The sequence below is a fragment of the Elephas maximus genome, chromosome 7 (genome assembly GCF_024166365.1).
Source record: "Elephas maximus indicus isolate mEleMax1 chromosome 7, mEleMax1 primary haplotype, whole genome shotgun sequence".
NCBI classification, from domain to species: Eukaryota; Metazoa; Chordata; class Mammalia; order Proboscidea; family Elephantidae; genus Elephas; species Elephas maximus.
Window position 1 is genome coordinate 59,698,563 of NC_064825.1, and position 72,089 is coordinate 59,770,651.

Here is a 72,089-nt window from a genome sequence, read left to right on the forward strand (position 1 = left end):
TTGACTTATTCTGGAATACTTTTTCTGGCAGAGCTTTCTTGTATTAGCATTTCAGCTTTTAGAACTTCTTTAGGTCTGACTTAGATATGTTATTCCTCCTCTCCTCACTCAAATTCCTAACAAATCAATATTTATACACAGATTTTCTCCTCGAGGGCTTCTAGGTTTCCACACTCAAGTCCTTCAACTGGGTTCCATTTTTCAGCTATCCCCACATAATAGTTAAATTGCCATGGACAAGCTCCTGTTTATCTACTTTCCTCATACATCGAGCTCCCAGAGGAAGCCAAGCAGTTAAGACAAGTCCTCTTGTCACATAGGATACAGTCTCTACTGTCTCTGTTCAGACTACTCAAGCACTCCTGACCATAAAAGGACAGGGATACACATCTGGGCAGATGAGACGGAGCCCATCTGCATTCTGGCTAATCTTGATGCCCGTGCTTCTCAGGTTCCTCTCCAGGTTTCCCTTCCCAGACTCACTTTGGAAAGATATAGAAGCATGGGGTCTGGCTCCACTGATGTTGGAGCTCTGACCAGATACCACTACAGCTGAGACTGTTCCAACCTCAGTGGCCTCCGGAACCCTCCCGTGGGGGAACCTATCCATTCCTGTTCCCTTGGGAAGGAGGTGGAAATTAGGAACAGCAAGCCCACAAGGGCCTCCTGGGATAGAAAAGCATGCAGTTAGGGAAGAGAATGGTTATGTCTTAGCCTTAGAAAAGAGCCTCTAGTGCCCAGCCCTAGGAGATGCTACATGGTCTGTGCGAACTGCAGGCAGTGAGTATTTTCCCTGAATATCAAGCACTTACATATACCCCCCTGTATTCTCATCCATATGCGCAGGTATACTCTCAGCTCCCTCCAAGAATACAGTAAGTTTATCCACAAGTTCTTGTGGGCTTCAAGTACACGCTCAGTGGAGGATAGGTATAGTCCATCCATACTGTTGAATGGATAGATGATAACTCATCATGATTTTAACCATGACATTACTGTGATAAAAATGAAATGAAACAAAATAAAACAAAGTACTTATTGAGATATAAAATGTTTTTCCACAGAGGATATTCATATAAAGGTACTTCTGATCCAGTGAAACAATAAAAAATGTGATTTGATTTGAACTTGATAGTTGTTATGGGAAATGGTTTGTTCCTTTATTTATTCATTTTCCTTTTGCTGAGAGTTGAGGTACTCACACTCCTAGCATCATGGTACACTAATATCATGACCTCTCTTAAGCTTTTTGCTAAGTTTTATTTATTAATGTTAATAATGAAATATTATTATTCATTTATTTCTAACCCTCAATCTCATCCCTATCTCCTCCTCCTCCATAAGCACACACTTTATTTAATATTGATCTTTCCTAATTTGCCTTTAATTATCCATCTATAGCTATATCTATAATAAAGGGTTTTCCTCAATGCAGGTGTTTCATTTTAGAGATGATATCTATTATAAATGTTACTTTAGTTTTAATATTTGACTCAATACACTCTTTAAAAAAAAAATCTACCCAAGGTACTACATATATACAAATCTAGTTCATTTCTTGAACTCTGAGTGTGTTGCATTGTATGTACTTTTTTTACTTATATAGGCAACACTTGAGACCATGTTGTTAATAAAAGATATTGTGAGGAACATTCTCATTTACCATTTTTTATAAATGTGTCTTTTGATTTCTTGACTGCTGCTTCCATGGGTGTTGATTGTGGATCCAAGTGAAACGAAATCCTTGACAACTTGAATCTTTTCTCCATATATCATGATGTTGCTTATTGGTCCAGTTGTAAGAGTTTTTATTTTCTTTATGTTGAGGTGTAATCCATCTTCATCAGTAAGTGCTTCAAGTCCTCTTCACTTTCAGCAAGCATGGTTGTGTCATCTGCATAGTGCAGGTTGTTAATGCACCTTCCTCCAATTCTGATGCCCCATTCTTCATCATATAACCCAGTTTCTCAGATTATTTGCTTAGCACACAGATTGAATAAGTGTAGTGGAAGATACAGAGCTCTGACACACACCTTTTCTGATTTTAAGCCATGCAGTATTCCCTTGTTCTGTTTGAACGACTACCTCTTGGTCTATGTTCAGGCTCCTCATGAGCACAGTTAAGTGTTCTGGAATTCCCATTCTTCACAATGTTATCCATAATTTATTATGATCCACACAGTTGAATCCCTTTGCATAGTCAATAAAGCACAGGTAAACGTCTTTCTGGTAGTCTCTGCTTCCAGCCAGGATCCATCTGACATCAGCAATGATATCCTTCACTCAACATCCACTTCTGAATCTGGCTTGAATTTCTGGCAGTACCCTGTCAAAGTACTGCTGCAATTGCTTTTGTATGAATTTTTTACTTGTGTGATATTAATGATGTTGTTTGATACTTTCCACATTCTTTTGGATCACCTTTATTAAGAATGCAACAAATATGGGTCTGTTCCAGTCAGTTGCCAGGTAACTGTCTTCCAAATTTCTTGGAATAGATGAGGGAGTGCTTCAAGCATTGCACCATTTGTTGGAATATCACAATTGGTATTCCGTCAATTCCTAGAGCTGTGTTTTTCACCAATGCCTTCGGTGCAGGTTGGACTTCTTCCTTCTGTACCATCGGTTCTTGATCATATGCTGCCTCCTGAAATGGCTGAACATCAGTCAATTCTTTTGGTACAGTGATTCTGTGTATTCCTTCCATATTCCTGATTCTTTCAACATTTTGCCCACGAAATCCTTCAAAATTGCAACTCGAGGCTTGAATTTTTTCTTCAGTTCTTTCAGCTTGAGAAGTGTCGAGCATTTCTTCCCTTTTGTTATTCTAACTGCAGGTCTTTGCACATTTCATTGTAACACTTTACTTTGTGTTCTCCAGCTGCCCTTTGCAATCTTCTGTTCAGCTCTTTTACTTTATCGTTTCTTCCATTCGCTTTAGCTATTCTACATTCAAGAGCAAGTTTCAGAGTCTCTTCTGATATCCATTTTGGTCTTTTCTTTCTTTCCAAAAGATCTTTTTAATGACTTTTTACTTTCTTCTTGTATAGTGTCCTCAATGTCATTCCACAACTTGTCCGGTCTTCAGCCATTGGTGTTTAATGTGTTGAATCCATTCTTTGGATGGTCTCTGAATTCAGGTGGGATATACTCAAGGTCATACTTTGCTTCTTGAGGACTTGTTTTAATTTTCTTCAGCTTCACCTTGAACCTGCCTAGGAGTAACTGGGGGTCTGTTCCACATTCGGGCCCTGCCCTTGTTCTGACTAATGAAATGGAGTTTCTGCATCATCTCCTTCCACAGATGTAGTCGTTTGGATTCCTGTGTATTCCACCCAGGGAAGTCCATGTGTATAATCACTATTTATGTTGTTGAAAAAAGATATTTGCAATGAATAAGTCATTGGCCTTTCGAAGTTCTATCATGCAATAAATAGGTACTGAATTTTATCAATTTTTCTCCATCTTTAGAGGTAATCATATAATTTGATGCATTAGCCCATTAATGTGGTGAATTATATTGATAAATTATCTACTGTTAAAATTATTATTGCCTTCCTAGGACAAAAGATCAAAGTTAATAGATCAAAATATATTATTTTTTTCACTCTACTGTTGAATTCCATCTATGAATATTTTGTTAGGATTTTCATATTCATAAATAAAAGTATTTTTTTCAGCTGTCATCTGATTTTAGAGACAAGATTATACTAGCCTCATAAAATGAGTTGGTGCAAGTTTCCTTCTTTTTCTATTGTCTTAAAGAATACGTACAAGGTAAACAATCTATTACTTGAAATTTTAGTAGAACTCACTTATAGACCTATAGTCTCCTGGAGCTTTGCTTTGGAAGAGGTCTGATTAATATTTTACCTTTTTAATTGTTATTACTAAGGTATTCTATTACTTCCAGTTACTGATATTTTTATATTTTTACAGAAACCAAATTTCCCTTTCTTCCAAATTTTCAAATTTATTACCATAAAAATTATTTAGGTCATTATATAAATTTTATTATCTTCTTTTTGGCAGAAGCTGATAGCTGCCTATTCAACATTTATTCCCACCTCTCTATTATCCCCCTCAATTTCTTTCTCGATGGAAAAAAAAAAATCTGATTAATTTCAAGTATGCATCCCCTCATGAGCTTATAGAAAATGTTTCCTCTCAAAACATGACAAATCCAATTCTGTAGTGGAAACTGTGTGACATTTGGAATCCCCTTTCAGATCTAGTCACTCTTTCCCCCAGGTACCACACAGCTGGCTGCTGACAGTTTCTCAGCCCTGTTCCTATCAAGACGTAGGTCTTGGCAAAAGGAAGCTGCCTCCTCCATGATTATGCTTCTTTCCTGAGGAGACTCCCATCCAATGACTAGTTGATGAGAGCAGAAAAAGGCTTAGCACCCATGTTTCAATTTACAAAACTTTTTAAGGCCATCTAGGTTGTGTGAGTTCTTGTTTTTGTTTCATTTCCTCAAATCTTTTGGGGCGAGTTTCTCCCTAGTCTTGGGTAGTTTCCTCATATGGATGCGTGGACCAGTACTCTGCTGACTACTGAGAGGACCCTCTGCAGGTCTTTCACGTTCTCTCCCTGTACAGCTCTCTCTTCTCCAAAACACTGCTTTGCCAGTTCTAGCTGTTTTGGCCTTTCTTGACTTCCAACTTCTTTTTTTCAACACTGGAAGATCATCAGGATCCATGAGGGCTCATGCTCTCCCTGATATGGCCTGGAGTCTCTCTCCTGTAGGCAGTGGGATCTCTCTCCAGTAAGTAGGACTGCCTCATTTCTTTTCCATCTCTCAGGATCACTGTTGTTTATTGCCTGATGTTCAATGCCTTGAGGGCCATTGTCTCTATATTATCTCCAGGGTTTTTTTTGTTGTTTTTGTTATTTAAAATGAGAGGGTAAATCCAGTCCCTGTTACTCCATCTTTGTCCATTTTTTATTATACTTTAGATAAAGGTATAGAGAGCAAACTAGTTTCTCATTAAAAATTAATACACATATTGTTTTGTGACATTGATTGCCAGCCCCACAACATGTCAACACTCTCCCCTCCTCCACCTTGGGTTCACCATTAGCAGCTTTCCTGTCCCGTCCTGCCTTCTCGTCTTGCCCCTGGGCTGTTATGCCCATTTAGTCTTGTTTTGTTTTATGGGCTGGTCTAATCTTTGGGTGAAGGGTGAACCTCAGGAGGGACTTCACTACTGAGCTAAAAGAGTGTCATAGGGGCCATACTCTCAGGGTTTCTCCAGTCTCTTTCAGACCAGTAAGTCTGGTCTTGTGTGTGTGTGTGTGAGTTAGGATTTTGTTCTACATTTTTCTCTAGCTTTGTCCTGGACCCTGTATTGTGATCCCTGTCAGTGTTACTTCATCTTAGAAAGCTAAAGTCTCTCTTGACTAAATAAAACCATGCTGAACAAGCAGCTGAAATCACTATCCAACTCCTGACTCTTCTCTGTGCAAAGGGCTTGTCTTATGGCTGCATAAAGCCTCATCTTCTCCCCACAGTCAGGAGATCTCTGTTTCAAAACTAAAGCCTTAAATTTATAGGCATATTATTCATCATAGTGAAGGGGAATGCATCTCTGAGGAAACCTAAGGTCACAGTTACTTGGGGAATCCAAAAGATGCCTAAAATATTTGGAAAAAAAAAATAGATTTTAGAATTAGGAAAAGGAGAGTAGTGGACAGAAATGGGAAATCAAGTGGAATGTGACTAATTCAGAACCTTCCAAATTAAGAATAGCATTTAGATTTGTTTTTAAAACCACCAAAACTTTCTACCTTCTGTATGAAGACAATGGGATATGTACTCAGAGTTAATATGAGTGTTTCAGGGAAGAACTTATGACTGTGAGCCTTTTCTCACACAGTTAAGCAAGGAGAGCAGCATGACCAGCCCTCCAGGCTAATTGTGTTTGGCTCTCGGAGGCCAAATCTCTGCTTTCATCTGCAAGAGTAGAAGCTGAATATTCCTTAAGAACCAAAATCCTTGACAACCAAAGTCCTATGACACAGACTTTTCATAATACAAGCTTGAAAATGTAGTCGTCTTTGATTCCTCTCAATCCCCTACTGTGCACATTCTACTGGCAATCAAGTTCTGCTCATTTTTTCAAAGAATTTCCTTTAAAAAAATTCTTTTCTAACCACTTTTTATACCCTTTGGAGGTAAAGGAATCAAGCAAATCACAATCTCCCCACCTTTCACCAAGTTCTTGTTATACTTCAACCATGTATAATATATAACTATTTTCTAATATTTGCAATTTGCCAATCATGAAACATTTCATAGAATTAGATTGTATTTGAGGAAAACAAGGAACTACCCAAACTTATTGCTGTCAAGTCAATTGCAACTCATAATGACCCAATAGAACAGGGTCGAACTGGTCCGTAGGATTTCCAAGGAGCAGCTGGTGGATTCCAACTGCCAAGCTTTCGGCTAGCAGCTAAACTCTTAACCACTACACCACCACAGACTAAAACCCATTCCTATTGAGTTGATGCAGACCTATAGCACCCTAAAGGACTGAGTAAAACTGTCCCATAGGGTTTCCAAGGAGTGGCTGGCAGATTCTAACTGCATACCTTTTGGTTAACAGTCAAACACTGAACCCCTTGGCCACAAGGGACTAAAAAAAAAAAAGACCATTGCCGTCTAGTTGATTTCGACTTAGACCCTATAAAACAGAGCAGAACTTCCGCATAAGGTTTCCAAGGAGTGGCTGGTGGATTCGAACTACAGACCTTTGGTTAGATGCTGAACACTTAACCACAGCATCGCCTGTGCTCCACCACCCAGGGACATCTCGTGTTGTTACTAGGTGTCTTCGAATCAGTTCCTCCTCATAGTGACCCTATGTGCAACAGAACAAAAAACTTCCCGGTCCTGAGCCACCCTCACAATCATTATTCTTAAGCCCATTGTTGCAGCTACTGTGTCAATCCATCTCATTGAGTGACTTCCTCTTTTTCACTGATCCTCTACTTTACCAAGCACAATATCCTTCTCCGGGGACTGATCCTTCCTGATAACATGTCTAAAGTGTGGGAGATGTAGTCTCGTCACCCTTGCTTCTAAGGAGCATTCTGGTTGTATTTCTTCCAAGACAGATTTGTTCGTTCTTTTGGCAGTCCACTGTATATTCAATATTCTTCACCAACACTACAATTCAAAGTCATCAATTCTTCGATTTTCCTTATTCATCATCAACATTTCCCAAGATTATGAGGTTATTGAAAAAAACATGGATTGGGTCAGGTGAACCTTAGTCTTCAAGGTGACATCTTTGCTTTTCAACACTTTAAAGAGGTCTTTTGCAGCAGATTTGCCCAATGCAATGCATCGTTTAATTTCTTGACTGCTGCTTCCCTGAGTATTGATTCTGGATTGAAGTAAAATGAAATATTTGACAACTTCAATCTTTTCTTCAATTATTGTGATGTTGCTTATTGGTCCGTTTGTGAGGATTTTTGTTTTCTTTATGTTGAGATGTAATCCATACTGAAGGCTGTGGTCTTTGATCTTTATCAGTAAGTGCTTAAAGTCCTCTTCATTTTCGGCAAGCAAGATTGTGTCATCTGATAACGCAGGTTGTTAATGAGCCTTCCTCCAATCCTGATGTCCCTTTTTTCTCCGTATAGTCCAGCTTCTCGGATTATTTGCTCAGCACACATATTGATATGGTATGACGAAAGGATACAGCCCTGATCCATACCTTTCCTGACTTTAAACCATGCAGTATCCCCTTATTCCATCTGAACATCTGCCTCGACCTCTGCATAGGTTCTGACAAGCACAATTAAGTGTTCTGGAATTCCCATTCTTCACAATGTTATCCATCATTTGTTATGATACACACAGTCGAAGGCCTTTGCATAGTCAATGAAACAGGTAAAGGTCTTTCCGATTTCTCTGCTTTCAGCCAGAATCCATCTGACTTAAGCAGGAATTCCAACCCAGTGCCATCGAGTCGATTCCGACTCATAGCGACCCTATAGGACAGAGCAGAACTGCCCCATAGAGTTTCCAAGGAGCACCTGGTGGATTCGAACTGCCGACCCTTTGGTTAGCAACCGTAGCATTTAACCACTACGCCACCAGGGTTTCCTAAGCAGGAATTAGTACCCTCTAAATTTCAAATGCCTTTAATTTGAAGAAGTTTGAAATTTACTCAGCAGAAGTGCTGCATCACGGAACGGATCCAGAATCAGACAGACCTGAACTGTCTGATTATAACTGCCTGGACTATAAGCCAAGTTTAATCAAAATATTTGATATCATTTAGGCAGTGTTCTTTATCCTTAATGCTATTAAGTTAAAAATCCATAAGGAAATTATACATAGACAAATCTCATATATTTTCTAAATAATACTCGAGTTAAAGAAGAATTAAAATAAAATTATAAAATAAAACTTATGTGATAATAAAACACTAAATATCAACACCTATTTAATGTACCAATGTTATTTGTATTTATGATAAAAACTATGCACTTGAAAGCTTAGAGTATAAGAAAATATCCAACTGTAAAGTTAGAAAAAGAGAAATATAAAGACAGAAAGAGTGAAATAACAGCAGGTAGAAATTAATGCATCAAAATCCAGAAGCATATTAAAGATCAATAAACCCAAAATATAGTTCTTTGAAAAAAACCTAACAAAATGATAAACTGTGGCAAGATTTACCAAATAAAAAGAGATAGGAGAGAACAAATAAAAATTTTAGAAATGATAAAGAGAGGATAACAATAAATGCTGTAGATACTAAAATGTAATAAGGATATTAAAAACATTTTGAAAATTTAGGTAAAATGGAACAATTACTAAAAATAAAAATACGTATCTCCTATCAAAACTGAGTACCTCTAGGGTCTAGAAAGTTGTTTTCAAATATCTCTCAGGAAAACTTACAGGTGCATAAGGTCATGGGAATTTGTAACATTCATCAATGGAAACAGCTTATATCCATCCTCTGTAACCCACTCCATGTGCCAGGCAAATTAAAGATATAACACCCAGGTTCTGTAACAGAAAACTATTTATTACGGGTAAAATTTCCAAAAAAAAAAAAAAAAAGGTAAGAGTGGAAACATCAGCCAGGTACTCAACCCTTCTATCAATATGGAATCTCAAGATGTTACTCTCATCACCTCAGCATTCTACCTCAAGGTAGCAAACACTTGACATCTGAGACTGAAAAAAGGTGTTATTTTTCAGGAACACAAAAGAGTTACACCAGATCTTAAGGGAACATTCAACAAACCAGATATAATCCACCAATAGATACAGTCCCCTTGCAAAGTTGAATCCAGTTCCTGTTACCAGAATTGGGAATCCTACTGGCATATCTTCATATTCAACATTCAGAAACAGAAACTAATTTTCCAATTAGCATGACTTAATAAAGCAATGTTTAGTAACACCAGAACCTAGCACATTATAAAAAACAAAAAATTATAGAGTTTATTAAATGTGATAAATGCATGGTTAATTTGTTGTATTAAATTCATACTCATAAAACATACACATGTTCAATACTTGGTCTTATTCCCTCTTTACCCTAAGCAAAAATATAAATTTTTTAATTCCACACATACATTCTTTTAATGAAATCCCCTGCAAGTATGTATTATTTCCTTGAAAAGAGAGATATCTTATTATTCCTATAACCTAAGATCTTATACGACTTAACTTTTTTTTTTAATAAATGAGAAACACCCATATTGCAATGAAAATTGATCTCTCAGTTTGTAGTTCACTTTGTAACTCTCTCAGGTACTTTGAGAGAGACCTGGCTTCTACCCAGGAGCCCACTGATGTAGAGCTCACAGAAATAGAGAGTTTAAGACTGAAACCAGGCAAAATCTGGAGTTTCCGTTTCCATTCCAGGCGGTTCTGCATTGTCAGTTCTGGGTAAGGGCAGGAAAGATAACACATCCAAAGCTGTCATCTATTTTTCCCATATCCAAGACCCTCTGACACTGTGAGTGAGGAAATATTGGGGTCAGGAGCAAAAAAAAAGTATGGGGAAACTATTCACATTTTATTCAGCTAACCAGGTACATCCCAGTAGCCTATGGAGCCAGGAGCCCATGGATGTTCTTTAATGTGGGACTACTAGAACTGGAAGGACTACTCACTGTGAAATGGCCTCTATCTGTATAGCCCAGACCAGCTGTGGGCTTCTGGTAGTGTTCTTGAAAGGAGGCTTAGAAGAAGATAATTAGGATGTGTTCAGATCTATGCTTTTATGTAGAATATCCTGAGTACCCGCTGACTAATCTGTCTAGTCTTCACCCCATAGACAAGAGGATTGAGGGCAGGTGGCACAAGGAGGTAAAGAGTGGCCAAAAGAACATGGATGTGATGAGGCACATGGTGGCCAAAATGGTGAGTGAGGAAGGAGAATACTCCAGGGACATAGAAGACCAGAATAACGCAAACATGGGACCCACATGTGCTAAAGGCCTTAAGTCGGGCCTCACCTCCTGGTACCTTCAGAACTGCCTGGAGAATGAGAGCATAGGAAATAGCAATGACCAGAACGTCTAGCCCAACCACAAGCAGTGCCACTGCCAGCCCATAGGCTCGGTTCACTGTAGTGTCTGAGCAGGCAAGTTTTACCACAGCCATATGTTCACAATAGGCATGGCCTATGATGGTGGCCTCACAGAAGATGAGGCGCCGCAGCAGGATGGGGAAAAGGGTGAGAAGGAGTAATCCCTGCACCAGTACTGCCACTCCAATGCACCCTATGACCTCTGGATGCAGGATGGTGCAATGGTGCAGAGGGTGACAGATGGCTACATAGCAATCTAGAGCCATGGCCACAAGCACACCTGACTCCATGGAGGAGAACGCATGAATGAAGAACATCTGGATCAAGCATACAGTATACCCAATATCATGGGCCTGAACCAGGAGTACTGCAAGGGTTTTCGGTGCAGTGGAGGAGGCCAGGATCAGGTCAATGCTAGCAAGCATAGCCAAGAAGAGGTACATGGGCTGGTGCAGGGATGGGTCAGTCCAGATGATGAAAAGAATGGTGATATTTCCCACCAGAGCAAGGATATAAAGGACACCTAGGGGCAAGGCTATCCAGTGCTGGCTTTCCTCCAAACCTGGTATACCTACCAGGAAAAAAGAAAGTTGAGGTAGACTCCAGCTGGAATTGCTAAGGGCCATCATCAATGACTTAGAGAAGAGAGAAAAGAAACAAAAGTCATGATTTCTCCACTCCTGATGAGTTCTCACATTGTCCAGAGCTGGATACCATCTTGAGAAGAATGAAAACGCTTAAACTGCAGCACAGAGAATAAAGATAGAAAAAAGAAAGGGAACCTTTTATTAAGATAATATTTTTAAAGGGGAGACATCATTTGTCTAAATTAAGATATGTCTAGTTTTATAGTTTTATCTAGAGTTAAGAGTAAACAGATGTTCCTTTTAAATTCTACCATTCAATTACTTATATCTTGGAAATGTCAACACTAAAAAATTCTCTTTAATGACATCTTAGTATTATTGACCACAGTAAATAAATATGTTACTTTTTAAACTAGTCTCTTCACTTTCTATGACACAGCACTCTACAATTGTTCCTTCTACATTCCCAGTGCCCAATCTCAGTCCCTTAGTGCTTCTCCATCTGCTTGTTCTCTATTCCAGAGCTCCATCCTCTCCTCTCTTGCCCATTCTGTACGTGATCTATGATTTAATTCATTCTTTTTCATGATTTTAACTATTTTTATACTTTTATTTCTTCCAGATCATGTTTATAAATAAAAGATCTTACGGAAACACAAGTCTGTCTTTTCATTTGTTATCTATACTACGTCTGTATTACATACTCAACAAATTCAAAATTGAATTAACTCACCTATTATGATGAAGTAAAAGAGCTGAAGAGAAGATTTCAAAGGGTGGCTGGAGAAGACAAAGTAAAGTATTATCATGAAATTTGTAAAGACCTGGAATTAGAAAGCCAAGCTGAGAGAACAGGAGAAAAAATTAAAGTCGTGAGTTACAATATTGCCAGATTCTATGGGCAAAATGTTGAACAAATCAAAAGAATTTAGAAGGAATACACAGAGTCACTGTACCAGAAAGAACAGGTAGACATTCTACCATTTCAGGAGGCAGCATATGACCAAGAACCCAGGGTACTGAGGATGAAGACCAAGCTACTCTGAAGACATTGGTGTATAAACAAGGCTCCAGGAATGCATGGAATACCATTTGAGATATTTCAACAAACAGACGAAATGCTGGAATCGCTCACTTGTCTATGCCAAGAAATTTGGAAGACAGCTATCTGGCCAACTGACAGGAAGAGATCAATATCCATGCCCATTCCAAAAAAAGGTGATGTAACAGAATGAAGAAATTACCAACAATATAATTAATAAATAAAATTTTGATGAAGATAATTCAATTAATGAGTTGGAAAAACAATTAACCAACTTCATATGGAAGGGAAAGAGGCCCCGGATAACAAAAGCATTACTGAAAAAGAAGAACAAAGTGGGAGGCCTCATTCTACCTGATTTTAGAACTTCTTATACTGCCACTGTAGTCAAAAAAAAACCTGGTACTGGTACAACAACACATACATAGACCAATGGAACAGAATTGAGAATCCAGACATTAATCCATCCACATACGAGCAGCTGATATTTGACAAAGGCCCAAATCAGTTAAAAGGGGAAAAGACAGTCTTTTTCAAAAAATGGTGCTGGCATAACTGGATATCCATCTGCAAAAAAAGAAACAAGACCCATACCTCACACCATCCATAAAAACTAACTCAAAATGGATCAAAGACCTAAATATAAAATCTAAAATGATAAAGATCATGAAAGATAAAACAGGGACAATGCTAGGAGCCCTAATAGATGGCATAAACAGTATACAAAACACTACTAACAATGCAGAAGAGAAACCAGATAACTGGGAGCTCCTAAGAGTCAAACACCTATGCTCAATCAAAGACTTCACCAAAAGAGTAAAAAGATTACCTACAGACTAGGAAAAAGTTTTTAGCTATGACATTTCTGATCAGCATCTGGTCTCTAAAATCTATATGATACTGCAAAAACTCAACTACAAAAAGACAAATAACCCAATTAAAAAATGGGCAAAGGATAGGAACAGACACTTCACTAAAGAAGACATTCAGGCAGCTAACAGATACGTGAGGAAATGCTCACAATCATTAGCCATTAGAGAAATGCAAATCAAAACTACAATGAGATTTCATCTCACTCCAACAAGGCTGGCATTCATCCAAAAACCACAAAATAATAAATGTTGAAGAGGTTGTAGAGAGACTGGAACACTTATACACTGCTGGTGGAATGTAAAATGGTACAACCACTTTGGAAATCGATTTGGGGCTTCCTTAAAAAGCTAGAAATAAAACTACCATACCATCCAGCAATCCCGCTCCTCAGAATATATCCTAGAGAAATAAGAGCCTTTACATGAACAGATATATGCTCACCCATGTTTACTGCAGCACTGTTTACAATAGGAAAAAGATGGAAGCAACCAAGGTGTCCATCAACAGATGAGTGGATAAATAAATTATGGTGTATTCACAGAATGGAATACTATGCATGAATAAAGAACAGTGAGGAATCTGTGAAACATTTCATAACATGGAGGAACCTGGAAGGCATTATGCTGAGTGAAATTAGTCAGTTGCAAAAGAGCAAATATTGTATAAGCCCACTATTATAAGAACTTGAGAAATAGTTTAAACTGAGAAGAAAACACTCTTTTGTGGTTACGAGAGCGAGGAGGGAGGGAGGGTGGGAGAGAGGCATTCTACTAATTAGATAGTAGATAAGAAGGGAAAGACAACACACAATACAGGAAAGGTCAGCACAACTGACCAAAAGCAAAGAAGTTTGCTTAATAAACTGAAAACTTTGAAGGCCAGCATAGCAGGGGCAGGGGTCTGGGGACCATGGCTTCAGGGGACATCTAAGTCAATTGGCATAATAAAATCTATTAAGAAAACATTCTGCATCCCGCTTTGGAGTGGTGTCTGGGGTCTTAAATGCTAGCAAGTGGCCCTCTAAGATGCTTCAATTGGTCTCAACCCACCTGGATCAAAGGAAAATGAAGAACAGCAAAGATACTAGGTAATTAGGAGCCCAAGAGGCAGAAAGGACCACATAAACCAGAGACTACATCATCCTGAGACCAGAAGAAATAGATGGTGTCTGGCTACAACTGATGACTGTCCTAACAGGGAACACAACAGAGAACCCCTGAGGGAGCAAGAGAGGAGTGGGATGTAGACCCCAAATTCTTGTAAAAAGACCAGACTTAATGGTCTGGCTGAGACAAGAATGACCCCCAAGGTCATGGTCCCCAGACCTTCTGTTAGCCCAAGACAGGAACCATTCCCAAAGCCAACTCTTTAGACAGGAATTGGACTGGATTATGGGATAAACGATGATACTGGTGAATAATGAGCTTCTTGAAACAAGTAGACACATGTGACTTTGTTGGCATCTCCTGTCTGAAGGGGAAATGAGAGGGTAGAGGGGGTCAGAAGCTGGTCGAATGGATACAAAAAGAGAGAGTGGAGGGAAGGAATGTGCTGTCTCATTGGGGGAGAGCAATTAGGAGTACATAGCAAGGTGTTTACAAATTTTTGTATGAGAGTCTGACTTGATTCGTAAACTTTCATTTAAAGCCCAATAAAAATTAAAAAAAAAAAAAGATAATTCAAAAGCAGCTGCAGCAGTACAGGGAACTGCCAGAAATTCAAGCTGGATTCAGAAGAGGATGTGGAATGAGGGATCTCATTGCTGATGGCAGATGGATCTCGGCTAAAAACAGAAAATACCAGAAAGATGTTTACCTGTGTTTCACTGACCATGCAAAGGCATTCGACTATGTGGATCACAGTAAATTATGGATAACAGTTCGAAGGATGAGAATTCAAGAACACTTAACTGTGCTCATGCGGAACATGTACATAGACCAAAAGGCAGTCGTTCCAAAAGAACAACCGTATACTAAGTGGATAAAATCAGGAAACGTGTATGTCAAGGCTGTATCTTCTCACCACAATTATTCAATGTGTATGCTGATCAAATAATGTGAGGAGCTGGACTATATGAAGAAGAACACGGCATCAGGATTGGAGGAAGACTCATTAACAACCTACTTTATGCAGATGACACAATCTTGCTTGCTGAAAGTGAGGAGGACTTGAAGCACTTACTGATAAAGATCAAAGACTACAGGCTTCAGTACGGGTTACACTTCAACATAAAGAAAACAAAAATTCTCACAACTGGACCAATAAGCAACATCATGATAAGCAGAGAAAAGATAAAAGTTGTCAAGGATTTCATTTTACTTGGATCCACAATCAATGCCCGTAGAAGCAGCAGTCAAGAAATCTAACAATGTATTGCATTGACAAATCTGCTGCCAAAAAAAAAAAAAAAAAAAAAAACCTCTTTAAAATGCTAAAAAGCAAAGATGTCACCTTGAGGACTAAGGAGTGTGACTCAGGCCATGGTATTTTCAATTGCCTCATAAGTATGCAAAAGCAGGGCAATGAATAAGGAAGACTGAAGAAGAGTTGGTGCCTTTTAATTATGGTGTTGGCATTTCCTCTGATGCATTGTGGCTATCAACATCTATTCATCTTGAAATTGGGGGAAGGGTAACTTAAAGATTGCCCCTGGGCACTTGAATTTGGGGAAAAGCTAACTTAGAGATTTCCCCTGGGACTCTTTATCCTCACTACACCCCTGCTGCAACGATGGGCTCAAACATAGCAACATTTGTGAGCATGGTGCAGGACCAGGCAATGTTTTGTTCTGTTGTATGTGGGGTTGCTATGACTTGGAATAGGCTTGTCTGCACCTAACAACAACAACAAAAGTTTTTCCCCAAATCCTTTCCACTTCTTTTTTTCCATATTTCTATGAATTGTATCAATATCTCTCTACCCAACACAATCAAAACCTTGGAAACTATTCTTACTCACCCTTATCGCTAATCTCTCTTACTCATTCATCAATTCCTGTTGACTTTATACTGTTTAACGTGATTTCAATGGGTTATATCCATTCCTTACTCTTAACATCAGTGACATTGCCTTAGTTCACATTCCCAACTTGTCTCCTCTGGATGGCTTCTTTGGATATCTCTGCTTTGCTATAACCTCTTTCCAATTCACTCTCCATCCATAAGTCAGAGGGGTTTTCCTAAAATGCAGATGTTATCTTGTCACTCCTATAATTAAAACCTGTCAGTAAATGTAATTGATAGACTAAAATCATACTTTTAGAAGAATAGCATAAAAGTATGTTTTCAAAGTCTATCTTTTGTCTGCTCCTGCTGTTTTACACTTAACATACTCCCATGTGTATATTTTGCTTTATTCGTTCTAATATTCTTGAGGTTACATGAGTACACCATCCCATTTTATGTATGACTTTTAGATATTCTTTCTTCCTCTTCTTTTACTTCAGTTGATTCTTCGCAGCCTTCAAAACTCAGAGTCCACTGTCTCCTGCCTCTCTGAAGGACTCACTGACTGAGTTGGGACCACACTAATTGCATAAGGTGTACTTTGTTCATCTATGACCTTACCTAAATTATAGAAATCCTATCTGTCTTTATGGTTTGTTTCAAGAGAAAGGACTGGATCTCATTAAACTTTATAGTTGAAAGTATTGTGGAGGCTGCAAAATGTTTTGGGGAAAAACATTGAGTCAGGCAGATGTGGGTTTAAACCCTGGTCCTTTCATATTCTAGGAATGAAATTTTGTCAAGCTATTTAAATTCTCTGAGTCTTGATTTCCTCATATGATGGTAGAATAAATAATATTAACCTTACTGGTTTATTATAAATATTAATTAGAATGATGCATGTAAATTGCTGGTATATAGGTTAGTCTATACATTATAGTTATCATTATTATTAACGTTAACAATGAAAGGTCTCAGAATATGAGATCTTAGGCCTCTTTCATTTTTTGTTTCTGTGACTCTGTTTCTCTGTTTCAAATTTTTGATATGTCTGCATCGCATCATGATATTGTGAAAATTCAGTGCCAAATTAATAGGTGCTCTGTTTCACTCTCTTCCCATGATTCAATCCTCAAGCATGAAAATGAAAGGCTTCAAACATTAGGTTTGTGTCTATACATTTGTGTAAAAAGACACCTGTGGTTCAAAATAATTGCATTTTTTCTGCATAAGTGTGGAGGGGATGCATGTGTACATATAAAGACAAAAAAAGTCAGGAATGCCTCAGTTCTTGTGGATTATACATCTATTTATCAAAGTGTCTGTTTCACAAACCTATGATGATGACAATATTGACAAAACACTCTGAACCTGGCAGTAACAATATCTGAAATATCACCTAGCCTTCATCTTCCAGATTCAAATCCACTGATAACGTAAAATGACTGTGACATATTTTTACTGAGACCTCAAAGGAAATCTCATAATCTTAGCAAAGGTCACATTCTAGTGCTTAACACTCCAAATGCTGAGAAAATTAATTATCTTTCTTAATTGTCCAGCTTCTGTGGCAAACTTCAGCACATTTCTCATGTTTTGGCTGAGGAGTTAGAGAAAAGCTGTATGTTAAGGAACACCACCTGTAGCTGGGGTAAGAGCAGTGTCCCTGGAGCAGCGGGAGCCCACGCCAAAGTACAGTGAGTGAAAGGGAGAGGTAGAGATTCACTCACTTGCCTGAGAATAAACGTGTAGCTGGGGTAAGAGAAGTGCCCCTGGAGCAGTGGGAGCCCATGCCAAAGTACAGTGAATAAAGGAGAGAAGTAGAGGATTACTCACTTGCCTGAGAATAACCTGCCTCTTCTTTGTGCTGAGTGGTTTGTGAGTCCACAGGAAAAGCCTGGAGTGGCTTATTAAGAGTCAGTTATAAGTTAACAAAAGGTCCGTCTATGATTCTTCCCAGAAAAGCACAGGGGCTTTATTCCCAGAAACTTAAAAGTGAAGACATATTTAGTTATCTAGCTAGGAAGGAGAAAACAACTACCAAATAACTAATGTTCAATTCCTACATATTCAAGTAAATTCAATCTAGGTGACCCGTCTTCTGCGAAAAAAACAAACCTAACCCGATGCCATCCAATCAATTCAAACTCATAGCAACCCTATGGGACAGAGTAGAACTGCCCCACGGTGTTTCCAAGGAGTAGCAGGTGAATTCGTATTGCTGATTTTTTGATTAGCAGCCAAGCTGCTAACCACTAAGCTATTAGGGCTCTGTCTTTTGTGAAGCTGTCCTTAAATTCTATAAGGAGGCATGCCACGGCTCCTTTTATTTTTTACTATGTCCCCTTTACCTGCCCTGTCATTGCATTGAATACCTTGCACTGTAAAAAAACTTTTATTGTGTCAGTCCCTGAAGAGTAGGGACCATGCCTTGCTTATTGCTGCAGTCTCCCGTCAGGTTCCAGAAATTCCTGGAGTCTAGTTGGTACTCAGTAATGCTCACTGAATTAAAAAAGTCTCTATGATTAAATTAAAAAATAAATAAATAGCTAGATACCCAGAGAACAAAAAAACACCCAGTGCCATTGAGTCGATTCCAACTTATAGCGACCCTACAGGACAGAGTAGAACTGCCCCATAGAGTTTCCAAGGAGCTAGATAAGCTAGATAATAATAAAAATATGTAATTTTTTATGTAGATAATTTTTTTTTAGATATTATCTAGATAAGCTAGATAATAAAAAAATAGCTAGATAAGTGCCTTAAATGAACCAGGAATTACAAGAACTTGACAAGGCAGAGACTGAACTTAGGAGATAGGAACGATGCAGCAGGAAGTGGGGTGTCTATGACAGATGTATTCCTCACCTTAAGTGATGCTCCAGCAGGAAGAGCCCTGAGGAGTCTTTCTGCTGTAAGAGGCTACTACAGAATCTTAAGTGTCTTTCACTACTAGTCACTTCTGACACCACCTCTAATAAATAGGGAGGCTTCTCTATGGGCTGTGGCCTATCTCTCTCCGCTTAATCTCCTTTACAATGTCCCATACTCTAGATAGTGGTAAAAAGTGAGAAACAGGGACACAGGGAGAGAGACATTAGGAGAGGACATGATAATGACCTAGTAGGAGCAAGGGAAACAGAAACCAAGAACTCAGAGGCAGGGCCCCAGGTGACAAATGTGAGACTCATAGAAAACCAATAAAATATGCCTCACAGAGGGGAAGTGTTCTCCTGGTATCTGGGCTGCCTCTGAGGGGGGCATATTTTAAAGTCCTGCATCAGCCTTAAATGAGACTCATGAACACAGAGAGAACTTGGAAAAGAATATTTCCACACTCAGGAGAGTTCCACAATAGCCCTCCCTGCTCTGTCCCAAGAACACCCTCAATCCCCAGTTCGATCTCCATGATGACCTTCTGCCCTAACTTATGAGTAACACTGATGAAGAGGACTTCTGATTCAGAAGGGCTGAACAGCAATCTCTGAATGTCAAAGAGGAAATCAAACACGTCACCCAAAGTCTGTGCTCAAGTTTTCCAAAGATATGAAGCATGAGAACTGGCTCAGGTAAGACTCGGGGAAAAGAGACTAGTCTGCTGTATCTACATGTGCTATATGTGATGGTGAAGATGTAACCTAGGGCCATGTTAAATGCTCCTGTGAATGCCTCAAACAGCTGTGAAAGCTAAATGGGACTGGTAGGTGTCTGCAATCTCACAGGTAAGTTTGCAGCAATGTGTGATCTGAATGGTAAACACTAAGAGGTATGGAAGAGGAAGGGTTAGTTTTGAGGAACCATACCTAGAGACACCAGCTACTCAGAGCCAGGGGAAACCAGCTTACAACTACTAAAAGGTGTCAGACTAGAGCTACTGGGGGACTCAGTGCCACACTAGCCAAGACAAAAAAATAATTACACAATAGCTGTGGCAAAGGCAAAAATCAGTTGTCAATAATCTTCCCTCAAGTCACAAGTCTCAAAACTGACCACATTTTCCACACCTGAAATCCCACGGACCACCTCACAGCTGGTTTTATCATCTTCACACAGGAAGTTCAGTCCATTCTTGGTACTTCCTCAAGACAGTGCTGGTGACTGTGAACAAGGCCCTGGGCAAGCCAGCTATTAATAATAGTCGGCAGGTCCCACTGGATTCACAGACAAGCCTGGACAGAACCTAAGTTAGCATCCTGATTGACTGGAGGCACATAGCGCTGAAGCTAAAGCCCCCAGGGATGAGTGATTGGACAGGAAAGGCAGAGCAGAAATGGTACCTTCACTTGAATGGGTGGCCCACCTCTGTCCAGCATAGTTCATCACTCCTAAATGAGTGTATCCTGATGGTTGTGCTGGGAAACCTCATGTGTCACACTGCTCTGTGAGCTCAGACTTCTTATTCTTACAGAACAAGCTTGGGACTCAATGAGTTCTTGGGTGGATACTGTGGTTTAATGTGCTCATTGTTCCAGCTGCAGGAGTGCTGGATGTTGAAAGCTCATAATGAGTCAGTCTCCCTTGGCCTAAGAGACCTGTCTCCCCCAAGATTACTTTTCCTTCTCTAGTGCAGCCTGCACCCAGTTACTACTCAGTGTAGGAATACAAAGACCCAACCCCCTTTCTTCAACCTGGGGCAACACTGAAGAGCCATCTCAGCTCAAGTACTACACATCAGTCAGCAGAGATCTCTGGGGCAAATGCATCACAATTGAGCTTCTTTGCTTCATCCTGCTCCCCTCACTTTCTGACAGATATTGTTGCCAGGTACAGCCCCCAATAAACATTCTATATGCAATATTTTTTAGTTTCTTTTTGGAGAACTCTACATAACATGAAAAGCCCACCTGCCTCAGAGGAAATGCTCTGTTTCTTCTCCAAAGGATTTTGACAGGCCCAAAGACACCCACCTACGGTCCAAAGCAAGTACAGGCAAAACAGAGTCTCCTTAACATTCCATTCCAGCAAGTTCTCAATGTAATTGGCTCAGGCCTCCTCTATCACATCTCCCCATCACCAGGCAGACCCTTCCTTTGGCACCAACTCTGACTAAAGCAGCTACCACTCCACCCAGGTGACCATATTCTCTTGGGGAACAATGCTTCAAGCAGTACAGTCCTTTCATTCATCCAGTCAACAAGTATTTCATTCACAGCTGGTGGAAAGCCTCATTTATTCATTCAGTCAATAGATATTTATTAAATATCTACCGACTTAAAATCTTCTACTAGATGTCCCAAAAAATATATATATATATATAGTTAATGTGATAAAAAGTCCTTGCCTTCATTGATCATGGATGATATATATTAAGTACATAATCACACAAATAATAATGATTGTAAGTATTATAACTTAAAACTACAGTATGTTAAAAGCCTGTAAGAGGAGAACCTGCTCCGTACCAATTGCTGTCGAGTCAATTCCAACTCTTGGCAACCCCATATGGGTCAGAGTAGAACTGTGCTCCATAAGTTTTTCAATATCTGTTTTTTCAGAAGTAGATCTCTAGGCCCTTCTCCCAAGGCTTCTCTGGGTAGACTTGAACAGCCAACCTTTCAGTTTGCAACCAAGCATGTTAACTATTTTGTACTACCATTGTCATTCACAGTATACAATTAACCCAACTCAAACGATATCCCTCTCCTGCCCCTCACCTTCTCAATGAAAATTAGTTCTCTTTTTTCTACAGGACTTTCTGACTTGGAATCAATCTCTACCACAGCACTATAACATTTTATCATAATTTCTCTTTTTTCAAGTTGGTCTTCCCAAAACACTGATAGCCACTGTAATTCCAGAACCTGGTAATTACTCAAAATGGAGAATAAAATAATGAAGGAAAAAAGAAAAGGGGAGCATATGAAGAAAAGAAGAAGGACAATTTTTCTTCTTGTTTGGTTTATACCTATACAGAGGAGTGAGTCTACCTTATGCCTGTAGTTATGTCGTCAGGTGTCTCTACACAGTGCCCAAACTATCACCATTTAAAATTATTGACTTCAAAAAGACTAAGTTAAAGTGATATTAGTAATGATGACAGGATAAGGAGAGTAAGGTTCATAGTGATTGTGATGGTGATGGTAGTTTTGTGACAATGTATTTCATTTCTTCAAAAATTTATTGAGTGCTTATGGTGATTTACACAAATGTATTCAGTTATTCAAAACATGTACTATTGTAATGAATGAGGAAGGAATATGCTAATGATGACGCAGCCCATTAAAATGGTGAGATTTATTCAACAAACATTTATTGAGAACAAAACATGTGACAAGCACTAACCTAAGAATACAGTGGAACTCACAATCTAGTGGGGTGACGACAAAGATTATTCAACCAATCAAAAAATGTATATGATTATGAATTAATTATGAATAATGAATGAAATATACACAGTGCTCTGAAATCTACAAACAAGTGAGTTGAAAAATCTTTGCCAAGGAAATGGAATTTGAACTGAGGTTGAAGATGAGTGGAAATGGTGGTGATAAGAGCAGGGAGGTGCATTCCCACTAGAAAGAGTCCAGACAAAGGTCCCATGGCTGGAGGGAGCATGGCACATTTGAGGAAATTCAAGAATGGCCTTTACGTATATTGAGAATACATAACACCTGAACAACAAATACATATTACAAAGGAACACAAATTTTTAAGAACATACAACAAACACACTAAAGTGATGCCAGTGGAGGGAACTGGAAAGGTAAAGAGAAAGGGTAAGAGGTAGAAATAAAGTCAGCAGATAAATAAAACAAGACGTAGAACAATTATTGTTAGAAATAAAACTAAGAATATGGTTAACTCATGTCTCTACATCTGAGAATACAAATGATGAAATTAAAAAAAAGCAATTACCGTTACTCACAGAAACTAACATATACATCACTTAGGAGTTACAAAGAGTCTTCTATCTCAAAAATAGGCTGAAAAAAATACATAGAAGAATCTAAGCTTTTTCTTCATTTCTGGAGTCATAATTATAAAAAGAATTTCTCCTATAAACTAAAATATCTAAATTATGTCCGTGGTTTGCCACCCTTGAGCCTCTAAAGCCAAAAAGTCTCAGATAGATACCGCCTATTCACTTCAATAGAATGGACGTGTCTGCCTGGTGGTGGAAGTTTCCCTGTGTCAGCTCATGTGCCCAAAATACACACCTAGTTCATCTCCCTCTTCTCTGAACTCCTAAAACACTAGAATTCAAGTCAGTGAAAGTCCTAATTGTTTCCCAGTTACCTGGTACACTTTTCAATGCAAGTAAACCATAAACTTTCAGAGGGAAAGGGTACCAAAAAAATTACTTGCTGATTGATCAAATGAAAAAACCAGCCCCTCACAGTTTTGCATTGCAATATCTAGACACCTAAAGGCTCAGAAAAGATTTACTAACTTCCACACACTCAAGATAACTTCATTTCCTCTCCCTTAACTGTTCAAACCAGGAAAATGACCTGGGCAGTAGGACTCTCAGCCCACAGAGAAGGGCCTTGCTGGCCCCTGAAGTATAGCTCGTGGGAGCTATACTCAAATGGGGTCAATCTGATTGGGGGTCAGAACTCTGAACAGCTGGTCATGTATCTGCTTTGTCTTGACTCCATACACAATGGGGTCCAGTGCAGGGGGAAAGAGCAAGTAGAGATTGGCAAGGATGACCTTGAAAGCAGAGGCAATGGGTGGCCCAAACAGCTGCATGGCCACAGAAAGAAAACCTGGTCCATAGAAGAAAAGGATGACACAGACATGGGCCGTGCATGTGCTGCCTGCTTTGCCACATGACTCAGGGGAAGAAGAATGCATCACAGTTCTCACAATCTTCCCATAGGAGTACGCAATAAAGGCCACATCATCCACACCAAGAGAAATTGCCACAGCAAAGGCATAGAGGTTGTCCACAGTGGTGGCACCGCAGGCCAGCTTGACCACAGCCATATGCTCACAGTAGGTATAGGCAATTGTGTGTGAGCCACAGTAGGGAAGCTGATGGGCCAGGCTTGGAAATGAGATGGTCAAACCCACACCCCTCAGCACCACTAGGCCTCCAATCTTGGCAACAACAACTGGGTTAAGGATGGTTGCATAGCACAGAGGGTTACAAATGGCCACAAAGCGATCCAGGGCCATGGCCTCCAGCACTCCTGACTCCATGGCAGAGAATGCGTGGATGAAGAACTTCTGAGAAAGACAAGAATGGAAATTGATGGCTGTAGCACCAAACCAGAAAATGGCCAGCATCTTGGGCAGAGCAGAGAGGGAGAGGACTAGGTCAACAAAGGAGAGCATGGCAAGAAAGAAAAACATGGGTTGGTGAAGGCTGCGCTCTCTCTGAATGAGAAAAAGCAGGACACTATTCCCTATTACTGCAAGCAAGAACATGAAGCAAAAGGGAAGTGAGATCCAAATGTGGACAGCAGTCACCCCTGGGATGCCAGTCAAGAAGAAAGTATGTGGGAAGAGATGAGAATTATTCGAAAAAATCATGGTCATCCTTGCACTTAAAAAAAAAAAAAAAGCCAAACCTGTTGCTATTGAGTCAATTCCAACTCACAGCAACCCTTTAGGACAAAGTAGAACTGCCCCAAAGGGTTTGCAAGGAGAGGCTGGTGAATATGAACAGCCAACTCTTTAGTTAGCAGCCAAACTCCACTGCAAAGAAAGGTAGGTTAGAGTCAAAAATATAGTGATTGGAAGCTCACCATCATTACCACCAGTACAACCAATATCCCCAACAGTTCTCGGAAAATGGCTGAAAATAATTTTCAGTTTAGTCAGTATTTCTACAAGATCTTCAAAAGCAGAAGAGGCAATTCAACATGGTCTAGTGAAAAAATGCATTGGACAAGAAGTTGGGAAATCAACTCCCAGGATTAAATATCCTATTATACATGTGACTGTGGGCACCCACAAAACCAGATTCAAGTAGATACCCAGCAACTATCGTTAAATAAAATTCCTGCTCATCAGACTCGTATTCCCAGGGGCTGATGCTTGATTTAATCAACACTGACTTCAAGTGTTCTCCTAATCTTATCCCATGAATTTTCATTTGAAAATTCTAACCTCTGAGAAATTCCTTAATTTGGAAATATCCAACTCGTCCAGGCTTCACCTGATTGTCAGAGTTACAGAATAAATGATGCCTGGTGACTCCAACATTAACCAGGCTCTTCCTTGGATTATTCCCCATTCATTTCACAAATGCACGTCATGTTTCTCTGTCCAGTTTCTCAATGGTTGCCTCACTTCACCACCTGCGTTATCTCCCTCTCCTTTGGGGTGCTCTGGTAGATGGCTAGGCACAAAATTCAGAGTTGTGGTGACCTGGAGAAGAAACAGAAGCTCGTGGTAAAAAACAATAATGTGAGGAATTCTAAATCACTGCCACCTTATTAAAAGCAGGAGAGAAAATGAGAAGATGTGTACTCAAGCTCCTCTTTTCAGGTTAACATACTAAGAAGTGTACAAAATTACTCACATCTCCAACATCTATTGTGCCAAGTAATATCATGAATTAGAAAAATGAGATCTAGAAAGAAGTAAATTGACCATGATTGCAGCTCTATTCAGTGACAGGAGAAGACCAGGGATCATATCCAATAACCCCCAAGCTAGGATATTATCATCCTCTCTGTTTTAGCAGTGGCTGTTGCAGATCTAAGGAAGAACATCAAGACCCTATGGCTAGAGTTGGGCAGCACAGGATATCAAATAGCAGGGCTGATACAAAGTGATTCAGGGATTACATGTCTTCCCAAAATACTCCAACTCCTCCAGGACCACAATCCTCTAATGTGAGAAACAAACACAAGGACAGATAGATACCTGGGCCTAGAGTCTGAGAGGGCTTGGAGTGAAAGGGAAGTGATTCACTGTCCAGGCAGAAAAGGTGCAGCAAGGTTGACCTTAGAGCCTCCATTACATCAAGAAGAGGTCTCTAAGCATGAAGGAAAGGGGCAGAAGTCAGCCAGGATGCATGGTCCAAGAAAGAAAAAACAGCACAGTTTTGAAATGGTTAAGGAAGTTTGCTTTTCTATCCAAGAGGCAACCATGTAATTATTTTGCATACCTTCAGTCACAGCTGCTAAGGAGCCTATGTGATGACAGCAGAAAGTGTGAGGCCTGGGAGGATGGGAGGTATGAGTGGACCTTGTAGTTCTAGTGACATGGAATAAACTCTGGACCAGGAGTTAAAGTCTTAGTTTCAAGGACTATTTCTGCCATATGTCACCTGTGCAACCTTCTGCAAAGCACTTAACTACTTCCAAGGCTTAGTTTCCTCACATGTAACATGAGTGTATTAAAACTTAACCTCACAAGATCATCGTGAGAATCAGATGAGATAAAATATGTGAAAATTCTTTATCAAATTTTAAAAGAAGGAGGAGTAGAAATATTGTAGCCACTGAATTATCAGAAATAAATGCTGCATTAGGAGCCATGGTTCAGAAAACAGAAATTTCAGTCACTAAGATACAACACATTTCATTTGGAAAAAGATGGCCAGATGCAGTCTTCTCATTAGTGAATGATGTATAATAGTAACCTGTAACAACCAAGCCCAAAATACCATATCCTTTCCCCACCTTGGTCCCATCTTCCCTTGCAATAACACATTGCATCCCTCAGCAGTACTAGGATGTGACTTGGGGAGGGGAGAAAGGTAAAGAAATGTGGTTCTACTGGTACAGGTACAACGGCAGCCACATTGACCAATGGAACAGAATTGAGAACCCAGATATAAATCCATCCATCTACAGTCACCTGATCTTGGACAAGGGACCAAAGTCCATCAAATGGAGAAAAGACAATCTTTTTAACAAATGGTGCTGACAAACCTGGATGTCCATCTGCAAAAAAATGAAACAGGACCCATACCTCACATCATACAAAAAAACTAATTCAAAATGGATCAAAGACCTAAATATAAAACCAAAAACTATAAAAACCATAGAAGGAAAAATAGGATCAACGCTAGAGGCCCTACCTAACACACAGTACTAACAGGATACAAACCATAACAAACAACACACAACCTCCAGAGGATAAGCTAGATAGTTGGTATCTTCTAAAAATTAAACACTTATGCTCATCAAAAGATTTCACCAAAAGAGTGAAAATAGAACCTACAGGCTGGGAAAAAATTTTGGGTATGTCAAATCCACAAAGTTCTAATATCTAAAATCTACAGGAAAATCCAACACCTCTATAAAAAAAGACAAATAATTCAATTAAAAAATGAGCAAATGATATGAACAGACATTTCACCAAAGAAGACATTCAAGCGGCTAACAGACACATGAGGAAATGGTCGAGATCAAGAGCCATTAGAGAAATGTAAATCAAAACAATGAGATACCATCTCCCCCTGGCATTACTGGCACAAATCAAAGAAACAGAAAACGAAAGTTGGAGAGGCTGTGGGGAAATTGCAGCTCTTAGATACTGCTGGTAGGAATGCAAAATAGGACAACCATTTTGGAAAACAAAATGCTGTTTGCTTTAAAAGCTAGAAATAGAAATACCATACGATCCATACCATATGACCTCATTCTTAGGAATATATCCTGGAGAAATAAGAGCCATCACACCAATAGACAAATGCACACCCATGTTCATTGCAGCATTGTTCAAAATAGAAAAAAGTGGAAACAACATAGATGCCTACCAACAGATGAATAGATAAACTATAGAGTACTATGCATTGATAAAGAACAATGAAAAATATGCAAAGAATCTCACGGCATGGATGAATCTGGAGGGCATTATGCTGAGTAAAATAAGCCAGTCTCAAAAGGACAAATATTGTATGAGACCACTACTGTAAAAACTCATGAAAATATTTACACACAAAAAGAAACAATCTTTGATGATTACTAGGGAGAGGAGGGGTGGGGATGAGAAAACACTAAATAGACAATAGAGAAGTGATAACTTTGATGAAGGGTAAGACAGTACACAATACTGGGGAAGCCAGCACAACTGGTCCAAGACAAGGTCATGAAGCTCCATAGACATATGGAAACTCCCTGAGGGAACAAATAACTGGGCTGAGGGCTATGAGAACCATGGTCTCAGGGAACATCTAGATCAATTGGCATAATATAATTTATAAAGAAAATGTTCTACATTCTACTTTGATGGGCAGTGTCTGGGGTCTTAAAAGCTTGTGAGCAGCCAAGATACTCCACTGGTCTCACCCCATCTGAAGCAAGGGAAAATGAATAAAATCAAAGACACAAAGGGAAAGCTTAGTCCAAATGACTAATGGACCACAAGTACTACAGCCTCCACCAAACTGAATCTAGCACAACTACATGGTGACCAGCTACCATCACCAACTACTCTGATCAGGGTCACAATAGAGGGTCCTGGACAGAACTGGAGAAAAATGTAGAACAAACAATAACTCACATAAAAAAAAAAAAAAAGACCAGACTTTCTGGTCTGACAGAGACTGGAGAGATCCCAAGAGCATGGCCCCTGGACTTCCTATTAGCTCAGTAATAAAGTGACTCCTGAGGTTTACCCTTCAGCCAAAGATTAGACAGACCCGTAACAAAACAAGACTAAATGGGCACAGCAGCCCAGGGGCAAGGAAGAGAAGACAAGAGGGGGCAGGAAATCTGGTAATAGGGAACCCAAGGGGAGATGGTTGACATGTTGTGGGGTTGGCAATCAATGTCAGAAAACAATATGCGTACTAAAAGCTTAAGTAGAAACTAGTTTTTTTCTGTAAAACTTCATCTAAAGTACAATTAAAAAGAAGAAATGTGGCTCTAACCACCTGAGCACTTGCTTCAAATTACCCTCTAAGCAGCCCATCTTTAAGCCCCACACCACCATGCCTTGTGGGCCATAATGGTGTCTTCACAACACTGTAAGAAACAGTTACATCTGGTGTCCCAACTATTCCCTCAGGAACCAGTAAATATTCCTCATTCTACCTTTTTGCCTCAAGGAACATTGTGACATGATAGGTATAGCTCCTCTACCTCTATTAGGGAAGTAAATAAAAGGAGATAAGGCCAATGGGTTGTCAGGTAAGGGGGGTCTAAAAACCTGATGAATCTGGAACTCAAGATTTAATTGCCTCTATAAATGCTCCCCATCACTCACAATGTCGGCTTCAGAGAGGAACAGCCTTCCAAATAATCTACTGCTGATGCAGGACTAGAAGAATGTTTGCTGCTTTGGGGTGAGGAATTCTCACACACTCAATCCCACACACATCTGCGTCCATATAAAAACAAAGTTCCAGATACAGCTTATGCAGTATTGTCTATATGACTGATTTTCCCTAGTTGCATTGGAAGTATGTAATTCTAGCCCAGACAGACTATCAAATTGTCCAGTTCTGGGAAGATCAGGAGAAAGTTAATTTGTGAATAAACCCTGTATGTAATCCTCTTCTTTGGGCCTACCCTTAGCAAATATTCACCAGAGATCTTCACTGATTTCCCTACAGGGGAATGAGAATTTAAGCTACCAGCCAAGTTCTAAGAATGGGGTGGTTAAGGGGCACCTTTTCAGGCATTGCCTGTAGGGACCCAGGATGAAGCTACTACCTAGGCCCCAATTAGTACCTCTCCTTTCTCTTCAAACAAAATTCTAACAAGTGTCTTCCTCTTATTAGAGCCCCCAGAGAACATCCTGAGCAGGGAATATTTTGAACAGTATGCTCCAGGTTGGCTTGTCAAGAAGAGAGCCAAGGCACTGCAGCCAGGAGCAAGGAGAGGCTTCCAGTCATGGGGAATAGAACCATCTTGGATTGATGACCCAGAAAGATCTGATCCAGGTAAGGTGAAGGAGAAGACAGGAGCTAGGAATAGGCATCCCCAGGACCGACACAGAACATCACCATAGAAGACCTCAAGTAAGATAGGTGGAACAAGAGAGGAAAGGTGGAGCATTAATTAGAAAGTAGAACAAGGCTGGAGAAAACGGAAAATGTCTCCTGTGCCTATATTTGAAATGATAGGTAGAAGACCAGGCCAAGACTGGAGCTATGACCTGCAGGTATTGCCATTCACATGTTATCTGAACTTGGTAAAAATTACTCACCAGCTCTGGCCCTTCTTAAGTAACCACTTGACATTTGACCCTCAACTCAATAAGCAAAACAACTCCTGACAATGCTGCCAGATTAATCCATGGGAGGACATTAAAGACTATGAAGAATCTAATCTTTACATTGGGTGAAAAAGTATGGGAAAAGCTTAATGTGTTCCTCTTCAGAGAAGAAGACTTGAGATGTCATGCATGATTCTTCATGTATTCTTCAAATTCAGGAAGAAATTCCCTGTGGGGAAAAATAATGTTTTATGAAGCAAAAGAAAAAACAAGAACACATGAAATTTATACCTCAGGACTTAGTTAGACCTGTGTGTTTTGAGAATGATAATCTCTTGTCAGAAAAAGAGAGATCAACACAGGCTATATTGGAAGGCACTAGCACAGGTTAGATTGGTATGGCCAGTACCCAGATTCAGATCATCCACTGAGGAGCAGCAGCTGCTAAGGGTACTAACCCAGTTCTAGAGGGAGAAAGGCATAAAGACTCAGTAAACACGAGATCTATAATAACAAAAGAAAAGAAAGGAAAATCCGCTAACAAAAAGAACTCAGCACGGGAAAGTAACAGGAACAAAGAAAATGTCTGCACCCTCCCAGAAAAGCACAACAATATGACAGCAATAAACTCATACCTATCAATGAAGCCCTGGTAGCACACTGGTTAAGAGTTCAGCTGCTAACCAAAGGGTCAGCAGTTCAAATCCACCAGCCACTCCTTGGAAACCCTATGGGGTGGTTCTACTCTGTCCTATAGGTGTGCTATGAGTCAGAATTGACTCAACAGCAACAGAAGATCAATAACCACACTGAATGTAAATGGTTTAAATGCACCCATAAAAAGACAGAGAGTGGCAGGATAGATTAAAAAACATGACCCTTCGATATCCTATCTACAAGAGACACACATTAGGCACAAAGACACTGTTATACTACAAATCAAAGAATGGAAAAAATATATCAAGCAACCAGTACCCAAGAAAGAGCAGGAGTGGCAACCACAGATAAAACAGACTTTGAGGCAAAATCCACTTTTTATAGGAAAGATATTATTTAATGATTAAACAGATAAAACACCAAAAAGACATAACCTTAATAAATATCTACACAACCAATGACAGGGCTCCAAAATACATGAAACTAACTCTGACTCCACTGAGGAGAGAAATAGACAGTTCTGCAATAATAGTAGGAGACTTCAACACTCCACTCTCAGTAGAAAACAGAACAAACTTGGCCTCATAAATGTATGTGGATCTCTCCACCCAACAGGAGCAAAGTATACATTCTTTTCCAACACAGAGGGAACATTTTCCAAAAGAGACCACAAAGCAACCTTCAATTAAAAAAAAGGGGGGGGGGCCACAAAGCATCCTCAATAAAATCCAAAACATAAAAATAATAAAAAGCATTCTCTCTGATCACAATGTCATAAAATCAGAAATCATTAACAGGAAAAGCAAGGAAAAAGAATCAAATATATTGAAACTGAATAACACCTTCCTTAAAACCAACTGATAAACTCTCAATAAAATAGAAAAAAAAAAACGCCATTGCCATCGAATCAATCCTGACTCCTAGTGACCCTAAAGAACAAAGTAGAGCTGCTCCATAGAGTTTCCAAGCTGTGATCAGTGGATTCAAACTGCCAACCTTTTGGTTAGCAGCTGTAGCACTTAATCACTTAACCATTATGCCACCAGGGTTTCCAAAATATAAATAGAAGGGAAATTTCTCAATATAATAAGGGTCATTTATACAAAACCAACAGCCAACCTCATTCTCAATGGAGAGAGGCTGAAATCATTCCCCTTGAGAACGGCAACAAGACAAGGGTGCCGTTTATCACCACTCCTATTTAGCATTGGGCTAGAAGTCCTAGGCATAGCAATAAGGTAAGAAAAAGAAATAAAGGGTCCCCAAATTGGAAAGAAAAATAAAACTATCCCTATTTGCAAGTGTTATGATCATATACATACAGAATCCCAACGATACCACAAGAAAGCTACTGGAACTCACAGAAAGAATTAGCAGAGTAGCAGAATACAAGATCAATATACAAAAATTACTCAGATTCTTATATACCAACAAAGACAACTTCAAAAAGGAAATCAGGAAAACAATACCATTTTTAATAGCCCCTTATGGTGCGATTAATTACTACCGTGTGTGGCCCTTCTAGCCAAGTGATTCGGTGGGACTGTGTGATAGGGTAATTGAAGCCTACCAAGGGGATTGGTCAGTTTTCCCTTACTAGTCAATTCCAGAGATGAGGGGAGGATCCTACCACTACCAAGGAAGAACAGCCAGAAGCAGAGAGCACATCCTATGGACCTGGGATCCCTGTGCTGAGAAAATCCTGGAGGCAGAAGACTGAGAGAGAGAGAGCAAGTTGTAACCCTGAAGAGGGTGAGAAGCGGTAGCAGGAGAGACCCAGCATCAGGAGACAATGTGGTGGGCTCACCAGCCTATGGAAAGAGAAAACTGAGTGCCTTTGGGCAGGGGCCTAGGACCAGGGAGAGGCATGCCTGTGAGCTCAGTTGAGAAGAGGCTGTCCTGATGAAAGAATTGTAACCTGAGTGTTCCTGAGCTGGAATTGTAACTGTTACTTCCCTTACAATAAACCTCATAATCATGAGTATGGTCTTTGAGTTCTGTATGACATTGTAACGAATTATGGAACCCAGCAGAGAAGCAGAGAGTGTTGTGGGAGGGATGGCTGGTGTCAGACTTGGTAAAAATGGCAGAGAGAGAAGGCATGTCTGACCTCTGCCTCATAAGAATCAGCCTTGGGCTGTGGATCTTGGTTCCCCTTCCCTGTTGTGGGGTTGGAGGAAGTCAGACACGGCCTCCATGATGTTTTTACACCCTTAGAAAGATTAAAAAAAAAAACCAGGGACATAAACCAAAACTCACTGCCATCGAGTCACTTCCAACTCATAGAGACCCCCTCCCCCGGGATTTTCAAAGCTGTAAATCTCTACAGAACCAGACTGCCACATCTTTCTCCCATGGAACCATCTTTCCGTTAGCAGTCGATCACTGCAACCACTTTGCCACCAGGGCTCCTAGGGACATAAAAGACATATACAAAGAAAACTACAAAACACTACAGCAAGAAACCTACATAAATGGAAAACATACCATGCTCATGGATAGGACACTCAACATTGTGGAAATGTCAATTCTACCCAAAATGATCTACAGATATAATGCATTCCCAATCCAAATACCAACAGCATTCTTCCAGGAAATGGAAAAAATAATCACCAACTTTATATGGAAAGGAATGAGGCCCCAGATAAGCAAAACATTGCTTGCAAATGGCCATATAAAATATATCTACATTTGGAGTAAAGGAGAATGAAGAAAACCAGACACAATGAAAATATCAGTCCAAAGGACTAATGGACCACATGAATCACAGCCTCCACCATCCTGAGCCAGAAGAACTAAATTGTGCCCAGCTACCACCACCAACTGCTCTAACAGGTAACTACTATGTTGTTGTTGTTGTTAGGTGCCGTCAAGTCAGCTGCAACTCATAGCAACCCTGTGTATCACAGAACAAAAAACTGTTTTACAATTATTGTTATTCTTGAGCCCATAGTTGTAGCCACTGTGTCAATCAATCTCGTTGAGGGTCTTCCTCTCTTTCTTGATCCTGTACTTTACCCAGCATGATGTGCTTCTCCAGAGACTGATCCCCTCCTGACAACACATCCAAAGTATGTGAGACATAGCCTCACCATCTTTGCTTCTAAGGAGCATTCTAGTTGTACTTCTTCCAAGGCAGATTTGTTCATTCTTTAGGCAGTTCCTGGTATATTCAATATTCTTCACCAGCACCGCAATTCAAAGGCATCAATTCTCCTTTTGTTCTCCTTATTCATTGCCCAGGTTTCGCATGCATATGAGGCAATAGAAAACACCATAGCTTGGAAAAGGCGTGCCTTAGTCTTCAAGGTGACACCTGATTTTCAACACTTTAAAGAGGTCCTTTGCCGCAGATTTGCTCAATGCAATGCATTTTTGATTCCTTGACTGCTGCTTCCATGGATGTTTATTGTGGATCCAAGTAAAATGAAATCCTTGACAACTTCAATCTTGTCTCTGTTTATCGTGATGTTGCTTATTTGTCCAGTTGTGAGGATTTTTGTTTTATGTTGACGTGTAATCCATACAGAAGGCTGTGGTCTTTGATCTTTGTCAGTGATTCAAGTCTTCTTCACTGTCAGCAACAAGGCAGTGTCAAGAGGATTAGCAATCTAAAAAAATAAAACAGTGTCTGCTTTGTGCTGGTTTATATATCTATATGGAATCAAATTGACAACAGCAACTTAAAAGATTAGGTAGGAAACTTAGGGGGCAGTGAGTTTATGTTAATGGGGGTGGAACAACTCAGAAAAGGAACATGAGAATGGTTGTACAACTCAAAGAATGTAATTAGTGCCTGAATTTTACATGTAGAAACTGTTGAATCGGTGCATGTTTTTGCTATGTATATCCTCAACAACAACAAGAAAAGTCAATTATTTTTTTAAAAAAAAAGCTTAGGGCTAAGCTCAAGGAGCAATAAGAGAATGTCTTTGGGAAGTTGGGACATTCCAAAGCATCCGAGTGGGAAATTTAGAAAGCCATGTTACCCGATTAGGGCCTGTGCCCTGGAGCAGTCAAGCCAATGAAACATACTCCAAGTCAGAAAGAGCGAGAAAGTTTATTGAGGAGATGTATACATCACCAGGGACCCAGAAGCAACACAGGCTGTCTCTAGGGAGTCCCAAAGAGCAGTTTTACATTAGAGCTTATACAGAATCTTACAAGGGTTACAAGTGTCTTTGTAGTCCCCTGCCAGACATTTCTTTATTACGCTGAAGACATACATATCCAATACCTGGGCTCCAACTTTCCTGTGAGGGTTGTATGCCACAGGTAGTCCCACCAGAACAAAAAATTATTTGCATCAGTTTAAAACAAAGAACAAAGTCATTAACATTTGGTCAAAACAAAGTCATTAGCAGAGGTATGTGAGGAGGCAGACAGAGGAAGAACAACTTATAGGTTTATCATGGCCTTAGTTATGTTAAGCTCTCAGTTGCCCATTTGAAAAAGGAGAAAACATGCTGGGTGGTATTGGGGTCACAGCCAGGACAAAGAAAACAAACAAAAAATAAAACTCCTTACAGCCCAGTAGATTTCTACTCATAGGACAGAGTACAACTGCTCCATAGGGTTTCCAAGGAGCTGCTGGTGGATTTGAACTGCTGAAAGCTTTTGGTTTGCAGCCATAGCTCGTAACCACTGTACCACCAGGGCTCCCTCAGGTTCAAAAACTAAAGCAAAAGCCCCTGACCTTTGAGTCAATTCCAACTCATGGTGACCTCACACATTAAAAAGTAGGACTGCTCCATAGGGTTTTCTTAGCTGTAATCTTTATGGAAGTAGACTGCCAGGCTCTCTCCCACATCTCTGCTGGGTGGGTTCAAACAGCCAGCCTTCAGGTTACTATTTTATCGCAAACATTTGCGTCAACCAGTGACAACTTATGTCCAGAAAAGACCTGAGGAAATCCTAAACTTTCACCTCAAGCTGATGTCTAGGTTCTTTGTAAGCCTAAGTGTTGAAGGAGTGCCCCAGTGCATGACCAATCTGCAAAGGCTGCAAGAGGTGGAGTTTTTTCTGTTGTTTTCCCTTCTATTACACTACAAGAAATGCCAAAGGGAGTTCCTATAGTTGTAATAGAAGGACACTAGACAGCAACTTGAAGCCATATGAAGAAATAAAGATGTCCAGTAAAGGTAAATTCATGGGCAAATATAAAAGCCAATTTGACCGTATTTTTGGTTTGTAACTTTGTTATATCCTGTTGTTGTTATTCCAAACAAAATGAAACCCATTGCCAATGAATCAATTCCAACTCATACCGACCCTATAGGACAGAGTACAACTGCCCCATAGGGTATCCAAGGAGCAGCTGGGGAATTGGAACTGCCGACCTTTTCATTGGACTCTGCTGTTGTTATTAAGTTGCCGTCAAATCAGCTCTGATTCATGGTGACTCCTAGTGTGCAGAATAGAACTGCACTCCATCAGGTTTTCAAGGATGTGACCTTTAGAAGCAGATCATTAGGCTTTCATTTGAGGTCCCTCTAGGTGTGTTCAAACCACCAGTCTTTCAGCCTCCCAGAGGGCAGGAGAGCTCATAGACTTTAATATCTCTGAGAAATAGATCCGGAGGAACAAACAAAAGATATCTAGCCAAGGAGGCGTCTGCATTTTTTATATAGATGAGAAAGGATGTGGTAAAACATAAAGCAGAAGAGGTACAACTGCTACATTATATTCCCTAAAGAGGCTGAAGGGAGGCCTGGGTGTTGGAGCGGGAAGGGCAGGCATTCAGGGACTGAAACAAGAGGAGGGACACCTCTTCCTAAACCTTCAACACTGCAGAGCTGCCCATCTAATAGTGCTTCCCATGAGACTGGGGGCTGAGTACTCTGTTCCCTAAGCTGAGCTTGATGCACCTCTAAGATCAATGGAATCCATTTGGGGCTGCAATGTAAAATCACCAAGGCTTGCACGTTTAGGAAAAAGATTAGAGAGAGGCTCATGGAGGACCTAGGGAGTAGCAAAGAAGGTCCAGATCATCTCAGGGCTCCAATTTGTACAACAGCCCAGGCCCCAGGGGAGAGGCAGACATGTTCTCTCAGCAACAAAGACATAAAAGAGTTATAGCCAATAGAACAGAAGCAGCTACAGAAGACAGTTCCATTTGGAAAGAATCTCTCCTGGACATTTCTGTGGGGAGTAACCAAGGGGCCAAAGGTGAGGGGGAGGAGACAGTTTCCTTGTTCTGTGTTTCTAGATCTCTGTCCTGATTGTCTTTGCCTCTCTCCTCCGTCTTTGGTTTTCTCAGTGTGCTTCCTTGGTTTGATTCTTCCTACTCCAGCCCTCTTTTCCTTCAAGATCTTTACCTGTGCAGAGACAAAGACCTGAGGACTGGAGAACAAATGATAAGAAAGGGAATGACCTCTCCCCTGGACATTTAAGAAAGGAAGTCCCTACCATAGGAAAGTGCAGCTAACCCCCCAACTCATGAAATCTGACCCAGAGGAGACACTCTAAATGCTGAACCAAAAACCAAACCAAAACCGTTGACATCCAGTCGATTCTAACTCATAGTGACCCTATAGACAGCAGAACTGCCCCGAAGAGTTTCCAAGTAGGGGCTGGTGATTTCGAACTGCCAACCTTCTGGTTAGCTGTCGAGCTCCTAACCACTGCACCACCAGGGCTCCAAGGGACTGAGGAAATAAGGAGAGCTTTCATTTTACATTGTGGACCCAAGACTCCTGAAAAGAAATACTCATTGAACTTACTCATTTCTGATTTTATTTTCAATTGATGCTAGAAGTACATGTCAAATTACCTAAATTCATAAAGATGATTTATCAAAAAAGCAGTAGCCAATACCACGCTTAAGACAGAATTCTAGAGCCTCTTTAAAGTTCAGAGCCAAATATGGATGCTGACTCTCACGGTTTTTTTATATTGTTTTGAAAATTCTAAACATTTTAAGAGGATGAAAATAAGGGCATACAAGACTCAAAGTTATTGTAATGGTAAGTAAGATGTTTTACTAAACAAAGAAAAAATCCAACAAGGAGAACTTACTGAAAAGCTCATAGCTAAAAAACTGTATTTTGGAATATGCTTTAAAATAATAATCAAAGAATTTCTTAAGCAACAATAACTAGCTAGAAAATATAAAGAGGGGAAAAAGTAATAATGAGAAAATTTTTTTAAATATAGAAATAATATATATACTTTTTTTTTTAATTGTGAGACTCATATGATGTCAAGGAAAATGCATGAGATTTCTAAATGGAGATAATGGTGTAGTGGAAAGAGTCAATAGTGTAAAGACCATAATTGATTTATATGTTTAACATAATACCCAAAAAAACTGCAACCAGTCTTTTTTATTTAAAAAATAATTATTTGAAGTTATTAGTAAGAATCTCCCCTACCGTATGTAGAAAATCTTGCAACACAACAATCAGGCATACCTATACATGATAATGTGGAACCCACTCCAAGATAATTAAGTTAAAAAAGAAAGGAAAGGAAAGAAAACAAGGATATAATTAATATGCTAACATTTGTTTTTGTCTTCTATGGGGAAATATACACATATATTCTTGCCCATGCAAAAGCTATCTCTGGAAGGATCCTCAAGAAACTGATACTACTGGATGCTTCTGGTGAAAAGAAAAAGGACTTAGGAGGTTCAAGCATGGGCGATCTTTCCATTGTTTGTATTTTTTCATTTTACTTGAATTTTTACCATGTGTATATATTACATCTTCCAATTGAAATACTATTAAAAATAAAAGTTAAATATGGTTATGCCATCTATATATATGAGTTTTTTATCACTTGAAATTCTATTCAAAGTAAATAATGTGAATAGCTGGCAAAAATAATAGCATCATATTGGTCAGTAAATTATAGAATAAAGAAATAAAAATATAAGACAGCCATTAAAATTAAGATTACAAATAGTTTTTAATGATATTGGTAAGACTTCCATTCATTTACTCGTCCATTCAACAATTTTTTACTGAGTACTTACTTTCTATCTTAGAACATACTGTTTAGAGACAAAGGTAAAATAAAAATGTATCTCTATATAATGACGTAAACTGCTTAAAAATAAACCAGAAAAACGGAAGTATAAACCAAATATTAGTATTTGCTATTTTTTTTTTTTATCTGTTAGTAGTAAAATTATTGTTGATAGATTTGGACCTGCTTATTAGACATATGGAAACCCTGGTGGTGTAATGGTTAAGTGCTACAGCTGCTAACCAAGAGGTCTGCAGTTCGAATCCACCAGGTGCTCCTTGGAAACTCTATGGGGCAGTTCTACTCTGTTCTATAGGGTCACTATGAGTCAGAATCGACTCGATGGCAGTGGGTTTGGTTTTGGTTTGGTTTATTAGACATATGAGTGAAGACGACAAATGCCTATTTCAACCTTTCTATTTAAAACTTATATGGGCTTTCTTTGCTGCTTCTCTGTGGAATGTCTCAAAGAAAATTTTAGGCTCAGTCATGACAAAAGGAACTGGGTCATTAGAGGGTGGTCTCTAATCAGGGTCTTAAGCTGTGCTTTCAAACACAACTTTCTTCCTCTTTCAGTTTTAAGGACAGAAACTGAGAGTAGAGCACCTGTGCCATGTTCACCTCCACCAACAGTTCCAGCCCTCAGGTTTCTCAATTCATCCTGATGGGTCTCCCAGGCATTCACAATTGGCAGCACTGGCTCTCCCTGCCCCTGGCTCTACTCTACCTCTTAGCTCTTGGTGCCAATCTCCTCATCATGATCACCATCCAACATGAGCCCACACTACATGAGCCCATGTACCATTTTCTGGAAATATTGGCAGTGGTAGATATTGGTCTGGCCACCACTATCATGCCCAAGATTCTAGCGATTTTCTGGTTTGACTCCAAGGCCATCAGCCTCCCTGAGTGTTTTGCTCAAATCTATGCCATCCACTGCTTCTTCGGCATGGAATCTGGCATCTTCCTCTGCATGGCAGTGGACAGATACGTAGCCATCTGTCACCCGCTCCGATACCCCTCCATAGTTACTGAAGCTTTTGTGGTCAAAGTCACAGTGTTCATGGTGCTCAGGAGTGCCCTGTTGGCCATCCCAGTGCCTGTCCTGGCTGCTCAGCGACACTACTGCTCCAGGAATGAGATTGAGCACTGCCTCTGCTCTAACTTGGGAGTTATCAGCCTAGCTTGTGATGACATTACTGTGAACAAATTTTATCAACTGGTCTTAGCATGGATCCTGCTTGGGAGTGATATGGCTCTGGTGTTTTCTTCCTATGCTCTAATCCTCCACTCTGTGCTGAGGCTGAACTCAGCAGAAGCAATGTCCAAAGCTCTGAACACCTGCAGCTCTCACCTCATCCTCATCCTCTTCTTCTACTCAGGTATCATTGTGCTGTCTGTCACACATCTAGCAGAGAAAAAAGCTCTCCTCATCCCTGTGCTCCTCAACGTGCTGCACAATGTCATCCCTCCTGCACTCAACCCCATGGTCTATGCGCTCAGGATGCAGGAGCTCAGACTGGGCTTCCAGAGACTACTTAGCCTGGGTGAAGATGGGTCCACCAAGTAACTCCAGCTGTAGGAGACCATGAAGACTTTAGGAAAGCACAGGGGTTTTGTTCTCAATACTCCTGAGCTGTGATTCTGCTTTCACCTCTCACTAGGAAAAAAAAAGATCAAGAAAATTGTGAAACTATCAACCTCACTAATCAAAATATGCATATTAAAACTACAATGAAATTTCCTAGGAAATAAGTGACTAGGTAAGAGCAGAAAAACTAAATGTCCCTGACTGTTGATGCCACCCAAGATGCGACATTTAAAATATTCCAGCCTCCACCCATTTGATCAGCCTCACTGTTTGAGTCCTCCAAGCTGAGGCTATAAACATTGTGCAGTAAAAGCAAGCCATCCATACTGTGCCCTTTTTCAACTTTTGACCCAAAGAATCTATGAAAGCAATAAAAGAGTTGTTTTATGTCACTATGTTTAGGACGTATGGTGATATGGAACTAGAACACTAGATTTTGCTGCTTAAAGATGTTTTCCGAGATTCTAAGATATGGGCAAACCCTGGAAAGAAAAGATATATTTTGAGTTGGATAGACGTCTGAATCTTCCTATAATTATGAACATTATTCAACAAAAAGGAATGTATTACACTGGGGAGCCTGAATGGAAAGCTGTCTATCTGGTGGGGATTGCCTGGGACCCAGGCTGAATGGATCTGTTCCCAGAAATGATTCGGATAAATCCTGAGAGCGATGGGGCCCTTTCCTCATTGCAGTGTAAAAATTAGGCCCTGGAGGATTCTTGGAATAGACTGGGAAGGGCCTCAAGAGCAGCACATAACCAGGGTATCTAAAGGATCTAATTTTCTAAAACTCAGTGTCATGGATTGAATTGTGCCCCCCAAAATATGTGCCAACCTGGTTAGGCCCTGGTTCCCAATATTATGTGGTTGTCCTCCATTTTGTGATTTTCCTATGTGTTTTGAATCATAATTCTGCCTGTGGTTAAAGAGGATGAGGGTGTAATGTAATCCCCTTGCTCAGGTAACCTTTCACCGTACAAGAGATAAAAGGAAGGGAGGCAAGCAGAGAGTTGGGAACCTCATACCAGCGCTAGGAGCAGAGCATGTCCTTTAAACCCGGGGTTTCTGCATGGAGAAGCTCCTAGTCCAGGGGAAGATTGGACCTTCCTCCAGAGCTGACAGAGAAAGCCTTCCCTTGGAGTTCATTCCCTAAATTTGGACTTCTAGCCTAATAAACTGTGAGAAAATAAATTTCTCTTTGTTAAAGCCATCTACTTTTTTATTTTACTTGTGGTGTTTCTGTTATAGCAGCACTAGATGACTGAGACACCCAGACTCCAGGGATGGCAAGCAAAGGCAAGGATCTCTCTGAACAACAAGAGCCTGGACACTGGCAGTTGGTCCAGAGGAGCAGAAGTAGAGAAGGAAGTGCCAGAAAAAGCCTCTTCACAGCAACTGCTGACGTAGTGAGTAAAGAGATGACATGCCTCCTGAGAAGTAAGAGGATGAATGTGGTTTATGTCCCTAGAATTCCATCCTGATCTCTGAGTTTGATTATGTGCCTTATCTTTGGCTTCCATGGTTGGCTTTTCTTGTTAGATCCTTCATATTGAGTGCCTCCTTTCTCTCAGGCTTTTCACATTTGTAGGGCCTAAGGTCTGTGACCAGGAAACAGGAGAGAAATAAGCTCTGAGCTCTAAGGTGGTCACACTCGAGAAGATGGAATTTTCTAGTCTGAAGACTTTGCAAATAAAACAGCGAAATAAAACAAAATCATTCACAAAACACAGACAAAAGCATGCATTTCATAATGATACCTAAGAGACTCTTGGTAAAGGTATGGTGAATAAATATTAAGTCAAAGGGTCAAGAATAATAGATTCTAGATCCAAGATTCCTAAAACAAAAAAACTAACTTCAAGAATCATTGGTAACAAATATGGCACAGATGAAGAGAGAATTGGGGAACTGGGAGTTAAAAAACTACCGAAGGTGAAACAATGAGAGGAAAGGGGGAAATATAAAAGAAGAATTAATTATGAGGTAGGAAGATTGGAATGACAAGTATATATATTTGATACAAACATATATTTAATTTACATAAAAATCATTGGTATCAACTAAAACACTTTTAAAGACAAAAGAAAACTTCCTTACATTTGACAAAATGCATATAACTTTAAAAAAAAACATACTTAACGTGAGTTCTACCTGAATTTCCGTTAAATTTAAGCAACAAATTGAAGTTCTATGGAGTCACAATTATTTTATATTGATTATGAATTCAAGGAGACATTAAAAAATTACAAGAGGCTAATACTTCTAAATTATGGAGCCCTGGTGTCACAGTGGTTAAGCATTTGGCTGCTAACCAAAAGGTCAACAGTTCAAATCCACCAGCTATTCATTGGAAACCCTATGAAGTGGTTCTACTCTGTCGTATAGGGTAACTATGAGTCAGAATCTACTCTACAGCAATGGGTTTTTGGGTCAAGCTCCCTATGGTCCTCGAAGTGACAACTTTGCTTTTTAACACTTGAAAAGGTTCTACTACAGCACATGCCCAATGCAATTTGTCTTTGATTTTTTTAAGCACTTTTAATTTTTTTGTGTGTGTGCTTTAAGTAAAAGTTTACACATCAGTCTGTCATGTAAAAATTTCTATAAACCTTGCTATGTACTCCTACTCCCACGTGTCTGTCAGTTTGTTGTACTGTGGGGGCTTGCGTGTTGCTGTGATACTGGAAGCTACCCCCCCAGTATTCAGATACCAGCAGGGTCACCCATGGTGGACAGCTTTCAGCTGAGCTTCTAGATTAAGGCAGACTAGGAAAAAGGACCTGGCAGTCTATTTCTGAGAAACATTAGCCAGTGAAAATCTTATGAATAGCAGCGGAACACTGTCTGATATAGTGCTGTAAGATGAGCACCCCAGGTTGGAAGGCACTCATAAGATGAGTGGGTAGGAGCTGCCTCCTCAAAGTAGAGTCGACCTTAATGACGTAGATGGAGTAAAGCTTTCAGGGCCTTCATTTGCTGAAGTGGCACGACTCAAAATGAGAAGAAACAGCTGCACACATCCATTAATGATTGGAAGCTAGAATGTATGAAGTATGAATCTAGGAAAATTGGGAATCATCAAAAATGGAATGGAAGGCATAAACATCGATATCCTAGGCATTAGTGAGCTGAAATGGACTGGTATTGGCCATTTTGAATAGAACAATCATATAGTCTACTATGCTGTGAATGACAGCTTGAATACAAATGCTGTTGCATTCATTGTCAAAAAGAACGTTTCAAGATCTATCCTGAAGTACAACGCTGTCAGCGATAGGATAATATCCATACGCCTACAAGGAAGACCAGTTAATAGGACTATTATTCAAATTTACGTATCAACCACTAGGGTCAAAGATGAAGAAATAGAAGATTTTTATCACCTGTTACAGTCTCAAATTGATCAAACATGCAATCAAGATGCATTGATAATTACTGGTGATTGGAATGCAAAAGTTGGAAAGAAAGAAGAAGGATCGGTAGTTGGAAAATATGGCCTTGGTGATAGAAATAATGCCAGAGATCAAATGACAGAATTTTTCGAGACCAACGACTTCTTCATTGCAAATACTTTCTTTCACCAACATAAACAGTGACTGTACACATGGACCTCACCAGATGGAACACACAGAAATCATATTGACTACATCTGTGGAAAGAGACTATGGAAAAGCTCAATATCATCAGTCAGAACAAGGCCAAGGGCAGACTGTGGAACAGACCATCAAGTGCTCATATGCAAGTTTAAGCTGAAACTGAAGAAAATCAGAGCAAGTCCACAAGAGCGAAAATATGACCTCGAGTACATCCTACCTGAATTTAGAGACCATCTCAAGAATAGATTTGACTCATTGAACACTAGTGACTGAAGACCAGACTAGTTGTGGAATGACATCAAGGATATCATACATAAAGGAAGCAAGCGGTCACTGAAAAGACAGGAAAGAAAGAAAAGACCAACATGGATGTCAGAGGAGACTCTGAAACTTGCTCTAGAACGTCAAGCAGCTAAAGCAAAAGGAAGAATTGATGAAGTAAAAGAACTGAATAGAAGATTTCAAAGGGTGTCCTGAGAAGACAAAGTAAAGTATCATAATGACATGTGCAAAGAGCTGGAGATGGAAAACCAAAAGGGAAGAACACACTCGGTGTTTCTCAAGCTGAAAGAACTGAAGAAAAAATTCAAGCCTAGAGTTGCAATAGTGAAGGATTCCATGGGGAAAATATTAAATGAAGCAGGAAGCATCAAAAGAAGATGGAGGGAATACACAGAGTCATTATACCAAAAAAAATTAGTCGATGTTCAACCATTTTAAGAGGTGGCATATGATCAGGAACCGATAGTACTGAAGGAAGAAGTCCAAGCTGCTCTGAAGGTATTGGCGAAAAACAAGGCTCCAGGAATTGATGGAATATCAATTGAGATGTTTCAACAAACAGATGCAGTGCTGGAGGTGCTCACTCGTCTATGCCAAGAAATATGGAAGACAGCTTCCTGGCCAACTGACTGCAAGAGATCCATATTTATGCCTATTCCCAAGAAAGGTGATCCAACCAAATGTGGAAATTATAGAACAATATCATTAATATCACACACAAGCAAAATTCTGCTGAAAAGCATTCAGAAACTGCTGCAGCAGTATATCTACAGGGAACTGCCAGAAATTCAGGCCGGTTTCAGAAAAGGACGTGAAACCAGGGATATCATTGCTGGTGTCAGATGGATCCTGGCTGAAAGCAGAGAATACCAGAAGGATGATTACCTGCGTTTTATTGACTTTACAAAGGCATTCAACTGTGTGGATCATAACAAACTATGGATAACACTGCAAAGAATGGGAATTCCAGAACACTTAATTGTGCTTATGAGGAACCTTTACATAGATCAGGAGGCAGTTGTTCAGACAGAACAAGGGAATACTGATTGGTTTAAAGTCAGGAAAGGTGTGTGTCAGGGTTGTATTCTTTCACCATACCTTTTCAATCTGTATGCTGAGCAAATAACCCGAGAAGCTGGACTATATAAAGAAGAACGGGGCATCAGGATTAGAGGAAGACTCATTAACAACCTGCGTTATGCAGATGACACAACCTTGCTTGCTGAAAGTGGAGAGGACTTGAAGCACTTACTAATGAAGATCAAAGACCATAGCCTTCAGTATGGATTGCACCTCAACGTAAAGAAAACAAAAATCCTCACAACTGGACCAATGAGCAACATCATGATAAATGGAGAAAAGATTGAAGTTGTCAAGGATTTCATTTTACTTGGCTCCACAATCAACAGCCATGCAAGCAGCAGTCAAGAAATCAAAAGATGAATTGCATTGGGTAAATCTGCTGCAAAGGACCTCTTCGAAGTGTTGAAGAACAAAGATGTCACCTTGAAGACTAAGGTGCACCTGACCCAAGCCATGGTATTTTCAGTTGCATCATATGCATGTGAAAGCTAGACAATGAATACGGAAGACCGAAGAAGAATTGATGCCTTTGAATTGTGGTGTTGGCGAAGAATATTGAATATACCTTGGACTGCCAAAAGAATGAACCGATCTGTTTTGGAAGAAGTACAGCCAGAATACTCCTTAGAGGCAAGGATGGCGAGAGTGCATTTTACATACTTTGGACATGTTGTCTGGAGGTATCAGTCCCTGGAGAAGGACATCATGCTTGGCAGGATACAGGGTCAGCGGAAAAGAGGAAGACCCTTAACGACATGGATTTACTCAGTGGCTGCAACAATGAGCTCAAGCATAGCAACAATTGTAAGGATGGCTCAGGACCTGGCAGTGTTTCGTTCTGTTGTGCATAGGGTCACTATGAATGGGAACTGACTCAATGGCACCTAACAACAAACAACAACATGTACCCTTAGTTGCTCTCCCCCTAGTAAGACAGCAAACTTCTCTCCATCCTGTATTCCTGTGTCCATTCAGCTAGCTCCTGTCCATCTCTGCTTTTTCATCTCACCTCCAGACAGGAGCTACCCACATAGTCTCTCCCATGTGTCTACAGGAGCCAAGAAGTTCACTTCTCACCAGTATCATTTTCTGTCTTATTGTATACTCCAATTCCTGTTTGAAGTGTTGGCTTTGGGAATGGTTCCAGTCTTGGGCTAACAAAAGGTCAGGGGACCATGACCTCCAGGGTCCTTCTGGTCCTAGTCAAACCACTACGTGTGGACTTTTTACAAGAATTTGAGGCCTGCATCCCACTTTTCTTCTCCATCAGGGATTCTCTGTTGTGTTCCCTATCAGGGCAGCCGTTGGTGGTAGCCAGGCACCATCTACTTCCATCAGTCTCAGGCTGATGGAGTCTTTGCTTTATGTGGCCCTTTCTGTCTCTTGGGCTCATATTTACCTTGTGTCTTTGGTGTTCTTCATTCTTCTTTGCTCCAGGTGGTTGAGACCAATTTATGCATCTTAGATGGCTGCTTGCTAGCGTTTAAGACCCCAGGCACCTCTCACCAAAGTGGGATGCAGAATGCTTACTTAATACATTTTGTTATACCAATTGACCTAGATGTCCCCTGAAACCATGGCCCCCATCCCCTAGCCCTGCTACTCTGGCCTTTGAAGCATTCGGCTATATTCAGGAAACATCTTTGCTTTTGGTTTAGTTCTTATTGTGTGTTGTCTTTCCCTTCATCTAAAATAGTACTTGTCTATTAACTAATTAATGGAAACCCCTCTCCCTTCCTCCCTCCCCACCCTCGTAACCATCAAAGAATATTTTCTTCTCTGTTTAAACTATTTCCTGAGTTCTTGTAATAGTGGTCTTATATAATATTTATCCTTTTGCAACTGACTGATTTCACTCAGCATAATGCCTTTCAGATTCCTGCATATTGTGAGATGTTTCACAGATTCATCATTGTTCTTTATCATTGCATAACATTTCACTGTCTGAATACAACAATTTATTTATCCATTCATCCATTGATGGGCACATTGGTTGCTTCTATTTTTGCTTTTGTAAACAGTGCTATAATAAATGTAAGTGTGCATATATCCGTTCTTGAAAAGGCTCTTATTTCTCTAGGGTATATTCCAAGGAATGGGATTGCTAGATCTTATGGTAGCTCTATTTCTAGCTTTTTAAGGAAGCGCCAAATCGATTTCCAAACTGGTTGTACCATTTTACATTCCTACCAGCAGTGTATAAGTGTTTCAGTTCTAGTCTCTCCACAACCTCTCCAACATTCATTATTTTGTATTTCTTGCATTAATGTCAGCCCTGTTGGAGTGAAATGGTGTCTCATTGTAATTTTGATTTGCATTTCTCTAATGGCTAACGATTGTGAGCATTTCCTCATGTATCTATAAGCTGCCTGAATGTCTCCCTTGGTGAAGTACCTGTTCATATCCTTTGCCCATTTTTGAATTGGTTATTTGTCTTTTCGTAGTTGAGTTTATGCAGTATCATGTAGATTTGGGAGATCACAGGCTGGTTAGGAATATCATGGCTAAAAACTTTTTCCCAGTCTCTAGGAAATCTTTTTACTCTTTTGGTAAAGTCTTTGGATCAGTGTAGGTGTTTGATTTTTAGGAGCTCCCAGTTATCTAGTTCCTCTTCTGGTGTTTATACATTGTTAATAATGTTCTGTATACTGTTTATGCCATGTATTAGGGTTCCTAGTGTTGTCCCTATTTTTTCTTCCATGATCTTTATCATTTTAGACTTTATACTTAGGTCTTTGATCCATTTTGAGTTAATTTTTGTGCATGGTGTGAGGTATGGGCCTTGTTTCTTTTTTTTGCAGATGGATATCCAATTATGCCAGCACCGTTTGTTAAAGAGACTGTTTTTCCCCATTTAACTGACTTTGGGCCTTCTTCAAATACCAACTGCTCATATGTAGATGGATTTATGTCTGGATTCTCAATTCTGTTCCATTGGTCTATGTATCTGTTGTACCAGTACCAGGCTGTTTTGACAATTGTGGCAGTATAATATGTTCTAAAATCAGGTAGTGTGAGGCCCTCCACTTTGTTCTTCTTTTTCAGTAATGCTTTACTTATCTGGGTCCTCTTTCCCTTCCATATGAGGTTGGTGATTTGTTTCTCCATCTCATTAAAAAGTGTCATTGGAATTTGGGTTGCAATAGCATTGTATCTATACATCTCTTTAGGTAGAATAGATATTTTTACGATGTTGAGTCTTCCTATTCACGACCAAGGTATGTTTTCCCACCTATGTAGATCTCTTTTGGTTTCTTGCAGTAGTGTCTTGCAGTTTTCTTTGTATAGGTCTTTTACATCCCTGGTTAGATTTATTTCTAAGTATTTTATCTTCTTGGGGGCTATTTAAAAAGGGATTGATTTGACGGTTTCCTCTTTGAAATTCTCTTTGTTGGCGTAGAGGAATCCAACTGATTTTTGTATGTTTATCTTGTATCCTGATACTCTGCTGAACTCGTCTCTTAGTTTCAGTAGTTTTCTTGAGGATTCTTTAGGGTTTTCTGTGTATACGATCATGTCCTCTGCAAGAGGAGGCACTTTTACTTCATTGCCAATTTGGATGAAGTTTATTTCTTTATCCAGCCTAATCGCTCTGGCTAGGACCTCAAGCACAATGTTGAATAAGAGTGATGATAAAGGACATCCTTGTCTGGTTCCTGTTCTCAAGAGGAATGCTTTCAGACTCTCCATTTAGAATGATGTTGGCTGCTGGCTTTGTACAAATACAGTTTATTATTTTGAGAAATTTTCCTTCTTTTTCCTATTTTGCTGAGGGTTTTTATCATGAATGGGTGTTGGACTTTGTCAAATGCCTTTTCTGCATCAATCGATAAGATCATGTGGTTCTTGTCTTTTATTTATGCAACAGATTAATTTTTTTGTTTTTTCTAATGTTGAACCATCCCTGCATACCTGCTATGAATTTCACTTGATCATGGTGAATTATTTTTTGATATTTTGTTGAATCCTGTTGGCTAGGATTTTGTTGAGGATTCTTGCATCTAAGTTCATGAGGGATATAGGTCTGTAATTTCCCTTTTTTGTGGTGTCATTACCTGATTTTGGTATCAGGGTTGTGCTGGCTTCATAGAATGAGTTTGAGAGTATTCCATATTTTTCTCTGCTCTAAAATACCTTTAATAGTAGTGGTGTTAACTCTTCCCTGAAAATTTGGTAGAATTCTCCAATGAAGCCATCAAGGCCAGGGCATTTTATCAGGGGAAGGTGGCGGGGAGTTTTTTAATTACCTTTTCAATCCCTTCTTTTGTTATGGATTTATTTAGTCATTCTACCTCTGTTTGTGTTAGTTTAGGTAGGTAGTATGTTTCCAGAAATTTGTCCACTTCCTCTTGTTTTTGAAATTTGTTAGAGTACAATTTTTCATGGTATTCTGTTATGATTCAATTTCAGTTGGGTCTGTTGTGATATCACTCTTCTCATTTCTTATTTGAGTTATTTGCTTCCTCTCCTGCTTTTCTTTTGTCAGTGTGGCCAATTGTTTATCAATTTTGTTCATTTTTTCAAAGAACCAGCTTTTGGTCTTGTTAACTCTTTCAATTGTTTTTCTGTTCTCTATTTCATTTAATTCTGCTATAATTTTCATTAGTTTCTTTCTTCTGGTGCCTGAGAGTTTCTTTTGTTGCTCTTTCTCTTTGTTCAAGTTGTAGGGATAATTCTTTGAATTTGGCCTTGTTTTCTTTTTGGGCGTGTGCATTTATTGCTATAAATTGACCCCTGAGCACTGCTTTAGCTGTGTTCTAAAGGTTCTGATAGGCAGTGTTTTCATTCTTATCGGGTTTTATGAATTTCTTTATTCCGTCCTTAATTTCTTCTATAATCCAATCATTTTTGAGCAAGGTGTTGTGCAGTTTCCAAGTGTTTGATTTCTTTTCCCTGTTTTTTCTGTTATTGTTTTCTAGTTTTATGGCAGAGAAGATGCTTTGTAATATTTCAATGTTTTGGATTCTGTTAAGGCATGCTTTATGACCTAATATGTGGTCTATTCTAGAGAATGTTCCATGTGCTTTAGAAAAGAAAATGTACGTGGCTTCTTGGTGGAATGTTCTGTGTATGCCTGTATATGTCTATAAGGTCAAGTTGGTTGACTGTGGCATTTGGATCTTCCATGTCTTTATTAAGCATCTTTTTGGATGTTCTGTCCTTCACCGAAAGTGGTGTGTTGAAATCTCCTACTATTATTGTTGAGCTATCTATCTCATTTTTCAATGCTGTTTAAAAAAATAAAAATAAACTGTTAGAGTTTATTTAATGTATCTTGATGCCCTGTCATTGAGCGTGTAAATATTTATTATGATTATATCCCCCTGGTATATTCTCCGTTTAATAATTATATAGTGTCCTTCCTTATCCTTTGTAGTGGATTTTACTTTAAAGTCTATTTTGTCAGAAATTAACATTAGCATTCCTGCTCTTTTTGGTTGTCGTTTGCTTAATATATTTTTTTCCATCCTTTGAGTTTTAGTGTGTTTGTGTCTTTAAGTCTAAGGTATGGCTCTTGTAGGCAGCATACAGACGGACCATGTTTTCTTGAATGTATTCTGCCACTCTCTTTTTGTTGATGCATTTCATGCATTTACTTTCAGCATAATTATGGACAGATATGAGTTCAGTGCTGTCATTTTGATGTCTTTTTGTGTGTGTTGTTGACAGTTTCTTTGTTGCACTTAATTTTTTATGCTGAGTAGTTTTTCTTTATATATTGCCTTTTCCTCCTTTTCATTGCTTTTGATTTCGTTCTTGCTGAGTCTTTATGTTTTTCTTGTATTTTTCTTAAGTGTAGAATTGTTCGTCTCCTTTGTGACTACCTTAATATTTACCCCTATTTTTCTAAGTTTAAACCTAAGTTTTATCTCTTTATATCACCGTGACTTCCTCTCCATAAGAAAGATCTATGGCTATATTTTTTAGTTCCTCTTTATTGATTTAATGTTGTCATCTTTTACATAAAGACATCACTGTTTCCCTGTGTTGAGTGGTTTTTTATCTTGATTTATTTTTGTGATTTCCCTATCTGGGTTAATATCTTGTCGCTCTGTCCTGTGTTCTAGTCTTGGGTTGATATCTGATATTATTGATTTTCTAACCAGAGAACTCCCTTTAGTATTTCTTATAGTTTTGGTTTGATTTTGGCAAATTCTCTAAATTTCTGTTTACTGGAAATGTCCTAATTTCATCTTCATATTTGAGAGACAGTTTTGCTGGATATATGATTCTTGGCTGGCAATGTTTTTCCTTCAGCTTTATATATGTCATCAGGGAAGTTTTCGGCCAAAAAAAATCTTCAGTGATTCTGTCTGTATTTTCTGTTTATCCTCCCTGTTCTGGTACTCCAATCACTCATAGGTTATTTCTCTTGATAGAGTCCCACATGATTCTTAAGTTATCTTCATTTTTTAAAATTCTTTTATCTGATTTTTCTTCAAGTATATTGGTGCCAAGTCTTTATCTTCAGGCTCACCAATTCTGTCTTCCACATGCTCAATTTTGTTCCTCTGACTTTCTATTGCATTGTCTAATTCTGTAATTCATTGTTAAATTTCTGAATTTCTGATTGCTGTCTCTCTATGAATTCTTGCAGCTTATTACATTTTTCATTATGTTCTTGAATAACCTTTTTAATTTCTTCAACTACTTTATCTATGTGTTCCTTGGTTTGTTCTGCCTATTGCCTAATCTCCTTCCTAACTTTGTTCCTGATGTCTTGAAGAGTTCTGTATATTAATCCTTTGAATTCTGCATCTGGTAATCCCAAGAAGGCACCTTCACCCAGAAGATCCATTGATTCTTTGTTCTGAGAGCTTGTTGAGGCCATGATGGTCTGTTTCTTTGTGTGACTTGATATTGACAGTTGTCTCCGAGCCATCTATAAATTATTGTATTAGCATATTTTGTTTGCTTACTGTATCATAGCTTCTTGCTTTGTTTTGTTTTGATATGCCCAGATGGGTTGCTTGAGTGAGCTAGCTTGATTATTTTTGCCTTTGAATCTCTGACATCCTGTCACCAGGTGGCTAGAGCTGTTATCAGGTATATCAGTCTAGCAGTCCATTCATTATTCTTGTATGAATTCAGCTCAGGTGTCCAGGTAGCTGGACATAAAGTGTGTTGTACAGGTTCTGTCCTACAGTCTTAGAGAGGCAGGGGTGATTGGTGTAGGTACTGGTATCTGGTTGCAGCAGGGGTAACACTCTGAACAAGGCAGAGGGATAAGAACCATCCCCTGAATGCCTGTGAGAAAAGTGTGTCCCTGTTCCCTAGAGCATACAGGTGGGCGAGTTCTGCAGAAGGACCATGGGCACTCAATGCTTTTGGTTGTAAGGACTGGGAGGTACCAGTTACCCTTGAACCCCTGTTGTGGGTGGCTGGGTGACCTGAGTGGAACCACCAGTCCTTAGGCCCCTGATGTGGGTAGGTAATGATCCTATTTAATAGGCAAAGTGGTGTCAAATATCAAACACCCACCTCTTCACCACACAGCTGAAATGGCTGGAGTCTGCCAACAAGGGCCTATTCTCCTAATATAGGCCCACACGGGTCCATGCAGGGGGGAAAATGTATTCAAAGTACACAGACCATTTATGCCTGGGCAGGAGCTGCTTCTGTCCTGAGCTCCTCCGGTTAGTGGAGCTGGCAAATTATCTTTACCCCCAATTGTGAATTTATTCCTACTCCAAGGCTGGGAGGGTGACTCCGGGCACTCAACACACCCTATCTCAGGCCCAGAGAAATCAACAGCCACTGAAGCCAGCTTGGCGGTTGGGGTATGGTAAAATATATGCAAGTACTTAGGTTTTGCTAAGAGCACCGTTCTTCTCTGGTTCCAGATGTGCGAGTAGGCTGTGTGGTTGGCTACTTCTTCCTGAGGAAACTGCAGCCAAATGCTACTGCCAGCCCGCCACAGCAACTCCTGGGAATGGTGCCTGAGGGATCCTAGCAATTCAGGTCTGGTAACTCCTCTCCACTTCTGAACCATCTCTCCCTCCCCCTGCCACTCAGTCCATTTTCTGACTTTGCCTTTGATGTTCAGGGCTCCTAGTTTGTCATAAATATAATCGTTTCACTTGTTTTTAGAGGTCTCTGTTGTAAAATGGATCACAGGAAGTGTCTAGCTATTTCACCATCTTGACCCCCCCCACTTCCAGGTACACAAATTTTTAAGAACAGATAACAAATACATTAAAGAGATGCCAATGGACCAAACTGGGAAGGAGATGGGAAAGAGAGGAATGAAGACAGAAGATAAACAAAATAAGAAGTAAAGCAACTATTGTCAAAAAAAAAAACAAAAAAACATAGGAACAAGGTTAACTCAAGCCTCTACATCTGAGACTAAAAATGAAGAAATAAAAGAATTACCATTATTCTCAAGGATATATATATATCACTTAGGAGCTGCAAAGAGTCTTCCATCTCAAAAATAGGCTGGAAAAAAACTAACATAGGATGAAGAATCTAAGTTTTATCTTCATTTCTGGAGTCAGATAGAGCAGGCATATTTTAAAGAGTTTCCCTGATAAACTTGAAATTCTAAATTATCTCAGTATTATGCCACCCCTGTGCCTCTAAAGCCAAAGATTCTCTGTTATGTAGGGCCTATTCACTCCTACAGACTGGCCGTACATGAATGTCTGGTATTGCAACGTTCCCATCTTTGCTCATATCCCCAAAATAGGCACTCAATTCATGTTCTCCCCCCAAACTTCTAAGACACTTAAATCCAAGTCAGTCAAAATCCTAATTTTTTTCCAATTACCTGGTGCACTTATCAATGCAAGTAAACCAGAAGGAAAGGTACCAAAAAAATTACTTGCTGATTGACCAAACAGCATGACCAGCCCTTCTCAGTTTTTTTATTCCAATATCTAAACACCCAAGGTCTCAGAAAAGATTTGCTAATTTCCACACACTAAAGATAACTTCATTTGCTCTCCCTTAACTGTCCAAACTAGGTGAATGGCCTGGGATGCAGGGCTTTCAGCCCACAGAGAAGGGCCATCCTGGACCCTGAAGTCTAGCTCATGGGAGCTATACTCAAGTGGGGTCAATCTGATTGGAACTCAGAATGTGAACAACCGCTTCCATATCTGATTGGTCTTGACTCCATAGAAAATGGGGTCCAGAGCAGAGGGAAAGAGCAAGTAGAGATTGGCAAGGATGGCCTTAGCAGTAGAGGCAGTGGGTGGCCAAAATTGCTGCATGACAACAGAAAGAAAACCTGTTCCATAGAAGATGACACAGACATGGGCCGTACTTGTGCTGCCTGCATTAGCACACGCCTCATGTGAAGGAAAATGCATCAAAGCCCTCACAATCTGCCCATAGGAGTTAGGAATAAAGGCCACATCCCCCCCAACAAAAAAGATTGCTAAAACAAATGTACAGTGGACGCACAATGGTGGCACCACAGGCAAGCTTGACCATGGCTATATGCTCACAGTAGGTATATGCAATCGTGTGTGAGCCACAGTAGGGCAGCTGATGAGCCAGGCTTGGAAAGAAGATGGCCAACCTCACACACTTCAGCACCACCGGACCTCCAAACTTGGAGATAACAACTGAGGAATAAATGGTTGCATAGCATGGAGGGTTACAAATGGCCACAAAGTGATGCTGGCCATGGCTACCAGCCCCAGTGACTCCATGGCATAGAATGCATGGATGAAGAACATCTAGGAAAGACAGGAGTGGGAGCTGATGGCTGTAGGACCAAACCAGAAAACGGCCAGCATCTTGGGCAGAGAAGAGACAGAGAGAACCAGGTCAACAAAGGAGACTATGGCAAGAAAGAAAAACATGAGTTGGTGAAGGCTGCACTCATTCTGAATGAGAAAAAGAATGACACCATTCCCCATCATTGCTGAGAAGAACATGAAGCAAAAGGGAAGTGAGATTCAAATGTGGGAATCGGTCAGCCCTGGGATATCAGCCACAAAGAAACTATGTGAGAAAAGATGAGTATTATTGGAAAAAATCATAGTCATCCTCTCACTTAGAAGGACAAAGGGGCACTGCAAAGAAAGACAGGCAGATTATAATCAACAGTGTAGGGGTTGAAACCTCACCACCAATGCCACAACTACCACCACCCCCAACAGTTCTCAGAAAATAGCTGACTAAAATTTTCAGTTTATTTTAAATTTAAAATAATTTATTTAAATTTATTTCTGCAAGATCTTCAAAAGGAGAAGAAACAACTCAGCTTGGTCTAGTGGAAAATGCATTGGACGAGAAGTTCAGAAATCAGTTCCCAGGATTAGATATCCTACTATACATGTGACTCTGGGCAATTCCCTAAACCAGATTGAAGTAGATACCCAGGAACTACTGTTTAATAAAAATTCTTCACATCAGGCTCATATTCCCAGGGGCTGGTGCTTGATTTAATCAACATTGACCTCAGCCGATCTGCTAGTCTTATCCCATGAAATTTTGTCTGAAAATTCTAACATCTGGGAAATCTGTCAATTTGGAGACATCCCACTCCTTCAAACTTCACCTGATTGACCAGGTGACAAAATAAATGGTCCCTGGTGACTCCAACATTGATCAGGCTCTTCTTTAGATTATTCCCATTCATTTCACAAATGCACGTCTTGTTTCCCCACCCAATTTCTCAATGGTTGCTCACTTTACCGCCTGAGTTATCTCCGTCTCCTTTGGGATGCTCTGATAGTCATAAAATTCAGAATTGTGGTGACCTGGAGAAGAAACAGAAGCTCATTATTAAAAAAAGAAATAATGTGAAGAGTGTGAATTCTGGATCACTGCCACCTTACTGAGGACAGGAGAGAAAATGGGAAGATGTGCACTCGAGCTCCTCTTTTCAGGTTAACATACTAAAATTACTCACATTCCCAACATGTATTGTGGCAAATAATATTATAAATTAAAAAACTATGGTCTTGAAAGAAGTAAGTTTCCCAGAGTTGCAGCTCTATTCAGAGACAGAAGAACCCAAGTTAGGACGTTGTTATCCTGTCTCTGTGTTAGCAGTGGCTGTTGCAGGGCTAGGGAAGAACATCAAGGCCCTGTGGCTATAGTTGGGCAGCACAGGAGATCAAATAGCAGGGCTGATACAAAATGATTTAGGGATTACATGTCTTCCCAACATACTCCAACCCTGCCAGAACCACAGTCCTTTCACGTGAGAGACAAACACAAGGATGTATAGATACCTGGGCCTAGAGCTTGGAGTGAAAGAGAAGTGAATCACATTCCAGGCAGAAAAGGTACAGCAAGGTTGACCTTAGAGCCTCAGTAACAACAAGAACAGGTCTCTAAGCATGAAGGAAAGGAGCAGAACTCAGACCAGACTCATGATCCAAACAGCACAGTTTTGAAATGTCAAGAAAGTTTTGCTTTTCTCTCCAAGAGGCAATCATGTAATTATTTTTCATACTTTCAACCACAGCTGCTAAGGAAACTATGTGATGACAGCAGAAAGTGTGAGGCCTGGGAGGATGGGAGATATGAGTGAATTTTGTAGTTCTGGTGTCATGGAATAAACTCTAGATCAGGAGTCAAAGTCGTAGTTTGAGGGACTAGGTCTCCCATATGTCAGCTGTGCAACCTTCTGCAAAGCACTTAAACACTATCAAGTCCTAGTTTCCTCTCATGTAAAATGAATGTACTAAAGCTTACCTCAAAAGATCATTGTAAAAATCAAAGGAGATAAAACATATGAAACTTCTTTATCAAATATTGAAAAGTCAAGAAGGAGTAGTATGGTAGTCACTGAATTATCAGAAATAAATGCCACATCAGGAGCTCTGGTTGAGAAAACAGAAATTTCAGAGATTGAGAAACAATGCATTTCATTATACGAAGATGGCCAGATACATTCATACCATTGGTGAATGATGTATAATAGTATCCTCTAGCAACCAAGCCAAAAATACCATAACCTCCTCCCACATTGGGCCCATCTTCCCTTGCAATAACACATTCTTCCACCAGAAGCCCCAGGGTGTGGTTTGGAGGAGGGTAGAAAGGTCGAGAAACATGGCTCTAACCACCTGAGCACTTACTTCAAATTACCCACTAAGAAGCCATCCTTAAGCCCTACACCACCCTGCCTTGTGAGACATAATGGTGTCTTCAGAACAGTATAAGAAACAGTTACATTAGATGTCCCAACTATGCCCTTAAAACAAAACCAAACCCATTGAAGTCAGGTTGATTCCGACTCATAGCAGCCCTAAAGGACAAAGTAGAACTGCCCTATAGGGTTTCCAAGGAGCACCTGGTGGATTCAAACTGCCGACCTTTTGGTTAGCAGCTGTAGCTTTTAATCACTATGCCACCAGGGTTTCCAACTATATAACCTTAGGACCCAGTAAATACTCCTCCTTATATCTTTTTATCTCAAGGAAAAGTCTGACTCAGTAAGTTCATCTCCTCCACCTCTATCAGGGAAGTAAATATAGGAAGACAACAGGGTCCAGAAACCCGAGGAATCTGGGACACAAAGCTCAGGTGCCTCTGTAAATAGTTCCTCAGCACTCACTCTGTGGTCTTCAAAGAGGAACAGACTTCCAAATAGTCTACTGTCGACCCGAGACTAGTAGAATGTTTGCTGCTTTGGGATGAGAAACACACACTCGATCCCACACATGTCTGTGTCCATACAAAAACAAAGGTCCAGATAGACCATATACACAGTATCGCCTATATTATAAATTTTCCCTAGTTGTATTGACAGCATGCAATTTCAGCTCAGACAATCAGATTGTCAAGATTCGTGATGCTCAGAGGAAAGTTAATTTGTGGATAGAGTCGTATATACCCCCCTTCTTATGACCTACCCTTAGCAAATGCTCACCAAAGATCTGCATTGATTGACCTACAGGGGATGAGAATATAAGCTACCAGCCAGATTCCAAGAACAAAGTATTTAATGGGCTTCTTTTCAGGCATTGCCTGTAGGGACCCAGGATGAAACTACCACTACCTAGGCACTGTAGTGCTTCTCCCTTCCCTTCAAAGAAAGTTCTAAGAAGGTATCTTATTAGGGCCCCAGAAAATATTCCCAACACGAAAGATTTTGAACACCATACTCCCTATTGCCTTGCCAAGAGGAGGGCCAAGGCCCTGTAGACAGGAACAAGGAGAGGTTTCCTGTCATGAGGAATAGAACCACCTTAGATTTATAATACAGAAAGATCTGATCTAGGTGAGTGAAGGAGAAGGTAGGATATAGGGAAAGGCATTCCCCCTGGACAAGCATAGAACATTACCATAGAAGACCTCAAGTGAAATAGGTGGAACCATGAGAGGAAGTGTGGAGCTTTAATTAGAAGATAGAACAAGGCTGGAGAAAATGGAAAATGTCTCCTGTGCCTTTACTTGAAATAATAAGTACAAGCTAGGTCAAGACTGGAACTATGGCCTGAAGGTATTTCCATTCACATGTTATCTGATCTTGGTAAAAATTACTCACCAACCCTGGCCCTTCTTAACTAACCTGTCTACATTTGACCCTCCACTCACTAACCAAAAGCACTCTTAACAATAAAAAAAATAGTGCCACATTAATCCATGGGAGGATATCCAAGGCTATGAAGAATCTGGTCATTACATTTGGTGAAAAGGAATGAGAGAGACTGAGTATGTTTGTCTTCGAAGGAGAAGACTTGAGATGTCCTGTATGATTCTTCATGGATTCTTCAAATCCAGGAGGAAATTGCCTGTAGGGAAAAATAGCTTGTTTGATGAAACAAAAGGAAAAACAAGAACACAAAAAAATTGTACCTTAGGACTTAGTTAGACCTGTGTGTTTCCAGAAAGATAATCTCTTCTCAGAGAAAGAGAGATCAACACAGGCTGTATTGGAAGGCAACAGCACAGGCTAGATGGGTAAGAAAGCAAAAGGCCACTAAAAAGACAGGAAAAAGGAAAGACCAAAATGGATGCCAGAAGAAACTCTGAAACTTGCTCTTGAACATCCAGTAGCTAAAGCAAAAGGAAAAAATTATGAAGCAAAAGAGCTAAACAGAAGATTTCAAAGGGCGACTAGAGAAGACAAACTAAAGTATTATAATGACATGCACGAAGACCTGGAATTAGAAAATCAAAAGGGAAGAACACGCTTGGCATTTCTCGAGCTGAAAAAATTCAGGCTTTGAGTTACAATATTGAAGGATTCTATGAGAAAAATATTAAACAATGCAGGAAGCATCAAAAGAAGATGAAAGGAATATACGGAGTTGCTACACCAAAAAGAATTGGTTGATATTCAACCATCTCAGGAGGTACCATACGATCAGGAACCAATGACACTGAAGGAAGATGTCCAAGCTTCACTGAAAGCATTGGCAAAAATCAAGGCTCCAGGAAGTGATGGAATACCAACTGAGATGTTTCAACAAGTGGATGCAGTGCTGGAAGTGCTCGATCATCTATGCCAAGAAATTTGGAAGACAGCTACCTGGTCAACTGACTAGAAGAGATCTATACTTATGCCTATTCTCAAGAGAGGTGATTCAACTGAATTCAGAAATTATTGAACGATATCATGAATATCACAAACAAGTAAAATTTTACTGAAGATCATTCAAAAGCACCTGCAGCAGTATATTGACAGGGATTCAGAAGAGGATGTGAAACGAGGTATATCATTGCTGATGTCAGATCATGGCTGAAAAAAGAGAATGCCTGAAAGATGTTTACCTGCATTTTATTGACTATGCAAAGGCATTCGACTCTGTGGATCATAACAAACTATGGGTAACATTGTGAATAATGGAAATTCCAGAACACTTAACTGTGCTCATGAGGAACCTGTACACAGATCAAGAGGCAGCCATTCAAACAGAAAAAGGGGACACTGTGTGTGCATCAGGGTTGTACCATTTCACCATTCTTATTCAATCTATATGCTGAGTAAAGAATCTGAGAAGCTGGACTATATAAAGAAGAATGCGGCATCAGGATTGGAGGAAGACTCATTAACAACCCAAGATATGCAGATGACACAACCTTGCTTACTGAAAGTGAAGAGGACTAGAAGTACTTACTGATGAAGATCAAAGACAGACTTCAGTAAGGATCACACTCAACATAAAGAAAAGGAAAATCCTCACAAATGGATCAATAAGCAACATCATGATAAATGAAGAAAAGATTGAAGTCAAGGATTTCATTTTACTTAAATCCACAATCAACACCCATAGAAGCAGCAATCAAGAAATCAAAAGACTCATTGCATTGGGCAAATCCGTTGCAAAAGACCTCTTTAAGGTGTTGAAGAGCAAAAATGTCACCTTGAAGACTAAGGCACACCTGACTCAAGCCATGTTGTTTTCAATCACCGCATATGCATGCGAAAGCTGGACAACAAACAAAGACCGAAGAAGAATTGATGCCTTTGAATTGTGGTGTTGGCAAAGAATATCGAGTATACCATGGACTATCAAAAGAATGAACAAATTTGTCTTGGAAGAAGTACAGCCAGATTCTTCTTTCGAAGCAAGGATGGTGAGACTACATCTCACATACTTTGGACATGTTATCATCAGGTATCAGTCCCTGGAGAATGACATCATGCTTGGAGAAAGACTTCATGCTTGGTAAAGTACGAGGTCAGCGAAAAAGAGGAAGACTGTCGATGAAATGAATTGGCACAGTCACTGCAACAATGAGCTCAAACATAACAATGATTGAGAGGATGGTGCAGAACCAGGCAGTGTTTTGCTTTGTTGTACATAGGGTCGCTATGAGTTGGAGCCAACTTAGCAGCACCTAACAACAACAACAGATTGGTATGGTCAGTACCCAGATTCAGGTCATCCATTGAGGAGCAGCAGGTGCTAAGGGTACTGACCAGTGCTAGAGGGATGAGAAGACATAGCAGGTAGGTTTCAGGTAGAACCTAGACTATGAACCTTAACAGGAATCACCCAGTTTTCTGACAGAGATGCCAAGCATGTTGACAGAGAGTTTAGAACAGGTAATGGTATGATACCTCTGAGACAGGATGCAGACATCATGAGATAGCAAAACACCAGCCCAGAAACCCAGAGAAGGAGGAAGGAGTGGGCAGGACAAGAAGAAGAGCAATACAAAAGCCAGTCCAAGAGGAGCAGAGAAGGTGGACAGGCAACTATGCCAAGAACTTAGGACTAGAAAATTAAAAAAAAAAAATCTTCGAATTGGGCTATAAGATTAGTGTGATTACAGACCACATGACTGAAACTCTTAAACTGAAACTCTTAAACCATCACCTAAAGTTAAATGTCTAATGGTGATGGTTTAAAGCATCAATAGATGAGGACAAGACTGAGCCTCCAAAACCAGTCAAGAGTCCTTGGATCAATAATACAAGATCAAAACAAGATTTCCTGAATTCCTCTTAAGGGGTTATGGAAAGAACTATAGTGATTTTTAAAGACCATAAAGTAGAAAACACACATGAAACTAAGGCAAAATACCACCAAAGACAAAGCAGAGGTATGAGAAAAGATCCATGACCACACCTTGGAGAAATGAAAACATCTTGGAGAGATCATCTAATTTTGCCTGTGGGAATCAGGGAAGTAGTCACACATGAGAGGAAATTTAGAGAGGAAAGCTGGAGGGTGGCAGTAGAATATTCCACGTGGACTTAATAACATAAAAAGAACATTGAAATTCATACAAGTATGGAATTCTTGATGAACAGCTAAGAAACCAATGTTGAGGGAGCAGTGGAGGGGGATGAAAAGTTGGACCCAAACTGTGACAGATCTTAAGATCTCTTCTGAGAAGCACTGCATTTTAAATAAGAAGTCAAGGAAGACAACAAAAGAAATAAAACTGACAGGGGGGAGGTAGAGCCAACATGGCAGCTTAGATAGACGCACCAAGAAGTCCCTCTGCAACAAAGATCTGAAAAGTTAAGTAAAACAGATATAAATGTCAATTCTGAAACCCTGAGCATCAAATGAAAAGGAACAAAGCACTAGATCAAATGCTGAACTGAAGAAGAAACCAATGGGAAAAAAGAACAAGGAGAGATATGGAGTTGAGGTCCCCTGTCAAATAACACAGCACAGCATAGCCATCTTGAAACACAGCCACCAACTCTGGACAGGGAGTATGGGCAGACAAATTTAGGGAGCTCCCAAGAGGAGACAGAGCACCCAATAATCAGAGAAACATGCTTTCTCACAATGCACTCCCTGCTATCTCCCCCATATGGCATCTCCCCCACTTTCTGCCAGCCCTCAGGTCTGCCCCACTCCCAACAGCCAGCTCTCTACACACTGCACTTCTTTTTTTTTCCTCTTTTTCTCTCTTTCTTTTCTTTATCCCTCCCTCCTAGCCAATATGCAACCGCACCCCCTTTCCTCAAGACCCTGACCACCACTGGGCACACACCGCCCCTTACCTCCCATCAATCAATCAGCTGCTAAAAGGTGGAAATCAAGCCTCTACCACTCCCCATCTGACACCCATGCCTATCTGGCATAGGGATGTGAATGCTCCCACTCTGATGGACCAACATCAGGAGGCAGACAGGGCCCACCCAGTCTGCCCTCAGCCACCTCACCAAACCAGCATTGAGTAAAGTGGTCTAACCCTGCCTGCTACTGCCCTGCCCACCCAGACAAGGTGGTGAGAGCTATAGTGCCCAAAGACAAACAAGCGGTAACACATGCCAGGCCTGCCCACATATCAAAACAAAACAAAAAAGCAGGATGAAATAAATGACCACGGAATCAATAAATAAAGGAAATAATACCTTAATGTCTCAGAGACAGCAGACGAAATCTAAACATATGAAAAAGCAGGACAAGATGGCTCCAGCAAGTGACCAAAATAAATAATCAGATAACCTTCCAGTAGAAGAAAAAGTAGTGGAACTAACTGACAAGGAATTCAAAACACTAATATTTAAGGCTTGCTAAGAAATCATGAAACAGATTGACGAAAACAAGGAAAAAATAGACAAAATCATGGAAAACAGACAAAACCAATGAAAATACCTCCAAAATCAAGGAAAACACAGACAAAGCAATAGAATAATTCAGGAAAATAATGCAAGAACAAAACATCAAAATAAATAAACAATTAGAAATCATACAAAAACAACTAGGAGAAATCCAAAAGATACACAAAAATTTTAGAAACAAGCAACTCAATAGGTTTCAGGAACAAATTTGAAACAATGGAAGACAGAATTTGTTAAGATTGAAGACAAGCCACAGACGGCACTTAGAAGAAAAATCAAAGAAAGAATGAAGAAAACCTGAAAAGTATATGGAACACAACCATAAATAAAAATTTGCATGTGATTGGAGTTCCAGAAGAGCAGAGCAAATGGAAAACATAAAGAAGATTGTTGAAGATTTGCTGGCAGAAAACTTCCCAAATATCATGAAAGATGAAAAGCTGACCATACAAGAAGCTCAAAAAAACCCCATAGAGAATCAACCCCAAAAAGTCACAAACACATATCGTAATCATGCTTTCCAAAACCAAAGACAAACAAAGAATCCTCAAAGCAGCTCTCGAAGAACAAGAAGTCACTTACAAAGGAGAACAATAACACTAAGCTCTGATTACTCGACAGAAACTATGCATCAAGAAGGCAAGGGGATGGATGACATATGTAAAATATTGGGAAAAAAAACTGTCAACCAAGAATAATATAGTCTGTAAGATTCAAATACAACAGTGGAATTAGGATATTTTCAGATAAAAAGAAATTAAGGGAACTCAAAAAAAACAAAGCAAACATGATAAGAAATATTAAAGGAGTCCTTCCATTAGGGAACCAACAACACCAGACAACAACTGGAGTCTAGGACCCAGGATAGAATCACTTATAAACGAACCTAGGTAAAGAACTCTCAGTTAAAAAACAAAGCTTGAGAATTTAAAGCAGGGAAAGAGAGACGTCAATCTGTAAATGACAACCTTCGAACCAGTAGACAAGGGAACAAATGGTGTAGGTATAGAACTTTCAAATGAAGAGGCCAAGGAGATATCAAGTAATAAAAGACTGATTCAAACTTAGGAAGACAAGGATAAATTTCAAAGAAACCACAAAGAAAGTTAACAAACCTACTCAAGAAAATAAAAAGAAGAAAAACGTAAGCTCAGTAAACACAAAATTGACGATGACTAAAGAAGAGAAAATACACAAACAAAAGAACTCAACACAGGAAAGTAAGAGAAACAAAACATCAGCATCACAAAAAAAAAAAAAGAAAAAGCACAACAATATAACAGCAATAAACTCATACCTATCGATAATTGCACTGAATGTAAATGGTTTAAAGTGACAGAGAGTGGTAAAATGAATCAAAAAAAAAAAATGAGCCATCAATATGCTGTCTACAAGAGACATACCATAGACACAGAGAGCTAAATACATTAAAAAACAAAGAATGAAAATATATGTATATCAAGGAAACAGTAACCAAAAAAGAGCAGAAGTGCAATACTAATCATAGATAAAATAGACTTTAGGGCTAAATCTGCCACAAAAGACAAGGAAGGATGTTATATAATGATTAAAGAAAAAATCTACCAAGAAAACATAACCTTACCAAATATCTACCCAAGCAAACAAGGCTCCAAAATACATAAAATAAACTCTAACAGCACTGAAAAGAGAAATAGTTCCACAATAATAGTAGAGATTTAAACACTTCACTCTTGGTAAAGGAAAGAACATGTAGAAAGAAACTCAACAAAGTTACAGAAGGTCTAAAGCCCACAATCAACCAACTTAACCTCATTGACACATATAAAACACTCTACCCAACAGCAGCAAACTATAAATTATTTTCCAACACACATGGGACATTCTCCAGAACAAACCACATTTTAGGTCACAAAGCAACCCTCAATAAAACACAAAACATCAAAAATATACAAAGCACTCTCTCTGATCACAATGCCATAAAAGTCTCAATCAACAACAGGAAAAGCAAGGAAAAAAATTATATACATAGAAACTGAATAACACCTTGCTTAAAAACAACTGGGTAGGAGAAGAAATCGAAGAAGGAATCAAAAAAATTCTGCAATCAAATGAGAATGAAAACACATCATACAGCAAAGGCAGTGCTCAAATGTCAATTTATGGCAATAAATGCACCCATCAAAAAGAAAAACAGGCCAAAATCAAAACTAGAACAAATAGAAAGAGAGCAGTGAAAGACACCCACAGGCACCAGAAGAAAGGAAATAGTAAAGATTAGAGCACAAATAAACGAAATAGAGAACAGGAAAACAATAGAAAGCATCAAAAAAACAAAAGTTGGTTCTTTGAAAAGATCAAGAAAATCGACAAACCACTGACCAAACTGACAAAATAAAAACAGGAGAGGAAGAAAATAACCCAAAAAAGAAACGAGATGGTAGACATTACAACAGACCCAACTGATATAAAAAGGATCATAACAGAACACTATGAAAAACTACTCTAACAAATTTGAGAACCTAAAAGAAATGGACAAATTTCTAGAAACACACTTCCCAACTAAGCTAACACAAGCTGAGATAGAATATCTGAACATACCTATAACAAGAGAAGAGATTGAAGAGGTAATTAAAAAAAAACAAAAAACTTCCAAAAAAAAAAAAAAAAAAGCCCTGGCCCAAACAGTTTCACTGGAGAATTCTACCAAACATTCAGAAAATAGCTCACACCACTTCTACTCAAACTATTTCATAGAAAAAGAAGGAATTCTTCTGCAATCATTCTATGAATCCAGTTTAACACTGATAACAAAGCTAGGAAGGATACCTAAAAAAAAAAAAAAAAACAGAAAATTACAGACCAATATCTCTCATGAATATAGACGCAAAAATCCTCAACATAATTCTAGTCAATAGAATTCAGGATCATATCAAAAAAATAATCTGCCACGACCAAGTGGGATTAATTCCAGGTATGCAAGGATAGTTCAACATTAGAAAATCAATCAAAGTAATTCACCACAGAAATAGAACAAAAGAATCACATCATTATCTTAATCGACACAGAAAAGGTGTATGATAACATCCAACACCGATTCCTGATAAACTCTCAATAAAAATAAAGGAAAATTCCTCAACCTAATAAAGGCTATGGACACAAAACCAACAGCCAATATCATTTTCAATGAAAGAGGCTGAAAATATTTCCCTTTAGAATGGGAAAAAGACAAGGATACCCTTTATCACCACTGCTATTTAACATTGTGCTGGAAGTCCTAGCTAGAAAAATAAGGCAAGAAAAAGAAATAAAGGGCATCCAAATTGGAAAGGAAGAGATAAAAACATCCCTATTCACAGGTGATATGATCCTATGCATAGAGAACCCCTTAGATTACACAAGAAACTACTAGGGCTAATAGCAAGAGTCAGCAGAGTAGCAGCACACAAGATCAACATATAAAAATCAGCTGGATTCCTACACACCGAAAAAGACAACTTTGAAAAGGAGATCTGAAAAACAACCATATGTAATAGCCCATAAAAAGGTAAAATACCTAGGAATAAATCTAACCACAGACATAAAAGTCCTATACAAAGAAAACTACAAACCACTGCTGCAAGAAACCAAAGAGACCTACATAAATGGAAAAAACACACCATGCTCATGGACAGGAAGACTCAACATTGTGAAACTGTCAATTCTACCCAAAGCAATCTACAGATATAATGCATTCCCAATCCAAATACCAACAGCATTCGTTCATGAGATGGGAAAAATAATCACCAACTTTAAATGGAAAGGAATGAGGCCGCATAAAAGCAAAGCATTACTGAAGGAAAAAGAACAAAGTAGGAGGCCTCACACCACCTGATCTCAAATCCTACTATACAGCGGCAGTAGTCAAAACAGCCTGGTACTGGTACAATGACAGACACGGAAACCAATGGAACAGAAGAGAGAGCCCAGATGTAAATCCATCCACCTATGGTCAGCTGGTCTTTAACAAAGGACCAAAGTTCATTACATGGGGAAAAGACAGTCTTTTTAACAGATGGTGCTGACAAAACTGGATGTCCGTCTTTAAAAAAAACAAAACAAGGCCATTACTTCACACCATACACAAAAACTAACTCAAAATGGATCAAAGACATGAATATAAAACCTAAAATGATAAAGATCATGGAAGAGAAAATAGGGACAATGCTAAAGACCCCAATATATGACAATAATACAATAAGACCATAACTAACAATGTATAGACACCAGAAGATAAACTAGATAACTGGGAGCTCCTAAAAATTAAACACTTATGCTCATAAAAAGACTTCACCAAAAGAGTAAAAAGAGAACTTATCGACAGGGGAAAATTTTTTGGCGATGATATATCCAACAAGGGTCTAATCTCTAAAATCTATACAATGCCAAAGATATGTACAGACACTTCACCAAAAAAGAAATTCAGGCAGCTAGAGACACATGAGGAAATGCTCATGATAGTTAGCCATTAGAGAAATGCAAAATCAAAACTACAATGAGATACCATCTCACCCTGACATTACTGGCACTAATCAAAAAAACCGAAAATAACAACTGTTGGAGAGGTTTTGGGGAGATTGGAACACTTTGCACTGCTGGTGGGAATGTAAAATGGCACAACTGCTGTGGAAAATGATATGGCACCTCCTTGAAAATCTAGAAATAGAAATATCATATGATCGAGTAATTCCACTCCTAGGAATATATCCCAGAGAAATAAGAACCCTTATATGAATAGACCTACGCACACCCATGTTCAATGCAGCATTATTCACAATAGCAAAAAGATGGAAGCAATCTGCATGCCCATCAACAGACGAATGGATAAAAAAACAAATTATGGCACATGCACAACAAAATACTAAGCAACAATAAAGAACAATGATGAATCAGCTAAACATCTCACAACATGAATGAATCTGGAAGGCATTATGCTAAATAAAAGAAGTCAATCACAAAAGGACAAACACTGTATGAGACCACTATTATAAAAATGCAGGAAGAGGATTACACGCAGAAAAACTAGTCTTTGGTGGTTACAAGGGAGAAGAGCGGTGAGGATAGGAAATCACTAACTAGATAGTAAACAAATGTTAATGTTGGTGAAGAGAAAGACAACACACAATGTAAAGGGTATTGCTGTTGTTAGGTGCCATCAAATCAATTTTGACTCATAGCAACCCTATAGGACAGAGTAGAACTGTTCTGTTCGGCTCCCGAGGAGTGGCTGGTGGATTTGAACTGCCAGCCTTTTGGTTAGCCACTCTTAACCATTGCACCACCAGGGCTCCACAGGTCAAGTACATTTAGCATAATTCTTAATGGCCCTAGGATTTTAGAATGGTAAATGAGCATTGATTGGCTTCAACTTAAAATCCGCAGCTACATAAGCCCATCACAAGAGAGTAGCCTGTCCTTGGAAGCTTTGAGGCCAGGCATTGACTTCTCTCTAAAGATGAAAGCCCTGGATGGCATCTTCTTCCAATGTAAGGCTGTCTCATACACAGTGAAACTCTTTAGTGTAGCCGCCTTCCTCAGTTATCGTAGCTAGATCTCCTGGACCTGCTGCAGCTTCTACATCACCACTTGCTCCTTTACCTTGCACTTTTAGGCTACGGAAATGATTTCTTTCCTTAAACCTCATCAGCCAACCTCTGCTAGCTTCAAGTTTTCTTCTGCAGCTTCCTCACCTCTCTCAGCCTTCACAGAATTGAAGAGGGTCAGGGCCTTGCTCTGGATTAGGCTTTGGCTTAAAAGAATGTTGTGGCTGGTTTGATCTTCCATCCAGACCACTAAAACCTTCTCCACATCAGCAGTAAGGCTGTTTGACTTTCTTGTCATTCGTGTGTTCGCTGGAGCAGCAGTTTTAATTTACTTTTGATTTCCTTCAAGAATTTTTCCATTGCATTCACGACTTTGCTAACCGATTGGCACAAGAGGCCTAACTTTCGGCCTAACTTGGCTTTCGACATCTTCTCACTATACTTAATCATATCTAGCTTTTGATTTAAAATGAGAGAAGTGCGACTCTTCCTTTCACGTGGATGTTTAGAGGGCACTGTAGGTTATTAATTGGTCTAATTTCAATAGTGTTATGTCTCATGGAATAGAGAGGCCTGAGGTGAGAGAGAAAGAGAGACAGGGGAAAGGCCAGTTGGTGGAGCAGTCAGAATACACACATTTATCGATTAAGTTTGCCATCCATCTTATAGGGGCATGGTTCGTGGCACCTCAAAACAATTGCAATAGTAACATCAAAGATTACTGATCACAGACCATCATATCAGATATAATAATATTGAAAAAGTTTGAAATATTGCAAGAATTACCAAAATGTGACACAGACATATGAAGCAAACGCATGTTGTTGGAAAAATGGCACCAATAGACTTGCTCAGCACAGGGTTGCCACAAACCTTCAATTTGTAAAATAAAACACAGTATCTGTGAAGTGCAATAAAGTGAAGCACAATAAAATGATGTATTTCTGTGTAGCCTTTGCTAGTTTTAATAGGAGCCCTGGTGGCTCAGTGGTTAAGAATTCAGCTGCTAACCAAGAGGTCAGTGGTTCGAATCTACCAGCCACTCCTTGGAAATCCTATGGGGCAGTTGTATTCTGTCCTATATGGTCACTATGAGTCAGAAATGACTCAACAGCAATGGGCTCAACGGTAATGGGCTCAGGTTTTTTTTGTTTTTTTTCAGGGGACGTTTACATAAGAAAAGGGTTGTTGACCTGGGGATGGTTATTTCTAGTTTCGGGAAGAACGGAGTTTTCCTCCAGAAATGTACTGTTATAATAATTTCTATTACAAAATCAATCACACCGTGAAGTAGAGAACTTTGCGACTACAATGATTACTTCTCTCTGAGTATAGTGCTGCTGAACAAATAATTAATTTTTTACTTATCTTTCTGGGTTCCTGGTTTGTGGCGGCATTGATCTAGTCTGTGGATTCAGAGTTATTTCTGGTAATATCCTTGGCAAATATACTTCCCATTATTGATGACCATTATTCATAACCTCTTTGTGCCTTATTTTCCTTATCTGTTAAGTGATGGCATTGGGTTTCTTTATCTTGAGACCCTTGGCCTGGCCTGTTTTAACTTTCCATAACTATGCGAGTTGCCTGTGGATTCATCTATCTCTTTCTCTCTCTCTCTCTCTCACACACACACACACACAGAGAGAGAGAGAGAACCTGAACAACCTGAACAAGAGCCCCCATTCAGGAAGTAGGATGGAAGTGTTCAGGCAAGAATTTTCATCTTCATTGTAAAAGGCAAGACTGGCTGAAGGAAACCAATTTTATATATATGTATGAATGTATGTATATGTTGTTTTTGTTAGGTGCCATCGAGTCGGTTCCGACTCATACAGACCCTGTGTACAAAAGAACAAAACACTGCCTGATCCCGCACCATCCTCTCAATTGTTTTTATGCTTAAGCCCATTGTTGCAGCCACTGTGTCAATCCATCTCAATGGGGGTCTTTCTCTTTTTCACTGACCCTCTACTTTACCAAGTATGATGTCCTTCTCCAAGGACTGATTCCTCCTGACAACATGTCTTAAGTATGTGAGACATAGTATTGCCATCCTTGCTTCTAAGGAGCATTCTGGGTATACTTTTTCCAAGAAAGGTTTGTTCATTCTTTTGGCAGTCCATGGTATATTCAATATTCTTTTTCACCACCACAATTCAAAGGCATCATTTCTTCTTCGGTATTCTTTATTCAGTGTCCAGCTTTCACATGCATAGGAAGCATTTGAAAACACTATGGCTTGGGTCAGGCGCACGCTAGTATTCAAGGTGACATCTTGCTTTTCAACACTTTAAATACTTCAAAGACGTCTTTTGCAGCAAATTTGCCCAATGTAATACATCTTTTGATTTTTTCTTTTTATTGCACTTTAGATGAAGGTTTACAGAGCAAACGAGTTTCTCATCAAACAGTTAGTACACACATTGTTCTATGACATTGGTTAACACTCCCACAACATGTCAACTCTCTCCCTTCTCAACTCTGTGTTCCCTATTACCAGCTTTCTGTTCCCACTTGCCTTCCATTCCCTGCCCCAGAGTTGGTGTGCCCCTTTAGTTTTGTTTTGTCCCATGGGCCTGTTCAATCTTTGGCTGAAGGGTGAACCTCAGGAGTTACCTCATTACTAAGCTGAAAGGGTATCCAGGGGCCATGCATCTTTTGATTTTTTGACTGCTGCTTCCATGGGTGTTGATTGTGGACCCAAGTAAAATGAAATCCTTGACAACTTCAGTCTTTTCTCCGTTTATCATGATGTTGCTCATTGGTCCAGTTGTGAGGATTTTTATTTTCTTTATGTTGAGATGCAATCCATACTGAAGGCTGTGGTCTCTGATCTTCATTAGTAAGTGCTTCAAGTCCTCTTCACTTTCAGCAAGCAAGGTTGTGTGATCTGCATAATGCAGGTTGTTGATGAGTCTTCCTCCAATCCTGATGCCCCTTTCTTCTTCATATAGTCCAGCTTCTTGGATTATTTGCTCAGCATACAGATTGAATAAGTATGGTGAAAGTATACAACCCTGGTGCACACCTTTCCTGACTTTAAACCAATCAGTATCCCCTTGTTCTGTCTGAACAACTGCCTCTTGATCTATGTAAAGGTTCCTCATGAACACAATTAAGTGTTCTGGAATTCCCATTCTTTGCAATGTTATGTGTAATTTGTTGTGATTCACACAGTCGAATGCCTTTGCATAATCAATAAAACACAGGTAAACCTCCTTCTGGTATTCTCTGCTTTCAGCCAGGATCCATCTGACATCAGCAGCGATATCCCTGGTTCCGCATCCTCTTCTGAATCCAGCTTGAA

At 39.6% G+C, this 72,089-nt stretch overlaps 3 protein-coding genes and 1 pseudogene across 3 annotated transcripts; 1 reads left to right on the forward strand and 3 right to left on the reverse strand.

The window, feature by feature from the left end:
* Positions 1-10,252: 10,252 nt before the first annotated feature.
* On the reverse strand, positions 10,253-11,221 carry LOC126079285 (olfactory receptor 52L1). The gene has a single exon (XM_049890213.1). The coding sequence runs from the start codon at positions 11,198-11,200 to the stop codon at positions 10,253-10,255; it is 948 nt and encodes a 315-aa protein (XP_049746170.1). The 5' UTR covers positions 11,201-11,221.
* Positions 11,222-23,542: 12,321 nt separating this feature from the next.
* Positions 23,543-24,496, reverse strand: LOC126080070 (olfactory receptor 52N2-like). Its single transcript, XM_049891383.1, has one exon. It carries the CDS (start codon positions 24,494-24,496, stop codon positions 23,543-23,545), a length of 954 nt encoding a protein of 317 aa, XP_049747340.1.
* A 14,830-nt stretch (positions 24,497-39,326) lies between these two features.
* Positions 39,327-40,283, forward strand: LOC126080071 (olfactory receptor 56B4-like). The gene has a single exon (XM_049891384.1). The coding sequence runs from the start codon at positions 39,327-39,329 to the stop codon at positions 40,281-40,283; it is 957 nt and encodes a 318-aa protein (XP_049747341.1).
* Positions 40,284-54,345: 14,062 nt separating this feature from the next.
* On the reverse strand, positions 54,346-55,263 carry LOC126080072 (olfactory receptor 52E4-like; annotated as a pseudogene).
* Positions 55,264-72,089: the final 16,826 nt, after the last annotated feature.

What these genes read in the sequence shown, in the direction of transcription:
- LOC126079285 (XM_049890213.1), bottom strand. Translation starts at nt 11,200, where the DNA reads ATGATGGCCCTTAGCAATTCCAGCTGGAGTCTACCTCAACTTTCTTTT.
- LOC126080070 (XM_049891383.1), bottom strand. Translation starts at nt 24,496, where the DNA reads ATGATTTTTTCGAATAATTCTCATCTCTTCCCACATACTTTCTTCTTG.
- LOC126080071 (XM_049891384.1), top strand. Translation starts at nt 39,327, where the DNA reads ATGTTCACCTCCACCAACAGTTCCAGCCCTCAGGTTTCTCAATTCATC.